The following is a 70888-nucleotide window of genomic DNA, read 5'->3' on the forward strand; positions in this document are numbered from 1 at the left end:
GTTCTATGCCTTGAAAAAAAAAATGGCATAGTCAAAAACATATACCATATGACAAATTAAACAAATACAGGAAGACCCAATATTCTAATAACTTTATTGTTTAGTTTTAAGGCTTTCTTGTGAGATTAAAAAAAAACAAAGATTTTGGATAAAATACGATGACTTGAATCCCACAACTAAATTGAAAATTTCAATGCAAAAAACACGGAAACAAAGCAGTGATTCAAATTCAAGCTAGTGGCAGGCTACTCGTCCAACCAATTACGCGGCACTGCTCTGTTTTCGCTACCGTTGAAAATTGCCTTAAGATGACACTTTTAAGCAACACAGACAGGCATTGAAATATATTTTTTTTTTCTGCAGAAACTGACAAGATCCTTGTTCTAAAGACGGCCGAAGACTCCACCCTTCAATTCAACGCCCAAATTGAGATGCTTTCTCAGACGTTGACAGAAACTAAAGAACTAATCTATATAGCAAGTTGCATTTGTTAATTTCTGAAACCCAAGTTTTGCCTGTTTTCGGGTTAGGTCACGTTAATGTTAACCTATTCCTAATCAATGTCCCGTTTAAAATAAATTAAAAAATGAAAAACAGAACTCAAAAGATTACCATATATTCTCATGCATTATGCACGAATCATTGCCTCAATGTTGAAACTTATATCAGGACTCAGCTATTCAAGAAATTAATGCAAATAATCGCATACAAGATGAGCCCTGCTAACTACTTACAAGGAGAAACTAGTATTATACACATGTTAAACAGCCTTACCAAATGCGGAAACTCAAGAGTGCGAGAATTTAGTTCCAACTATCCTCTGCACCCGTATTCCAAAATAATTATGTGTCACTCCAGTTATCATCATCTTCACCATCATCGCTCCCAACAGCCTGAACAAGTCTCCTTATTGTTAATCTGATGGTGTGATTCATAATAGAAGAAATGAGAACAAGATAAGAGAGCAAAAAAGGAGAAAGAATTGGAAACCTGGCGGATTGCATTTGCTTTCTGCAAAATTGCGGTGACTTTGACATTGGTAGTGGGGCCAGAAGTAACATTTGGTTTTGCAGTGACCGTGGGTCTTAGGTTGAAAGACTGAAATGACGAAGAATAAAAAGCAAGTGAATGAATTATACTCCATTATTTTATCAGACATCCAGTCTATTCTACAGGATACATAAGACTACTCCTAATTCAATTTTCTACCACATGAAGATATCATAGCAATACCAACATAATCACAATCAAAGAGGTACATAAAACATGTTCAAACTACACCAGTCAACTCCAGCTTGTTCCTATACCAAAGTCACTTCCTTTTCTGTTCTACTTTTTGTGGGAGAAAGAGGAAGAGAGGTGGGAAACTCTTATATCTCAAAAACAATCTTTATGGCAGATGAAATCACTGTTTTTAAATTTGAAAATATTAACAAATAAACAATGAGATGATAAATGGTGATGGAGAGCAACATATCAAGAAAAAAATGACTACTCACTTTAGTTCTGATCTGATGTAAGAAATCTTCCTTTTCATCCATCCCCCTGTCACTGCTGAGCGGGTTTGCCTCTTTCTGCCTAATCAACCTCACTTGGTCTACCTGCAGCATGCATCAAATTTTTGACGATTAATATACATGCAGTTTCCACTTCACAACATTTTTCAATGTGAAATTTTTGAAAAACAAGAAAACAGAATGACAACACAGCTAAAGTACCTTCTTCTCAGGTTTTACTGCAATTGCCTCATTATTTACTTTTTGTTGATTAACTGAGGGTGACTTAGGCTTCTGAGACACAGTAGATCCTAAAAGTTTCAGATCAAGCTCACATCTGAGTGACTCTGATAAAGAATGTTGTCTTTCTTCTGCCTCATCCATGCAGGGTTTTGAAACCCGCCATTGAGCAGGAGGAGGTGGTGGTGGTAATGGTGTGAGCTCCGTAGAATTTTGCAATTCTAGCTGGTTTTTTTTACCAGAATTGCTTTTTGTTTCATCAAGTAGTACAGGGTTAATGGCATCAAAACTTGGGAGATCAAGCGTCACACATAGAGATGGTTCTGCACCAGTTCCAGGAATTATTGTTTTATTTCCACCATTAACATGGATGCCATTATTGGCTGCTTCCCCAACTTGCAAGGAGCTTGAAACAGATTCCATTGATGACAATCTACTTAATGCGTCATATAACTCATGGTCCTTGCTTTCAGGGGTTTCACCAGATTCCCACTGCTCAGAATTTGACTCAGAGCAATAACTAAGGCAAGCATCAGACATATAAGGGGATGATCTACAGAAAGTATCATCATCAGTGTCTGAAGCAACACCATGCACTGGAAAAGCAGGCACTGGGACCAACTGAAATGAAGGAAACATGTCCCTAGCACTTTCCTGATAACGATTCCCATCAGGAAATTGCAACCTGAGTTTAGAAGTCTCAAATCCATCTATAGGGTTGAAAGATATTTTCATATGTTCAAGTGGTGGAGAAGAAGTAAGTGAATTTACAGGAGATCCATCTTCAATCTGCTCATTGAAGATTGGCCAAGGAATTTTCTGGTATGATATGCCCTGCTGCCCATTCCTCCACTCCAATACCCCAGTTTTTGTAGAAGTAGCTGGTTCAGATTCACCATCATGGTCAATCGACACCTTTTTGCGAAAGCCATTTACAAGCAACTTGTGGCCAAGTCCAAACATCCTAGATGAGTTGTTATCATTCTCTTCATCAGTTTCAATAGATGTAGGTTTGACAATAGGATTGACCTGGTGCTTGTTTTCGTGTGGCAATGAAGTGTTTAGGCAGAAGTCAATGCCATTAAAATTATCAAGAAGGGAAGTTTTATCACTACATGAACGTGGAACCTTCTCAGTACTTTCTGCATTCTCAATCACTGTACCTGAATTTCCTCTAGGTCCTTTGTGGAAGGGCATAAGAGTTTGATTTGGAGGATCAAATGCTTCACTATTTTTGGCTGCAGAACAATGAGCTGTAGTTGATATACCAAAATCAGGAGGTATTGATGGCTGAAGCCCCAAAAGACCACCATTTGTCCACAAACCAACTGAATGCACACCAGAAAATTCAGTCTGGGAGTTTTGAGAGTCCCTGATACTGTTTATGATCCTATCACTTGCTGGATCATGCGTATTGGAAAATGTAGAGCCAGTGGATGATGATGGATCACTGATAACAGATTCCACTAGTGAACCACTACAAATTTCATCACTCACACATAAATTAGTGACAGGTGAATGGTCAGGATGAGGAGATTTCCCTGAGATTTGAGGCATCCGTTCACTGGCAAAATTCTCAGAGGGGACTGGATCAGGTAAACTCGAGGACATCCCATTGTTTGAAATAATATTGGATGAGGCAGAGGATTCAATGATAGATGGATGACGATCTGCATTGCCATCCATAATCGCACGCGTTCCATCTTCTCTACTCTCATCGTTAACATTTTTAGCATCATCACTCTGCTCCACTTCCCATTTTGTTTGGCACTCAACATCATTTTTGGAACACTGCTCCACTTCTCGTTTTGTATGGCACTCAATGTCATTTTCAAATTCTGATTCTATTGTGTTCAGTGCATCCATGTAATTATCTGGTTCACTTTCAATTTCATCATTTCGATTCTCAATAGAGCTTGATTGGGGAACATCTATGTCATTAAACAGGATATCCGTTTGGACTAGATTTCCAAGGTTGGCAGCTGGTGTTTCCTGCACATCTGCATCAAAGTTCATCTCTAGAACTTTATCTCCATCCCAATTTGCTGCTTTGGACTCCACTATTTCAGCCTTTTCATCCCATGTTACACAAAATGAACTTGGGGCAATCTGATCTTGAGATGAACTATGTGAAAAGCTATCATCTATAACCCGGCTTTGTTCAACAGGAAAATTTGAACCAAGGGTATTAGTTTCTTGCATCAACCTAGAAGACACTTCCTTGGGTTCCTGTTCCTCAGGTAGCATGGATGAACCTCGATTGAAAACACATTCAATATATCCCGACCCAGTTCTTGAATCAAAAGAATTTGAATGCTCTCCCGCATCAGATTTCAGTGCGATGTCAACTGTAGATGCAGTTTGAGAGGAAGAAGTTTGCCCATTAACAATTGGAGAAGTAAACTGCATACTGCATGGTCAGATTTCGTGTAAATTTCAATTAAATCAACCATATTCAACACAATAAGTCACATGCAAATGCATATATGTTTTTTTTTTTGTTTTTGTGTTGTTATGCTTGTCTGTATGAATTGAGTGCACACATGCATTTGTATACATATACATGTATTACCTGCCACTGCGATTTGATAATGATGCACCACGTGATAGTTTGCCATGCCTGTGAGATGATCTTCTATTCTGTTCATTTTTGACAATTTTAATTCAGAAATAATTCCAAATTGAAGAACATGTAGGTTATTCAGTTGCAACATGAGTCTGAAAAGTTGTATTTACATAAATTTTACCTCCATGCCATAGGAGTCCTAGAGGCAAATACATTCCTAGTAATTATGGATGACAAGCCTCATTTGACTAAAGAGTAGACTAGTTAATTAATTTACATGAATTGAGAGACAATAATGAAACCTGTTGTGAAAATTGATTCAAAAGGTAATAAATGCTTCTCAAAATTGTCAAGATTCTATGCCTAGATGATTGATAGAGTAATTAATACCTTGCTTTTACGAGTCTTCTTATCTCTTGGGACTTTCTCAGCATCTTCTACAATGGAGCTACCTGATGCTCTTTTGAAATAAGTTGGATCTGAATATCTCCTCAAACAAGATCCTGGGCCAACAGCATCAAATCTGGTTGCAAAGCAGAAGTAAGAATCCAAAACAGATACACACACACACACACACACACACACACACACACACACACACACATCACAAGCTCATTTCTTGAACATTCTTGTCATTGCCAAAAGGGGGAGTGGATGTAAGTAACCATACTTGTCAAGCAAGTGCAGACGTGGAGGTTCACGACAAACTTCATAAGAATCCATAACAAATCGAGGTAAATCGTTGTAGATGAAATGATTTTTCTCATTGTGAATTCGAGGGTGCCATTCAGAACCTGTAGGGCAACTGCTTTCCATAAAGATTTGAATAGAAAGATAAAAAATTTCAAATAGCTAATAAAAAAAATCAAAATTTAAAACCAGTTTTTTTCTAAATACGAATCAAGATCATTTTCCTTGCATCTTGACTCTTAACCATAAAGTTGTATTATTATGCAATCTCCTGCAAGAAAATAACATAAATACTATATGCAAAAGAAAAAAAAAAAGGATAAAACTGATGAAGTGAACATTTTGAAATAGGTCCATTTAGTCTCAAATCAATGTAAACCTTTCAAGGATTTAAATGAATAAAGCATGTTTTTTTTGCGTCAAACATGTTTCCAATGCTGTAGATCTTCTTTCAACATAATGGTCTCCTTACATGAAAATTGCTTCAAGTGCCAGCAGCAACTGACAATTGATGCCACCTGATGGACTACAAATGAGGTTCTTCTTGAAATTAAGTTCTTATTGACCATTTGAACTTCAACAAAATAAGATGCTTTTTTCATATATACAAGTGAAATTATGGTCCATGTCTTGCTGGTACTCAACCCAAATACAGGCAACAAATGTCAAAAGAACAAAGCAAAAAAGAATACAACATTACTAAAACAAACAAGATAAAATAGTATGTACCGAATGCATATATCTCTGTAATGGGGAAAACAATGTGAAAGAAGCATTATCTACCAAGAAAATCAGTGGCTTTTAGAGCAAAGGAAAAGCACAGAGGACATACCAGCTGAGTAAGCAAAGTGTATATGACTTGTTTGGGCAAGAACAGCCTTCTCAAGAGGCGGAAGCGCAGCTTCAATCCGTTGCACACGAATCATCAATTTATGACTTCTAGACGCTGTGCTCATTACTTGCTCTTGTAATCCATGAAAAACCTCAGCAGCAAATCTACAGCATAACAACCAAACTCCACCAGCGAAGTTTAAATAAATAATAAAAAAATTTTAAAACAATAAAAGCAAACAATAACTAAAAGAAAAGCAATTGAAGAAGTAATATCTTATACTTACAAAGCTTAACGGTACATAAATCAAACTCTTTGGCTTTCAATTTCTACTGGTTCTTTTAAGTTTTAACTTCCTTAGCATGCAACCGAAGAGAGAAATATTTTCAAATTATAAAGCCAATAAAGCGGATAAAGGAGTAAACGTACTCAGCAAGATCGCCTAATTGGCGCAAGATCCCCACGAGACCGGCGACGGAGACGCCATCGAGAATAGCGTTAGGATCTTCTCTATTAACGTCCTTGTAAAGCTCCGGCTGACCAAGCCCGTACTCATTCCTCACCTGAGCTCTAACCAGAGGCATTTTCGATTTTTCTTTTAAAAATTCATGAGAAAAAAAAAGGATTTATGTACAAAACAGCAGCTTTACTGCTTTGAATGAATTAAATAAAAAGAGTGAATAAAATTATAAAATTAATAATAAAACCGGTTATTTTGATATTCCCAGAAAGGGGTAAAAAGAGTAGGTGGAGAGATTGGAGCAGCTTAACTGCTGAAAGAGAGAGAAAGGGAAGAAGATGAGGACATTGCCAACACAGCAAGCCATTCCCCCGAAATAATCGTTTTGTTACAGTCTGGAAGTCCCATTTTTTGTTTGCTGAAAAGACGGAATTGACCTTGCACTTTTGAACGGAATGACTTGGGGAAATGACCAGATTTTCTTTTCTTGCTAAAACGACCGGGGTGGAGTCAAACAACGTATTGAAAGTATCGTTTACTATTGGCAAAAGGGTAAAAAAAAAAATCATCCATAATAATTAATAATCATTTAAACTTATAATATTTTATTATAATCTTTGAATGTTTTATTTTCATTAATTAAATTTTTAAATATTTATTTTTATTCAATTTAATTTTTAAATATTTATTTTTATCTCAATAAAATTCTAGATTAATAATAATTGATGTTGATAATTAATTAATTTTTATTTAATAAAAATTTAATCAAAAAAAAAGTTAACCTTTTAACTTTACGGTTCCATGAAATTTCATCAAGATAGTAATTAAGGGCGTGAGAACCCAAATTTCAAAAGTTCGTTGATTGACCTTAAATGCAAACCAAACCTCCATCAAACAACTAATTCCACAATGGGAAAACGGGAAGGTTTTAGGATTAACCATTAACCAATCACATCTTCAAACGTGCCTCGGAAAAGTAACAAAACAACGGGAACATAAATTTTCCGACATTTGACTATATCACTTTGTTATTTAGAAGAAGCCTTTAATTGTTTACTGTTTATTAGTGAACATTATGAAATTAAGGAACGAAACTCATGTTTTCATTTTTTTTTTTTTTAAATTGATAGTGCTACACTACTGCTAAGAATTTTCTCTTTATATTTTTTTAATGTTATTTGGTTGAATCACAAGTTTCATAAAATTTTCAAGAGATGGAGAACGACTGATTATATTAAATTCCTTTAAATATATTTTTTTATAAAAAAATTATAATCTGTAAATAAAAATAAAATAATAAAATTTAAAATTATTAAATATTCCTTTAATCCCATTTATTTTATTTTAAAATGTCTCAAAATTATATATTATTTTTTAAAATATATAAAACTTTTACATTTTTTGACATTAAAAATTATAAAATTTTAATTTTATAAAAAATTTTAAATTTAATATTAAATATATTAAAATTAAAAAAAATTTTAAATTTAATAAAAATTAATATATAACAAATATTTTGAAAGAAAATGAGTTATTTTTTTATAAATTATTATATGAATCAATTTAAATAAATTTATAAATATATTTTTAGTAAGTAATAAGAGGAGAATTTTTGTGTAATAAGTAGTGTCAGATGGGAAGTAGCTTTGACTTGGCTTCTCGGCCTAGAATCTTAGTTAGCTTCCACTCCACCCATAAAGCAAATATTTTAATGTCAATTGGATAATTAAATTTTATATTTTAATGTAAAAATTTATTCATTACCTACTCCATTAACAATTTCTTGTCACGATCCTAATTCCAAAATGGTGTTAGACGTAACAAAAAGAGGATGTTATGATCGAAGTATAGAAGATAAATGTAACGTTTTTAATTTCACATTAAAATAATACATATAAAATTTTAAATTTAAATTTATGATATATTTTTTATAAGATAAAATCATAATATTTTTAGATTAAAACAAATAATATTTCATAAATTAAGTATAAATTTTTATAAATGATATCAAATTCACATTTAATTTATAAAATATTATTTATTTTAATATAAAATTTTCATTGTTTTATCTTCTAAAATATGTTTCACAGTAAAAACATGCTATAGCCGAAGTATTTACATTTCTTAATAGGTGCCATTACGTGAAATTATTAATTCCATATATCTCCATCTCATGAGACCCAATCCTTGGTAAGTGTTCAGTGTTAACCCAAGGTTAAAAATATCCCTATAATCAACCAACTTAATGCGTGGCAGACCATGTACTACTTGCTGGTGGGATCAAACTATGGTATAAATATATATATATATATTTATTATATTTCCAAGTCATCATGAGATTTCGATCCAAACTCCTTTTTTTTGTTTTTTCAAAAGAAAAATATTTATATTTCGAAGAGCTTCAGATGGACCCATAAATTAAATGAGCGTTTGACATATCTAGCTATGTCAGATTTGTTTTCTCATATGTTTGGGATAATTAAAGAATTAATACGTCCTATCTACTTTAGCATGTACTCATCAAGAAGAAAGCCCAAAATTTTCCTCAACTTCTATTTACACTTTCCAGCGTCACAGTGTTGGCATCCTCAAATTCAGCTAGTTTTAATCATTAACCAAATTGCATATATATTTTATACACTAAAACAACTCCCTTCTTAAGTTCTTGACCAACAAAAGCAATTTTTGTAGAATTTTTTTTTATTCGAAAAACTTTAAAATTAAAAGAGATTATTTCATTTTTAAAGTCAAAATAAATCATCAATGTAATTAAGATTTATAATTTTATTAAATTTTTATTTATAAATTTTTTAAATTTATAAACGATCTATAATCAAATAATTATAAAAAATTTTGAATTTAAATATTAATCGTCTCTTGTCACTTTCGTCTATCCTCGCTAATTTCTGTGGATGATTGTGCGCCAACTACAGTGGTTTAGTTTTGAGGCTAATTTACAAGGAATGGTCGGATAAAACCTTTGCAAAAGCCTTTTAATATATGAGACCCACATTATATAAATGTATTGTTGGAGGAAGGGGAGGGAGGGAGCCCATATCCTATAAATACAACCTTGTCCTATCTTCCTTATCATGTACCTCGCATTATGCTCCTCGTAAATACACACCCTAAAATTGTACCAATGTGTCATTTTCGCCTTGGTTATTATTTTTATTATTAGAAAAAGAAAGGGAAAAAAACCCACCTTTGAACAAATTTTCTATAGTTTCCACCATGAGAAAAAGGACAGAAACCAAAAAGGGCAAAGGAATGGGCCTACGAATTGAAGGCTGAAGCAATAAGGAATGGGCCTACATGGTAAAGGAATGGGCCTTCTGAACAATTGGAGAAGGGGTGGGAGGGAGGTAATAAGTTCGGAGGTGGACATGCGGGCAATGAGGTGCAAATCTATCTGCAGATCCAGTGCAAGGAACAGGATTTTTAATGCAACCCGAATTTTTCATAAATAAATTTGTTCTAAAACTTTCCTGTCACATTAAATAATATGATTTCCGTATCTACAACACTACCACATCAGACTTGAATTCTCCAAATCATGAATTGGAATTGAGAGGTTCGAAGCTTTCCAGCTTTGATAGAGTTGAAACTGATCAGGATGGCCGACATCTTGGCCCAGTTTCAGATATCATTGACTTGGGCGATAGATTATAAGGACAACCAGTCCGGGCCACTGATTATAACAGCTGAAGGGAGATTCCTTTGGATGAAAGCTGGTCTTATGTCACCATTAACATTTATGATTCACCTATTATTGTCAAGTGTCTCTTAAAGATTCAAACGATTTGGTTTCTACTCCGTTTTGGCAATTTCTTGATAGGTGAACATATATCATAATCCCTGGTTTTATTAAATGCAATGTGAATTGCTTTAATTTGATAGCCTTTAAGGGCGAAAAAGGGGAATCATTTCAACTTAGAAGCAAGTGAGTAGTGACATGTTGCAAACAATTGGAGTCCAGCTGCAAAATGAGACTTAGAAGCATTGACAAAAGCATTGACTGATAAAACTAGAAGTGTGCCAAGGCATAATATTGAACATGAAAATGAAAAAGAATGCGATCTTCTTGATAATTTTTTCCCTTTTTTGGATAGTTTGGGACTTAGAATATGGTTGCTTTACGGGAAGATTCAGTCAATGGGGCAGCATTATAAAACTGGTATTCCAATTCTATGTTAGAGTAATAAAACTAGGGATTCCATGTATTATTCTAACTTCTGTATAATTACTTTGCTATTTCCAAAACTTTTAGAAGATAGAAAAGTCTAAAGACTGAAGCAACCATATCCTCAAATTTACACATATGTTCAGTGAAATGGAAATTATTAAAATGAAATCTTGATAGAAATTAGAAAAAGGATATCACACTACCAAATCTCTAAAAAAATGTTATTTCTATTTGGAGAAAAAAACAATGTGAAAGTGGATTGGAAAAGCAAAATCTTGCTGGGAACCAGCACAGAGCTACTTTAGGATTCCTATAGTTAGTAACTATTATTACTATAGTAATTATTACTATCGTAATAATAAAAGTCAAGGATAAGATCAAAGTGAGAGGTGGGTCAAAGTCAAATACTATTTGCTAATTCATATTATGCACATGAAATGATGATATATAGTTGATAATACTCTATGGAAAAAGAACCGCACAATCAGTTTTGGGCCCATAGAATTCAATCAAGACTTCCCTATAAAAATTAATCGTCGCCCAAAATGTCATCCACAAACTAACAAAAGCGTTGCCACTGAATGCCTTGCTCTGCCTATATTTTCTCTACTTTTATTATTCGTTCTCTTATTAATTTTTTGTTCTTCGAATGTAGCCGGTGCCACTGTTCCACCATCGAGGACTTTCAAGTACATAAATGAAGGTGACTTCGGAGAATACACTGTTGAGTATCTTGCAGACTATCGTGTCCGACCCATTTCTTTATTTCCATTCCAATTATGCTTCTATAGCACCACTCCTAATGCATTTACCTTAGCACTACGAATGGGCAGCCACCGGTCCCAGTCCATAATGAGGTGGGTCTGGGAAGCCAATCGAGGCAGGCCTGTTGGTGAAAACGCCACATTAACTTTTGGGCTGGTTGGAAACCTAGTTCTAGCCGATGCTGATGGCACTGTGGCATGGCAAACGAGCACTGCCAACAAAGGTGTGGTAGGATTGGACCTACTACCATATGGTAACTTGGTTTTGTATGATAAGAAAGGTAAATTTATTTGGCAGAGTTTTGACCACCCAACAGATACACTTTTGGTTGGCCAAGCTTTCCGATCCAATGGTCCAAACAAGCTGGTTAGCCGCACGTCTATAGTCGATAGCACTGAAGGGCCTTACAGCTATGTCATGGAGCAAAGGTATTTAAAGATGTACTACAAAAACAAGAATTCACCAAACCCTTTGCTCTATTATAGATCAGATGAGTTTGGAAATGGGCAAGGTTCCTTAGCAAATCTTAACTTTTACTGCAGCCCAGAGACCGAGCAAGCCTATGCTTTCGAGCTGGCGTTCACATTTGACATGAACAATTCTAGTAGTTCAGGAACCTACATTCTTTCAAGGCCTAACTACAACAGCACATATTCCATGCTTCGAGTGGAATCGGATGGCAACGTTAAAATCTACACATACAATGAAAATGTTGATTGGGGAGCTTGGGAGAACACATTTAAGCTCTTTGATGGTGACGATCATGAAAGTCTGTGCAAGTCACCAAAGTGGTGTGGTTCACTAGGAATTTGTGAGGATAATCAATATGTGGCATGTCCTAGGCCAAAGGGTTTGCTAGGATGGAGCAAAAGCTGCACACCACCGGTTTTGCCGCCATGTAAAGGTGGTGCTAACGTGGGTTATTACAAAGTCGTGGGTGTTGGGCATTTCACTAATGGATGTTCAGAAGGAGATGGCCCCATGAAGTTGAATGATTGTAGAGTCACATGCAGCAATGATTGCGGGTGCTTAGGGTTCTTCTACAGGGAGGAAACCTCCAAGTGTTTGCAGGTTCCTGACTTGGTACTCTTATCAAGGTGTCTAATCCTGCTCATGTTGCCTACATCATGATGCCCAAGTAGATTTCTTTTGGAAAAAGGAATCTCGAATCTATACCTATACTATACGTTTGTAACAATAAACGATCAAATCTTGGTTACAGATCATCAAGATCCAGTTATTACAACAATGTCATTTGTTAAAGACAATCCTGAAAAAAAAATTGTGATGTTTCCTCATCTGAATTTAAAATTTTTGTTTTTTCTTTTTAATAGTTTGAATTATACTATTCTAATTTTGATTATCTAACATTGAAAAAGTTGCTGAAAGCAGCTTTGAATTAACTTATGACATCCATGCATATGCCATTTAAGAACACAATAGGTAGCTTTGAGTTTGAAGAGGGGGAGGAGGGAACAATTCCTAGCCAATGCGGAAATTGTCAATTGGCCTACTTAAGATTGCTAGGAAGAATATTTACAAACCTAGTGAAGCTAAAGATGCTAATGAGTGCCTGCTGGGACATAGCCCATGGTTGGTTTCCGCTGGGTCTGTAACAGCCTACTCAAATATTCAATCACCTAAGTTTTCTCCCCATAATTTCATTTTTAGATAAGATTTTGTGCATCTTTTTGGTTGTAAATGCTAATGGTATCTGTTGGCTACTCTTCAACAATACATGGCATATACTTAGGGTCCACGATCGACCACAGTCGAGAAGGTGCACCCAAGACAATCTGAGAAGAGAATGGGCCCATTCACGTGAATTGCCTAGTCTTTCTGTTAGATAATTAACGCAATATTCTAAAAGAAAATACTAGTACAGAAGTTAGAATATTTTATCCCTGCGAAGGTTAAGGCAATATTTAAATGCTTTGTCGGGGAACTAAAAGCTGATGCATATATAAGTTTTGATCAAGTGAAGAATTTGAAATTCCATCAGTGTGTGTGATCTCTCCATTCTCCACTAAGTTGCCCTTTGCTTTTCTTTTTGAATGACTAAACACTGCAAATTGCCTCTATCATGGCCCCCGACCTGCCTTGTTTTCGGAGAGCTGACAAATTTGTTTCATTTCAAGTATCCTCTATTTGGAAACGCGTGTTTTTTTCTCGTAAGGATATCATGTCAAATGTCAATCAAGCTTCTCTTATTAAATGGGAGCCTGTCAAGGTAATAAATTTCTCAAAAAACAGTAAGGTTTTACCACTTTGTGAGTTTAGTTCTAGGTTGGGGGTTGCATGGTTGACAAATTTCTTTGCTTTGGCCTACAAATATGCTAATTATAAAAGAATATAAAGGAATGAGCCTGGCTGGGCCATTCATGCCCGATTATAAAAGAATCAATTAGGAAGGAGCCTCCGCTTATGCATGGGAAAAGCAATGTCTGGAGGAAAGCAAAACTAATATATACGAAGATGGAGAATAAGGATTGTCTTTTTATTAAGCAGGTCATCATACATATATTTTGTATGGAAACAGCTTTTTGGATAATCAAATAGTATTGAAATTGTCATAACGCATAGATCAGTAAGTCTATTGTTAAACATAGATTAATAGAGTTATTATCAATTTTTTTTGTATTTAGGTGTGATTGATCACATGATTGAATTTATTTTTATTTAAAAAAAAATCTTAAAATTGATTTAGATATTTTTAAATAGTAGATTTTAGTTTATGAAATCAGATTTTAGATTCGAGAGTACAGTTATGCATAAGAAATATTATAACACCCTCACAGCACCTATCTAAAGAACGATATCAGTTTGATTTTAAATTATTCAAGCATTGAATATGTTAATAATTTACCAAAATATTTAATATTAAAAATTAATATTAAAATTACTCCAATAGTTTGATAGCAATTTAAGATAATTCTTTTACCTCAAGAATATTCATGGAGATTAGTATCACATTCTGAGGAAGCTTTGTCATCGGATTTATTAATGTATTTTACTTTAGAAAATAATTAGCAAAGTCATCAAATAGTTTAATATGATTTACTTTATTGTAGATCTCCCAATAATTTGATGAATTTTATTGTAAAATATTTATAAAATTTTATTTTTGAGAAAATTCATTAAATCTTTCAATAGTTTGATAAAATTTAACTTAAAATGCAATGCTTTTAATAGTTTAGTAGGATAAAAATATAAAATATTTTAATAACAATTTTTGTATAATCAATTTATGAAATTCTCCAATAATTTGATAGAATTCATACAAAAAAATTAAATTCATAAAGAAACCTCTAATAGTTTGGTAAGATTCATGAATTCCTTTTTAGAAACTTTTTTTTATTATATGAAATATGTATGGGAAATAAATTAATAATAATGAAATTAAGAAAATAATAATAATCAAAATAAAATAAATAAAATGAAATAGAAAATAAAAAAATTTAGAAAAAATTAAAAAATAAAATGTAAATGAAAAACAAAATTAAAAAAAAAAAAACCTGTGATCGGGTCGAATTGCTCCACAGGTGACCATGGATCCTAAACGGGTTCACGCTGATCCTGGGCCTTTAGAAACGATGTTGTATTTGGGCCCTATAAAAGGATCAAAATTTGGTTTTTCCTCAGATATACCTACTCCTTTTTTTCTCTAGCCAAAATTTCCTCCGACTTCTCTCTGAAAATCCTCCAAACTAGTCGAAAACTAGGCAACTTGCCAATATCTGAAATATGTTACTGGAATCTAGTCGAAAAATTCAAACATTCAAACCTAAACCCAGATTTTTCCATATTTTTTACAAATTATCAGAAATTCAACTTCAAACCTAGAATCTTTAAACCTAGAAATTCAAAACCATTTCCTCCATCTAAACTCTGCCTTTCTTTGTGAACCTGTTTTCAATTTATAAGCTGCTTGTGTAATTGATCATCCGATCAAATCTATTATATTTAAAAAAAATCTCAATATTAACTTAGATATTTTTTAAATAGTAAATTTTAGTCCATGAAATCAGATTTCATATTCGAAAATGTGGTTACACGTGAAGAAGGTTAAAACACCCTCACGCACTCATCCAAAGGATGGTACTAATTTGATTTCAAATTATCCAAGCCTTGAATATGCTTATAATTTACCAAAATATTTAATATTGAAAATTAATCTTAAAATTATTCTAATAATTTGGTAGTAATTTAAGATAATTCTTTAACCTCAGAAGTATTCATGGAGACTAGCATCACACTTTAAAGAAGCTCCATAGTCAGATTTATTAATGTATTTTATCCTAAAAAATAATTAGCAAAGCCCTCTAATAGTTTGGTAGGATTTACTTTGATGTAAATATCTTAATAGTTTGGTGAGATTTTATTGTAAAATATTTATAAAATTTTATTTTCGAGAAAATTCATTAAATCTTGCAATAGTTTGGTAATATTTAACTTAAAATGCGATCCTCCAATAGTTTAATAGGATAAAAATATAAAATATTTTAATAATATTTTTTGTATAATTAATTTATGAAATTCTCCAATAGTTCGGTAAAATTCATAAAAAAAAATTAAATTCATGAAAAAACTCTAAAATTTGGTAGGATTCATGAGTTCGTTTTTAGAAATATTTTTTTATTATATGAAATATATATGGGAAAGAAATTAATAATAATGAAATTAAGAAAAAAATAAATAAATAAAATAAATAAAATGAAATAAAAAATAAAAAAATTAGAATAAATAAAATAAATAAAATGTAAATGGAAAATAAAATTTAAAAAAAAACCTGTGATCGAGTTGAGTCACTTCACGGGTGACGTGTGGATTCTAAATGGGTTCACGTAAATCCTAGGCCTTCAAAAATAACATCATATTGGGGCCTTATAAAAAGATTAAAAATTAGTTTTTCCCTAGACAGTCGTACTCTTTTCTTTCTCTAGCCAAAATCTTTTCTAATTTCTCTCTAGAAATCCTTCAAACTAGTCACCAAAAATTGGCAACTCACTGGTTTCCAAAAAATATTGTCGAAATTTAGCTAAAAAATTCAACCAAAAAATTCAAACATTCAAACCCAAACCCAGTTTTTTTATATTTTTCAAAATTTTCTAGAAATTCAACTTTAAAACCAAAAATTCAAACCTAAATCCAGAAACGTCAAACCCAGAATCCCAGAAACTTTAAACCCAGAATCTTTAAACCCAAAAAATCAAAACCTAAAAATATTTCCTCCTTCCAAACTCTGCTTTTCATTGTGAACTTGTGTTCAATTTGTAGGCTACTTTAGCACAAAATCAGGGCTCGAACAGAACTAATTCCAAACTTGAATCCTGGGATTGGATTCTACTCGAACAGAATCAATCCAGGCTTGAATCCTGGGATTAGGTTCTGTTCAACAAAATTTTAGGTCTAGATTTTTGCAAATTTATCTTATAGAAATCCCCTTTGATTCGGTTTTGTCTTAAAGATCCTTTGATTATGTCGATTGATTTCCTTATTTCAACACAAATTAAGAAAAAGGAAAGCATAATGATGATGATGATGATGATAATAATAATAATAATAATAATAATAATAATAATAATAATAATATCATCTATATATAAAAGTGTGAACTCTAAAACTATTAAAAGTGAATGACATAAATATGTTTATAAATTTTAAGAAATAACAAATTTACCTTTAAATTTCTAGCATTTTTTTTATGTATTAAAGATTATTTTTCATTAAAATAACATTAATTATTTAATTATTTAAATTAATCCAAAATTGTTAAAAGTTAATAGCATAAATATCCTTATAAATTTTTAAAAATAACAAATTTACCTTTAAATTTTTAGCATTTATTTATTTATTTAATAAAGATTGTTTGCCATTAAATATATAGTTTTTTAATTGTTAGTTATTTAAATTTAAATCAATTAAAAATTTATGAATATAATTTATATCAAATTAAACTACATTAAAAATTTATTTATGGGATATGGTGGATGTATTGTCAAAAATTAACCCAAATTTACTCTTTTTTTGTAGGATTCTTTTTTGTTCAATTTCATAAGCCATAATTCAATTAAATTCATATAAAACACATTTATCATCCTATGGGTTATAGCATACTATGAGTCCGTGATATTAAACAAAACATAGACAAAATCTTTATTAGTCATTATTTTAGTCTAAATTATTATATCATAACATTTATGCCCCCAAAACATTTAATTTTATCTTAAGTAAAACATATAATTTTTCTTTTTCAAGATACAACCTAATTTACTCTTTATCTTTAATAGTACTTATCATGAGTCCTAAATATATTTATATTTTTTATTTATTTAATTTAGATTAATTAAAATTAAAGTTCATACAAAATTATTAATTAAATTATCAAAAAATTATTGAGAAAGAGTAATACATGTATTGTGGTAAGTTTGTATGTTTGATTTTTTTTTAATTTTTTATTATAAATATACATTTATATGTTTAGTGATTGCAATGGTTGATTTATTTTACTATAATATTTTTAATCACTTTATGCAATCACCTTTTACCATTACAATGCCTAAATGGATCTTTGCTTTATGAACATAATCTTTCGTATATGTGAATTGTTACTAAACTTAGATTTTATTTTGTCTTCTATAGATTGATTCTATATTATATCCAAGTTAATTTTAGTCAATCCTTATTTTTTTATTTTTCATTTAAAATATTTTATACTTAATATATTTTTATAAAACCATAGTCAATATTGTTAAGAAACATTAATCTTGAAGAAGAGAAATTATTTGATATAATGTTAATGGAGTTTTTTTTTTTTTAATTTCACAAGTGGGTTAAAAAATTAACTCATCACCCACTTACTTTTCCAATTATGTTTTCTTTTTTTAATATCACTCACTTATTTTTTCAATTAGCCTTTTTTAATATACTCTGAAGCTTAAAGGGTATGTGTGTTACGTTATTAACTTCAATTGTGAAATTTAAAAACTCTGCTATAAATATATTTTATAATTTTCCCTTGAATAATATAAATTTATTTTTTTCAATTAAGAATGCAGTAGAATATTTTTGTATTTTGACAATGAAAAATATTTTAATCATATGATTGTCATAACGTCTAGTTCCAAAGATTTATCGCTAGATATTGATTTAAGGAGTCACCACCAATCTTTTTTATCTAGGTGTGATTGGTCACCTAAGGAATCTATCATTTTAAGGAACACCAAGTTTAAGGGTCCTTAAAAAAATAGGCTCGGGTCTACTAACTAGAACAGAGTTCGAGAGTTTGATTACATGTGAAAAAGGTTATAGCACCCTCATAACGCCCATCGAAAGATGGTACCAACTTAATTTTGTGTTATCCAATAAGCCTTAAAAATTTACCAAGTAATTAGTTATTGAAAATTATTCTTAATTGACTCTAATACTTTTAGTAAAAAATTAAAAAAATTCCCTCACCTCAATAGTATGCAAGAAAACTATTGTTTCACTTGCAGAGACTCCATCGTCGAATTATTTAATATTAAAAAAAATTAAAGAAAATAAAAAAAATGATTACTTTTGTACAGAAAAAATTGATACTTTCAACTTTTTCTCAAAAATATTTTTTGAAACTTTAATTTCGAAAAAAATCGATACTTTCAATTTTTCCTCAAAAAATTCATTTTAAAGACTTATTTTTAAGGAAAATTGATACTTTCAACTTTTCCTCAAAATATTTTTGAAAACTTATTTTTAAGGAAAATTGATACTTTTAACTTTTTCTCAAAAATATTTTTTAGAAAGTTTATTTTCAAGGAAAATTGATACTTTCAACTTTTTCTCAAAAATATTTTTTAGAAAGCTTATTTTCAAGGAAAATTGATACTTTCAACTTTCCCTCAAAAATATATATTTTTTGAATTTTATTTAAAGAAAATAAAATAATAAAATAAAAATAAAAATAAAAATAAAAATAAAAATAAAAATAAAAATAAAATAAAAATAAAGAAAAATAAAATAAAAATAAAATAAAAATATTAAACAATTCTAATCTAATAATAATAAAAAATTAATTAATTAATTAATAAAAAAATGAAAAAAATAACCTGAGAACGGCTCGGCTTAGCTGCTCGGCTCGACTAATGGCTCGGAGACGCGGGTCGTATGTGGGTCGAAAGCGGGTTAAAGCTCAGGTCGAGTCAGATCTTGGCAAAGCGCGCGGATCCTCTGGGAACAGTAATGCCAAAACGACGTCATTTTTTATGTGTATAAAAGGTAAATCCCTCTGTTTTTCAGCAGATTTCTCCTCCCCTCTCTCTTTCTTCCCTTTCTTTCCTCTCTTTTCTCTCTAGACCACGAAGAACTCCGATTGAATTCTTATCGGATTTTGAAAATTTTCTTCGAAATCTGAGTTTTTTATTAAAAGTTTATTGAAAAACTGATCGGTTTCTGGAAATAGTCGTCAAAAATTGGAAAGTTGACCGAAAAATTTAAACTTGGTTTAAAAAAGTCACCGAAAAATTCAAACCTCGTCGAAAAATTCAACCGAAATCTAAAAATTTTTCAAAAATTTCCAAAAAAAATTCGTAAAAAAATTATCCAAAAATTCACACCCATTCCTAGAGCTGTTCTAACGCACCAAAACCCTTTTTAGCTTCTTTTTCTTCTCTGTGTACTCTTTCTTAGCTAGTGTCTGCCTTTTTCTCTGTATTCCAGTCCTTTGATCCGTGGATCTATTTATAGAGATTGATCAGAAGAGTTTCTGATCAATTTCAACTCCTTCTTGGATTGAGATTCAATCATTGAATCCAATATAGACTCTGATTGAATCTCCATTCACTGTAGGATTCCCCAAATTTCAGCAAAAAAAAAAGAAAAAAAATAAAAAAAATATTAATAGATAATTAAAAAAATAATCAGATAAATAAAAATATTAACAGATAAATAAAAATAAATAATAGATAAATATAAATACATATATATAATAATAGATAAATAGATAAATAATAAATATATATTAACAGATAAATAAAAAAATAAAAATGAAATAAATATATATTAATAAATAAATAATAAATACATAAGATAAAAATAAAAGAAAAATATATAAAATAAAAATAAAAATAAAAATAAAAATAAAAATGGGCCTATCCATTTGGACCAAGCCCAATTAATTCGGGCCTAGACTAAATTGGGTGTCTACAATAATTAATTGTGTGTGTTTTGTTGAATGATCAAAGTTTTGTTAGTTTTGTAACCAATTATTATGTTATTTGAATAAATAATGTTATAGTTTATTTTCTATTATTTGTTTATATTTTTTAAGTATATGATTATTAATTTGTACTCTTATCATGAAAACATCTATTTAATAATTATTTGTACTTTATGAGTGTGTTTATTATAAATAAATATATGTATCATCTATGATATATACATACAAAAATGTGAACTGTAAATAATATTAAAAGTAATTTTTTAATTTTGTATACTCCTATTAATAATACATTGCATGCCAATCATGCATGTCCAATCAGTTCTTCAATTCATAAAGAAAGACTCACAATTAAACTCATTAGTTGCATAATAAAAAATTTGAAATATGAGGATGTGAAATAAAATATGTTTATTTGTATAATCATACAATTAAGATCAAAAATTAATTCAATTGATAATGTTAAATTATATATATACAAAAATAAAATAAATGAATCAATTAATATTTCATATAGATTATAAAATTATTAAATTAATCTTTTTATTACTCAATGGGTCAATGTATCATAATATATGTGAAAATGATTAAAAAAATAAAATGATTAAAAAAATAAAGGTGTTGGATGACAAATGATAATGTGACTTTTAATTTTTTTTTCTCTTAATGTGTAAAAAGTGCTCCACTTGGAATTTAGCCAACTTTACTATAAAAAAATTTATTTAAATTTTAGCTAAATATTTAGAATACTTACAAACATATACACACTTTAGATTTTATAGCCTACCTTGAATAAGACATTCTATAATTAAGAAAATATTTAATATATATCTATATTATATATAAAGTGTGGTAATTTATTAAATTCTCTCTATTTATTTTTATTTAATATTTTTTAGTAAATTAAAATATTATCTACTTTTTATTTATTTTCTTATTAAAATGGTTTTTCTTTGGTTAAGTCATTCATGCCCCAGTTAATGCAAGCAATACGACTAGAACGCTTAAAATAGTTTTTCTACAAATAAATAATTTAGTGTTTTTAATATATTACACCTATTAATATGATTTACATAATTAAATTAATTATAGAAGATTTAATGGTAAATCAATTATAACTTTGTAGTAAATGTATAATAATATAGTAGCAAATTATTGATAATTTTGTTATAAATTAGTGATAATTTACACAAAATCAATAATAACTTTATACTAAATTAATGATAATTGTATAGTAAATTATGAATAACTTAATAGTAAAATAATAATAATTTAGTAATAAATAACTGATAAAATAGTGTATGATAACATAATAATAGATACATAATAACATAGTAGGAAATAACAAATAACTTAACAGTAAATCATTTATATATAATTGTAAATGTATAACATATATTAGTAAATTAAGGATAATAAAAAATAAGTGATAACTCAGTAGTTAATTATTGATAACTTAATAATAAATCAATGATAACTTAATAATAAATTAATGATAACTTAATATTAAATAAGATTCAGTTTAATACTTCTTCCATCCCTATAAAATTGTCACATTTTGATTTTAGTTGGTCAATTTTTTTCAATCTTAATCACCTATTATTTTTTATTTATTATTGATAAAAATATAAAAAAATATTTTAAAAACTTTAAATGAAATGGTTTCTAAATATAAGTTTTTTAAAATTTAATTTATTAAAATATTTAAAATAATAGATGTCAAAGTTAAAAAATTTTAACAAAAAAAAATCAACTATGACAATTTAATTGGGACAAATAAAGGGAGTAGTAATTAAGTGACAAATTTAGTAATAATTCATAAATAGCTTAGTAATAAATCAATGATAATTTAATAGTAAATAATTTATAACTAAGTAGTAATTAATAATTAGAAATTAAAAATAAATAAATATAACATAATAGTAATCATCAGTAAATTAATAGTTAATCAATAATAATTTAGTATAATAAATTAGAGGTATAACTTAATAGTATATCAATTATAATTTAGTAGTAAATTAGTAATAATATAATAGTCAAAGCATAATAACTTAATAATAAATCAATTATAATGTAATTGTAAATGCATAATAACATAGTTGAAAATTAATAATAACTTCATAAAAAAAGATAACTTAATAGTTAATCATTGATAATTAGGTAATAAATCAGTGAAAATTTAGTAATAAATTAGTGATACATAATAGTAAATTTATTTTAGTTTAATAGTAATTAAATTATAAATTTAGTAGTAAATCATAAATAACTTAGCGATAAATCAATGATAATTTAATAGCTAATCACTAAAACTCAATAGTAAATTAATGATAATCAAGTAACAAATGCATAATAGTATAGTAGTAAATCACTAATAATTTAATAGTGAATTATCGATAACTTAGTAGTAAATCACTAATAACGTAATAGTAAAAAATTGATAATTTAATTGTAATTTATTGATAATTTATTTATAAATTAAAGATAATTTAGTTATAAATTAGTTAATTATTAATAACTTTATAGTAAATCATCAATAACTTTATAATAAATAAGTAATAACATTATAATAAATTATTAATAACTTAATAGTAAATTATCAATAATTTAGTAATAAATCATTTATAACTTAATAGTAAATCATTTATAACTTAGTAATAAATCATGATAATTTAGTAGTAAATTATTGATAAGGTAGTAATAAGTGAGTAGTAATTTATTTGTTAATTAGTGATAACATTTTTTTTTATACTTAAATTTACTAATGATTGAATCTTGGTTACTAGAAAGAGAAAAGGATTAGGATAAACCTACCATGAACTTTTTCATTAAAAAAATATAGTAAAAAAATTCTAAATTTGGATGAAACAATAATGTTATATTATATAAAAAGAAAATTATCTCATATATTGTAATTAATTGATAAAATTAATAGTATATCATAAAGAAAATTATCTCATATATTGTAATTAATTGATAAAATTAATAGTATATCATAAATAACTAATTAGTAATTCAATAATAATTTAGTAGTAAATAATTGATAACTTAATAGCTAACTATTGAAAATTTAGTAATAAATTAATGGTAATTAGTAAATACATAATAATATAATAATAAATCACTAAATTTAGCAGTAAATCACTAATAACGTAGTAATAAGTCACTTATAACTTAGTTATATATCAATGATAATTTTGTAGTAAATCATCGATAACTTCATAGTAAATTAGTTATAACTTTATAATAAATTATTAATAACTTAGTACCAACTCATCAATAACTTAGTAGTAAATCATTCATAACTTAATAGTAAGTCATTAATAATTTAATAATAAATCACTAATAACATAGTAATAAATTAGTAATAACTTAATTGTCAATTGATGATAAGTTTTTTTATATTTAAAGTTTTTAAGGACTGAACTCCAGTTACTAGTAAGAGTAAAGTAAAAACTTAATAATAAATCAATTATAATAATAAATCAGAGTTAACTTAGTCGTAATTTATTGATAATTAAATGCTAAATCACTTATAATTTAGTTATAAATCAGTGATAACAATAAATCAATGATAACTTATTAGTAAATTAGTTTTAGCTTAATAGTAAAATCTGGATAACTTAATAGTAAATTATTCATATTTTGATAATAAATTAGTGATATAACTTAGCAGCAAATCATTGATAACATATAGTAGTAAATCATTACTAACTTAATCTTTTTGTTGGTTAAATATTGATATAGAGCTATATTTTTTAATATGTCTAACATATTTAATTCATTTAAAAATTATATTTATTGCCATTTAGTACTAAGGTATTGAGTTACAATATTTGTGGATATTGTACACATATATAAATTAAAACAATATTCATGTACCAATTACTATAACAACATATTTTTATTAAAACAAATCAAATTTTGAAGTGAAAATTTACAATAACTTTATCTATATTTGCATGTCATTGATTGTCTATTTGATAATATATTAATAGTAACTAGATTAATGCTATATCTTTACTAAAATAAACTATTGTGCTTTATGGTATCATTTATAACATTGATAGCAATTATACAAAAAAATTTTATCTTCAAAGATATTATTAAAATGAAAGAGAAAAATAATGAGTCTAAATTTATTGAAAAACACCATAGAAAAATTACCTATTAGTTATTTTCTCAAGTACATAATATTTTAAATTAAAATATATGATCTAATAATACTAATAATAGTATGAATTCTATAAATTATAATTTTATAACAATATCGTTTAAATAATGAATTTTTTGTATGACTTATACTTGATATATAATTAAGTGTTCATCGAAATTACTCCATTTTAATTAAAAAAGAGTTCAAATATTAAAAATATATTCACTATTAATTTTAAAGTCTAAGATTTAAAACATAGTTTACCTTCAAAATATATCTTTTGATACTAAAATAGATCATATCTTATTAATTTTAAAACTATTATATTTCATTATTAAACAAATAATAATAATATTGAACAAAAGTTAATTGAAAAAAGTATTTGAATATTTAAAGAAGAACATAAAAAGCTATTTGATTAGGATAAGGTATACCTTTAAGTAAAGTTTTATTTAAACTCTTAGTGTAACATATTTTAGTAACTTATGTATATTTAATTACTTTTTAAGAAATTAGTATTCGATGCTAAAAGTAGTTTTAGTCAATATCTCATATAAATACATAAATAAACATCATTGATTATTACATCGAGATGCTAATAGTTTTTTATTACTTCATATCCTTTTTTTAGAATATGTTTACAAATTAATGTTTTTAATTAGTAAAATTCATGTAAGTATGCATTTTTTACTATAAAATGAAATTACAAAATGATTTATACAACCTAAATAAGTACATGTTAAAAATAGAAGTTAGTAATGAAAAAAAAATTATATATTTACTTTATTTCAAGTAACAAAAACTTTATAACAATTTGGTTTTAAATCAAAATAACAAATTTAAATTTTAAATGACAAATAGATGAAAAGTAATAGTTTGAATGAGTTTGGCAATGATCAATTGCCTAAAAAATTTATAAAATTGAAGTTGAAAATCCACCACTAAAAAAGCTTAAAAAAGCTCTAAAAAAACATAAAATAGAGAAGGAGGAAAGTACAAAATCTGATTTAATTATGATAGAAGACAATCTTTTATAGTTAAAAAAATTAAAAAAAAAAACAGAAAAATTAAAAAAAAAAGAATGAAGATGATGACTTAACACTAAAAGACTTAAAAGAAAACTTCTAAAAAGAATCAAAACAAAGAAACATTAAATATTTATTTTTTATTGGAATTTTAATTTTAATTTTTTGTTATAATTTTTTTTAAACTTAAATTTACATTTTAATTTAATTTAATATGATAATAATTATTTTAATATTATTATTATAAAATATCAAAATTATTATATTATATTATAATTATAATTTAATTAACAATCATGACACATGGAATAAAATTAATAATAATAATAAACACTAATTTATCTAGACACAGATGGATGTCTCCAGAAATGACAGACAAACAGCATAACACCATCAATCTCTTCTTTCCCCCCTTGCTTATACGTTTGATTAGAAACGGCCAAACCCCAAAGCCATGTATATATGTGGACACTCTTCAATTAAGTTTCCATATTCTTCTAGGGAAAAGTAGGGCGGGTGCTACGATTGCTCACGTAACGGAGGCTAAACATTTGCATAGTTAGTGGCTTTTTGCCTCCATGCGGCCGCAAAGGAACCTTAGAGAGTGTAGACTTCCCTCCTCTAAAACATATGTTCTCGCTAGGGTATAATTGAGTCGAGTCAAATCGATATAATGAGAAGTTTGAATTCGAATTCGACTCTTAATTCGTAGTTCGATACTCGATTTGAACTCAATCAAGTTTTATTTTTTTAACTCGAACTCGATTCGTGATCGAAATCGAGTTACTCGAGCTCACTCAATTAAGCTCGATTAATATGTAAAAATAAATTCGATTTTTAAATTCGATAAGAACTTGATTATTTGTGCTTGAACTCGAATTCAAAATATTTTATTAATTAAAATAATAAAAAATATTTAAATATAAAAGCTCGATTAGGTTCACGAGTTACTCGAATCGGATATAAGAATACTTAAACTCGACTCAATCGATGAATTGAATTATTCGAATTCGAGCTCGATTCGATAATAATTGAATCAAATTTGAGTTTTATTCAAATCGAACTCGAATAATTTACGAGTATTAACTTTTTATTTGCACTCTTAATTCCCACCGCAAAATCGTGGGGATTGAATAAAACAAAGGTAGACGTAGCCATAATTTTCGACTATTATCCGTTTTTCAAATTCAAACAAAATAAGTATGTGAGGCACTGCGGTGGCCAACGTACTATAAACAAATTTTCACAAGATATGTTCAGCTATCGGTCATGGACGTGGGTCAGTTGTTGGTTCTTGTCTACAAAGTTATGGCAACAATTTGATCATATCGATTCTTGCAATTTTATTGTCATGTTTTCTAGTGATATCACCTTCAATTCCAAGTCCCTTTAAATTTTCAAGACAGATTGATAGCTTTGTCATTGTTATTAATCACTAATATGAATATGGCCAATGGTTGTGGGTCATCATCTGAGATTTTGACTACCTTTGCCTGGTATTTTTCCTTCAACCATATATATGGTCATTGAAGGCACCAATAATTTCAGATGCACCCTTACATCAACTCATAATCACTGTTCTAAAAGTGAAATTGCCATTGAAAATAGTTGCCAAAATTCTTCCAAATCTTACTGCAGGAAATATGCTTTTTCCTTTTTGGCTGAGGCTGCTTTTATCATTGTGCAGGCTACTGCAAACCACTTTCGTGAAAAAGAAGGGTTGGACAGCATCTGACCTGACCACCTTTTCAAAAATGACCAAATAATACAGCTTGGGTAAGCTTTGAGTGTTCAAGGACATGCATGACTCAAATCGTATGATCTATTTCATTTAGTCCAAAAGCATAGAAAATTAAACATGAGTTAATTTTGCCATGATCTTTTGCCGAAACCTTTCGGGCTGAACCAGGTTTCCTTCCATCAGTTGGTTGTATATATGCTGGATTCACCTATGTTGATCATTTGCTGTACTTGATTAAATCTCATGAATAAAATTTTTGACTTAGCAAAAAAAAAAAAGATGAACAAAGCTTCATTTAAAAAAAAAGTATGCAAAATGCTTCATTTTGCCGATTTCTCAGGGACGTACAATTTATTCTTGCATTGAAGCAAAAAGCTGGCTTGAAAAAAAAAAAAAACAGTGAATAAATCCCTCTAAAGTACAAAATTAATTGGCTAAGGTAGTGTGAAAATCACAACAGCTTGATGATACATCACTGTTTCAGTACCATGTACTCAGGGTTTTGTACCCCATCCCCCAGAGATGTCTCTCAAATTTTCATTAATTTTCTTTTTCCGCTGTCTTGAATTTCATTTCTCCGTTAATAATGAACCATTTATCATTATCACAGATGGACTTTTTCTCTCTTTTTCTAGCCTAAAATAGAAAACTTTCATATCAATTTACTGTGGTGGAAATAAAAAGAAATTAAGGAATCTTGTCCAGTATTTGCCTAAAGTACCTTGCAATTTATTCAATCTGTAATTTCAAATTGGAAAGGTGTTCGTGAAGTTAATTTGTAAGGTTTTCTAGTGAATAGTGATTGTACCAAAGACCTAATATTGAATTGATTTTTAATTTTTTTTTTTATATTAAAGGTGAGAGTTGAGAGAGTTGAGATTGTTTAAATTGGAACCCAAAACTTATAACACCGTCACAATTCTACCTTTAATTACTAATCCAAAATGTTAATTTGTTAGCTTCAATTCTTTCATTGAAAGTGGACAAATGCATTTGATGGTTTAAAATCATAGAAAACGAAACAATTAATTAAATAAGCTTTAATTAGGACACCCTATCCGCTGCAGAGCCAAATGCTCTTTTAATTAATTGTTGAAAAGGAGAAATTGAAGACCATAATACCCTTTAAATTCATATCAGAAAACCAAATTGTTCTCCAAATTCAACAATTAAAAGCAGGAAATCTTTGCAGAACCACAATCCTTTTTGTAAAAGAAAGAGAAAAATGGACCCCGTAACTCCTTCAAATGCATGCATATGAATAAATATTTGTCATTTCATGCATCTGTATTGTATTATGTACTCATAAACCAGGTATTGGGAGCTTAAAAACTTGCAGGCATTGTCCTAAGGACATTCCTGGTTTTTATGCTTAATCGATTAAATTTGCAAAAGTAAAAGGTTCAGGGAAAAGACAAGGTCATGATCAACTGAAAAAAACATCCATCCAAAGAAACATCAGCAATACCACTAAAATATTAATTCTGTATTATCAGTCATGAATTATTACTTTATTGGTGGTGATATTGGATTGATGATATAGTGATAATAATTTTTTTTTTGCAGAAAATCATGTAATTTTCTTCCGGACTCTAATTTCATCCGACTCGTTTTCACACTGAGTCAAGCACCACCAACTTTTGAGTTCATTTTTTCTTCTTCTTCCAGAGAGACTAAAACTTTCCTTTTTCTTTTGGGAAAACAAAGTCAAGTTAAACAACTAAGGTTTACGGTGGTTAAACCGAGTTACTAACAAGTTTTCTTTGCACCGACTAACAAGTCACCAAACAGATTCACAAATTTATATAATGACGAAAATATTCAAATGAAAATGATGATAATGATTGTTGAGATGATGGCATTGGCATACATTTATTGTAATTATGCATTGCGTTAAAAAACAATTTGTTAGTGCAAATAGTGTCAAATTAGAAAAGGAGAAATAAGAATGAGAGAGAAGAAGAAAGAGAAGGAAAAAAGCACCTTCATAGAGGGCCCATAGCATGCCTTCTCAGTTAGACCCAAAGGTGTGATTTTCATCTTTCTCTCCACTACACGATCCCTATTCTTTGACCTTTCTTTTTTTTTTATTATTATCATTTCTGGCCAAAAATACCCAAGAAATCCTCTGGACAAAGAAATTGTAGTTAATCATGTCAGTTGATATAGCAAAAGATTCTGCTGAAGGGCCCTCAGGATCATCCGGCAACCATCACCACCAGCCTCAGCCGGCTCCGTTGAGCAGGTATGAGTCCCAGAAACGGCGAGACTGGAACACTTTCGGGCAGTATTTGAAGAATCGGAGGCCCCCAGTTGCATTATCACAGTGTAACTGGAGCCATGTTCTTGATTTCCTACGATATCTTGATCAGTTTGGCAAGACTAAGATTCACCTACATAGTTGTGTCTTTTTCGGACAACCTGACCCGCCTGGTCCTTGTACTTGTCCACTAAGGCAAGCCTGGGGTAGTCTTGATGCACTGATCGGACGCCTAAGAGCTGCTTATGAGGAGCACGGTGGGTCACCGGAGACTAACCCTTTTGGAAATGGAGCAATTCGGGTTTATTTGCGTGAAGTGAAGGATTGTCAAGCTAAGGCCAGAGGGATTCCATATAAGAAGAAAAAGAAGAAGAAGAATCAAATTAATAAACCCAACGTCGACGAGGCTAATTCATCATCCAATCTGCTAGCCTCTTAGCTACCTATAGCTAGTAGCTTGTCTTCTCCAGACCAATGGTAATTTTTGTGATTTAATATTATATATATATGTAAGTTATGATTAATTTTTTCTAGCAGCATAAAGAAAATATAAATTAAAGAGAAATATATACAATTTAGCTTAAATAAATTCAAGAATAAAAAAATTTGATTGTTTGAATTATTACATGAAAATAATTGGAACTGATTAGAGAATTAGTGTATCTTAGAACCTGAAAGAACATAATATTATAAGTGGGGATCTTATTTCATTGATAAAACCCTAAAACCTCCACTGTGAAACCCTAATTCCAATACTCACCTTTGGATCGAGGCCTTTGCAGTGGTGAAGAAGTGTGTGGTATGTAATTTTACCTCAAAACTTTTTACCCATCATCTCTTACTATTGGGTAGGAGAAAGATTACTTCCTTCTTTCTTTCTCTCTCTCTCTCATATCATGAAAAAAAAATACTGTTTTTTTTTTGTACTAATTTCCTAATTAAATATTTCTTACTTCTTTACTTTTCCCCTTGTTTTTTTGGCTCTTTTCTGATTCTGTTCGATTTTGTGCTCCCCATGAATGTCCATGTTCATGTATATATAACATAACTCTCATGTGAATTTTATATATCCTATTTCGATGTGGAAATCCAAATTAAAATTAAAATTTTCATTATAAAAAAAAATATTATATTTAATTACTCTTGAGGATTTCTCGTACAAGGTGATCCAAAATTATTTTATGTACTAATCTTCCTGTGATCAAACCATAATTTATATATGTACTAATTTTCTATAATTGTAATTTACAAATTCAAATAATTTGTTTAATCGTCATCATACTTTACTGAACTCTCTTCTTTGATTGCTTCTCTGTAAATTATTGAAATGCATATGAAAGGATTGCGCTAGAAAGGTGTTACATATAAATTTTTGGGATATTATGATCAAATGTATTTTCAGATTTTACCTAAACTTAATTTCTTTCCTAAGCAAACTTAAGGATACATTTTTTTCGTTTTTACTTGGTGCATTCATAATTTTATTCTCAAAATATTTTCACAAAAATTGAAGCCTAATTGACAATAAATTTTTTTTTCTTTTTACCAATTGAGCTAATTCTTTGTAGTTATGTATTAATTTTTAAGTACAAGAATCTTTATTTTGTATGGTCTAGCTTGTCTTAGAGTACTTGACCTTGACAGTAATCACAGCTGTTCATTTAGGTAAGGCTACATTAATCCAAAATATATGAAGTGACATAGTGATTTTGGAAAGCTTATGAGCTGGTTGAAGTATTAGTTACACTTTGGGATGTGGATCTTAACTATGTTTTGGTGTGGGAATCATATACTATTTATTCGCATTTCGAATTCTTAACTAGAACAAAAAAACAGATACACAGTTCTTGATTATTGTAAAGACAAGTGCCTGTGAATGCCAACTAGCTTGACCCTCGAAGTAAGTTGAGTTGAGACCGTACACACACACACATGCATTTGAAAGCCACCAACCCTAAAAACTAAAAAGCTACTGCTATTACTGACGGTGGCTTGAACTGAATCCAATGAGGAATATCAGTGAGAATAGAGAGAATAGAATAATAGTACTGCTAGCTAGAGTCCCTAGGAGTAAGGAAAGGAGACAAAATAGGAGGAACCTTACAAAAACCTAGTCCCAGAGATTTTTCCTGCAATTGCGGTCTTAGGCTTTTGGATCATTTCACCCGCTTAAATAAGTGTTTAATAAAAGTTATTGGGATATTCAGGTGGATCATACGCTGTGTCTCCTTTGCCCAGTCGGAATCAGGGTGCAGATCAATATGGAGGAATTACTATGGCAAACACTGTTCTCTTAAATACAATTTTAGTTTTGGGCATTTATTCACATAAATTTTGTCATGAGATTTAAAAAAAAAAAAAAAAAAGTGGTCTAGCTTATGTTTGAGAAAAAAGGAGAGAGGTAGAGGGGAAGCATGGTGAGAGCCAAAGATTATTCTTCTTTATTTAGATAATTTCCTCCTCAAAAAGAGAAATTAAAATGAAGTGAAATGTTGTATAATATATACAAACGGAAGCATTTTATTTGTACTTCTTTTTATTACAATCCTATAATTATTCAATTATAATAAAAAAATATGTAAAAGTTCATCATTTATAAGCGTAAGTTTTATATAAAATCTTGATAACTCCAATATAATTTTGAATTGTGATTTGTTAATTGTACTATAATAATTGTAAATTATATCCTCTTCATATACAAGAAAGGGATAAACTTACACTAGTATATAACATTTTAGTTTTACACTTTTTTTAATTATTAATTTCAATAATATGAGGTAAGATCCAAAGGATGAAATTAAACTATTTTTTTCTTTTTTTTGATTTGTCTCTCTTATCCCTTTGATATATTAAAATTAATGATTAGAAAAAAGTGTAAAACTAAAAAGTTTTACATTAGTGTAAGTTGATATATATATATTTTATATTTAATATATTGTCAGTATATAGATTTTATACATTGGAGTGAATAAGATGATGCCACATCATTAATGAATAAATATCAATCTTTAAAATAAATATATAAAAATTTAATTTAAAAAAAAACTTACTTATTAATGAGGTGTCATAATTTAATTTACCTCATTAATGAGGTAGTATCATCCAATTCACTAACTGTATATAAAATTTATATACTAACAGTATATCAAATATATATATATATATATTACCTTTTTTAGTTAAAGACAAAATTGAAAAGAACATGATAAGTTATTAATTATATAAATAATGTCATGACAAATTATTTGATATACTGATAGCAGAATTTTTTAACTTAACAAGTGAAGTTAAAATAGTGAAATATATCCCACATTTTTTTTAAATTAGTTTTTTATTTTTTAAATATATACTAAAAAAACATGTATTATAATTTTAATTTCACTTGTAGAGTTAAAAAATTCCAATGTGTATTTGATCATTTCTTTAATGTAATTTCACTATCTATGCAAAAAAATTCTCTAAATCTTTCAATTTGAAAGGTTTTGAAAGAGTGTCTCTCTCCTTCTCCTCCCCTTTATGAGCTATAATGTGTTAATGCTAAGAAATATTCTTTAGTTTATATTCCAAATATCTCACCACATTCAAGAAATTTTTTGTACTGAATGAGAGAAGGACCTCTAGCTAGTGTTCTACTAATTCATCAGGAGAATGTCAAAGGAATTTCATAAAATTACTATTTGAAGAAAATTTCTATATAGTACATTAAGACTACGTTTGGCACACATAAGATTAGTTGAATGATAGGGTATTAATCATCTTATCACATATTTGTTATGCACTTGAATAAAAAGATTGAATTATTGAAAGGATTTAGATATCCTATGCCAATAGGATAACTCTATCCTTTGAAAAAGTAAGGGATTAGTTTTAATCTATGTGATTAAACTTACATGACTTATTATATTTTTAAAAATTACATCAATAATTTAAATTGTATAAACTTTGAGGAAGGATAATTTTGATCAATAAATAAATTATCCTACCTTAATCCTTGTACACATCAAACATAAAATAGGATGATATTATTTAATCTAATCTTATTCATAATGTTATCTTATCTTATCCTATCATAATTTTGTGTACCAAACATGACCTAAAAATCTTTATGTTAATCATTGAACAATTGCATTTATTCCCAACCTTTTGAATAATAGTCTTAACAAATGCCCTTGTTAGATTTCAAGGGGTGGTAAGCTTTTTATTCTTAATTAGATTACACTCTTTTGTTATTTCTTAACTCAAGCCCCTCATGATTTACTATGGCATGCATGGATATATATATATATATATATATTTGTATGTATGTAGATATGACAAGAATTAACAGTAGCCTTTGTATTTTGTGAATATTGGTTGATGCAGGATGGGATGATGAGCATTCACCAAGTTAGCAAGCAAAACCAGAGGGAAGGGAAAAGGGTATACATAAAGGCAAACATTTGAAGTTAATGCAGCACTAGCACTTGTACTACTACTGGTTTAATGTTTAGGGTTTCTCTTGCTTTGCGTATAAAAATTAAGCACTTACAAAGTTTTGTGGTACCTAATATAATGTTGTTGTCATATATAGAGCATGCAAAGCTTGTCTCCACTGTTAATTATCATGTTATCCTTAGCATTTTAATTAATTAATGAATTAATCATCACGCATCACCTTGTTAGTTATTTAATGTAATTATTTAATATATTATTACACCTTAGACGTATAAATTAATTAATATGTTACTTCTTTAAAGCAGGATCGGAAGTGGGATTTCTCTTCGGCCTAAATATTTAGTCTGAAAATAATGCGTGTTAGCGTCCTTGGCCCCGGGTTTTGTACGCTATCAAACTATTGTTCCACTGATATCTGCAGGAAGTCAGAAACAGCTGTAGTTTCTTTTAAGTGCCGATTGCTGGCTGGCATATCAAAGTGAGGATTTTAGCCTAATTAAATAGAAATGGGAGACCAAAGATTTAGCTAAGCAAAGCTTTGACAGGGATACTCAACACAAAGAGTTTCTGGATACAACCTAATCTTGTACATTGCAAGAAACACAAAGGCTTAAAAAAGCTAATACGTTAGAGACTCACCAACTAAAACAAATGACATTGGACCAAATGTAGGCCCAGTTCCAACATCCCAAATTAAATTACAACGAGTTCAGTTCTTTTATGGCCCCTAAAATGAAGGGGGAAAGGCAAAAGAAAGAAACTTTAACAACTCTGGCAACCTTATCTGCCAACTGCTGATTGTCTTCTGAGTTCTGAGGCCACTATCAGCTAGAACTATACATACTTTCAAGGGATGAGTATAAAAATCAATATTCTTCATGTTTTTCCCGCGCAAAAAACAGTCGAAACTCTTCCCCCATATGGCTAGCTATAAATGTCTGCAACAAAGAAAAAAGGGCCCTTTTTAGAAATCAATTCTATATCAAAAGTGATGTTTAACCATGCAAAGCTGTCAAGGAGATAACACATAGAACATACAATCAAAAGGAGTCTATGAATACAAAATACACTTCATTTCCTTGACCATAAACAATAAGAATGCATACTTCAAATTGAGATTCAATCCTTCCAGTTGAAAGGAACTTTCTGCATATTTTGACATAGAAATAACACACAAGAAAACCTGAACAAATCCATGAGATTTTGAACAATCAATCACTCAAGCCATGGTCCCTGTGTATTAGATGCATACAACAACCATTATGGTAAACAGAGAGAACTGAACGTAGGGCTTTGAAAGAACTCTTGACAATTTTCTTGCAGATAAGTATGTATAAGAGAGGATCTAATACAGATTATCAATCTTGAACTCACATGCACAGCTGAAGAGAAACAGACAGGCAGATAAAAACAGAGAACAGACAATACCTTTATGGTACATCCAACATCTTTCTTAAAACAAATCAAGGACTCCACAAACAGAACATAATAGTGCAGCACAGATATGAGGGCAATTTAAACATAAAAAGCATATTTAACTCTTGATGAGTATTATCATGCTTCTTGGCACATGATATTGCGGGTAAAGACAGGCAACAACCTCTGTCAGCAGACCAGCAATGAAGAAACATCCATTTTCTGCTGACATACCATAAAAATAATGTAGAAGGTCAGATAAAAGTTTATCTGATTACAAGCATGAACCTGATCAGTCTGCAAGCAAGTTACACACACCATAAACCCCCACAGGACCCCTAATTTATATATAAATATATTTTAAAATGAAACCTCTCAACTAGATAGTAACCTGCCAAGTGAAAGACACAAGCCTTAACACACCAGGACATTTCAAATAAACATACTTTTATAGAAAAGGCCATCGTAAGAGCACATTTAACAAAATGGAGAAACCCAATAAACCAACAGAACAGGCAATATTCCAAATTGACCACAGGTTTTGAGGGGCATGGAGTGACAAATTACCAAATAAAATCAACCTCCCAACCTAATCTCTGTAGGATAGGAATGTTAGGCAGATATAAGGGGCAAGTCTACTTTTTGATAAACAGCCTGAATTCTTGTTATCCGCTGTATCAATAAAAAGATCAGAAGAGTTTCTTTTGTCACTTCTGCCAAGTCAGTCAATTTCCACATCAAACGTAACTCCAAAACTTAAACCTTAATGCCCCGGCACATTAACTTATCAGGTTACATAGCCGCCAGAGCACATTGAAGCATGTTATTTCAAAAGAAACAGTGGAGGTCAAGGTTTCAATTCTTTTCTTTTAGAACACATGTTGGAAGACAAGTCAAACATTAAATCCTAAAGAAGCACACCGAAAGAATTCAGTATATAGATGGTGGAGTTGGACATATCTTGAAAACCCAAAAGCCTAAGTTTAACGCCTTATTCTTTCAACTTGTAAAACATATATACCCCGTTCATACCAAAATGACATGAACATTACATAAAAGTAGGAAAAAACAAATGTCAAACCGAAATCAATATCAATCAATGCAACTTATAAGTAGTGCACCTTGTATCAAATACATGAAGGGAGGGAACCCAGGAATCCATGCAAGGTTCTAAATCAAACACATACAAGACAGTAATAGACTACACACCAGCCACAATCTACAGTCATTTGTATTTAAAGAAAGCTTTCACCAGAAAATAATGAACAAGTTCCAAGATCGCACTTCCACAACAGGCATTGAAAAAAAAGGACAACAAGGTCACACTCTTTGAAGAAGAAAAGCATACCAGCAACCTTGTTTATTGTACAAATATGCCACATACTGATCCAAAACACTCATCCATAAATGAATTTTACCCCTTTGTGTTATCAAACCATCAAGTCATTCAAAGATCATCCTAAAAACATTTTAATCAATCAAATAACAAATACAATAATATATAAAGCTAAAGACAGTTTTTTTACGAGGAAGAATAGGCCTCACCACTGGACCCCGAGGATCCTTTGCCGCGCTTGATCCTTTCGAGTTGCACCTGCGTATCCATAAACATCCTCATCCTCTGCACTTCCAAATCTTTAGCAAATTGCATTCTTTGCTTCTCCAATTCCACCATCTGCCTCAGTTTCTCCCCTTCCACTTTTTCATACACATGCCCAAACCTCTCTATCGCTCTCGCCAATCTCTTCATCCCTTCCCTCTCCTCTCCTTCTCCTTCAGTTTCCTGTCCCTCGCTTTCCTCTCCCTCCTCATCACTTTCTGCAGCAGCAGCTGCAGCCGCAACAGCAGAATAATTTCTCCTGAAATTTCCATCGTCCGCCACAGGCCTCTTCTGCGGAAGTGCGGCAACCGTGGCCGACGCCGGAGTCCTTCTGTACGGCAGCGGAAGCGGGAGAGCCATGGGAGGAGACCCCGGGATCCTCGGTGACAACCTTGGCGATGGCTTCGGGGACATCTTAGGCGAAGGAGAAAGCTTTTTAGCGGCGAAATTGGATCCGATGAGAGCATCCAAGCGTTCAAAGAAAGGCCATGATGACGTTAGGGTTCCATTAGAGGAGGTAACACGAGTTTTCTCGATCTTGTACTTTTTCTTGATAGTATCAATCCTGTTCTTGCACTGGACATCTGTACGGTGCGTCTTTTTAGTATGACCGTGAAGAGCGTTAACGGCGTCAGCAACATCTTGCCAATCCTTCTGACGGAGGTTCCCACGGTTAAGCTCGAGATAACGGCGACCCCAAGCGTCGACGAGGGTAGAGGTAGCTTCCTCAGACCAACAATCTTCACGGACAGGTAACGGACGGGAGTGGGGAGTGGTGGAAGGAGGGGTAGGAGTCGTTGACGGCGTGAGGGAATCCATAAGGTCGCCCATGGGAGGGTTGGGGGAAGAGCGAAAAAAGGTGGGGATTGGTTTTTGGTTAGGGGAGATTTAGGTTATTGATTGGGAAAGAAAGGGTTAATAGAAAAAAGAGAGGTTGGGGTCGGTTCGGCGATGACGCGCCGGACACATGAGAGAGGCGTGAGAGTAGGGAAAGAGAATAATAGAAAGAGGGTTAGGATTGGTCGCCGGGATGTGAGAGAGCGCGTGAGGGTGGGGTGAGGTGGGCAGGTGGCTTGGGTCATCATCGGATTCGGCTCGGCTACTAGTCCAGTTGGCATTTTGACGTTTCCTTTGTGCTGCTGCCTTTCCTTGGCCTGCTACTACTACAACTGCAAGGCCGAAAAAGTGCATTACCTTGATCGTTTTCCGGATATTAATGGATAACAAATTTTCTATATTTATTTATTTTATATATTAAACCAAATAAAAATAAACCAGTCACTGGACAAAAATGGATGACATATAGGAAAATTTTGTTTCTCAAAATGGAAAACTTTGAGGCATTTGGGGAGGTATCTCTTTCTGTTTTCTGCATTAGGTTTTGGGGTGCCTACTTTTCGGTCAGGTGGATCTTTCATTATTGTGTAACATATCATTATTAAGGGTGTAATTATTCGATTTACATAAAATTTAATTTCAATTTAGTTATTATTAAATCAAGCAAACAGTTTAATTTATTGAACAATTTGAATTTAAATATTCAAATATTTAACTCAAATTATTCATGAATCTAATTAAATTTTTAAATTTTTTATTATTTTAATTAAAAATTTATTATTTTATCTTTATATATATATATATTAATTCAAGTTTAAATTTGAACTCAAACACATAATCAAATTTAAAATTAAATATGATAATAAAATTTATTTTTATTAAATTAATTAATTAAATAAATTTAAATAATTTAAATTTTACTTTAAACTCAAATTTAAAAAATTAAATTAAATTAAATTCGAATTAAATTTTAAATCAAGTTAAAATTTGAATTTATCATTTAACTCCATTCAATTACACCATAATCCTGACAAAAGTGAAAGATTGTTTCCGGTGCCATTATCCAAGGTTTGTCTTCCCAAAGCTTCCTTCATGCTCCTCGAGTGGCTTGTGATGAGATTAAATTTTGCCTTTGTTTCCTCCTTTTCAATGACATTTTATCAAATTCCACAATCCGTTTTGAGTCCCCCATGATGAAACATGTGGTTGGGTTTAAGATCAAGGGCTTCTTAAGCAATGATTTTCACAATGCATCATCCATTCATTCCAAGCAAGTTTCTTTTTTCCTCTAACATTATATATACTCAGTAGTTAATAAATTCAATAACTTATCATTAATAAATTCATAAAAATGAAGATTAAAAAAAAAAAAAAACTCTCGTATTTCATTTCCATAGGCCTATGAATGGCGCAAAAATAGGGGGGGGATGGATCCGGTTCCGTCGATGTTTGGAATGATGTGGATGTGCGGCAGTAATGCGCCGGCTGCCGACTGGCGCTTGGCGTGAGCCGCATGGACTCTAACTTGGGTCTTGGCTCCACTTAGCTCTCGGCGCCGTTAGCTTGCAACTATTGTTACCTCGTTGTTTCCATCGTCTTTCCAATTTTTCTAGTTTGACCGAGAAACAGAATGATGCGGTTAAAACTTGAAAAAGGCCTTGAGGTTGAAGAGTTCCGGTTGGCGCTTTTTTGCTTTTATCTGCCCTTTGCCCTTTTGGGTTTTGCCTTTGTGAGATATTGTTGGGCCTCTTTGATGTAGCCCCTAGGCCTGCTTTTTGACCCAAAAATTTGGGGCCAAAATTGTGGCATTGATTATCATGATTTACTATGACTGTTGAGGACTTCCATGATTCAATCATCAAAAGCAATTCACAATTGAAATGGTTAGTTTCTTGTTGTTTAGGGTTTAGCATTACAAAAGTCACTGAACTACTTTGCTATAGCCTATAGGCCTAGTAGAAGCCAAGTTTTAGAAGGAGCCTTAACCCAAATTTTAGTTATAAAAAACATTAGCTTTCAAATTTATGGCCCACCTCAAAGATAGGGATGGCAGCTTAATATGTTTTCGATTCATTTCGATTTGATTCGATTTTTGAAGCTTGATTTTAAAAGAAAAAAATTATATTTCGAGTCAAATTGAGTAATAATAAAAAAAAATCTAGGTCAAGTCAAGACTTGATTTTAAGTAAATCCGACCTGATCCGATTCGATATATATAAATTATTTTTAATTAATTAATTAATTTTATATTTATATATATATTTATATAATTTTATATTTATTTAAAAATAATATTTTATATTTAAAAATAATATTTTATTAATTTTGGATTAAATCGGATATGATTTATATAATATCGAATCAAATCGAATTTAAATATGAAAAATTAAAAAAAATTGTTCGATCAAATCAGATTTGAGATGAACAAAAATTCGTCCGATCCATTATCATCTTTTCTCATAGACCAAAAATGTTGGCCCTTCAACATCTCATTCAACTGTCATTATCAAAATCCACTCCCCCCCCGCCCTCCTTTCAGGAAAAAGTGTGCTAACCGGGCATTGCTGGTAAAATGAGCACATTGCACAGTAAAACGAATATGCTGCAATGTTGTAAGTGACAATGATCAGTTACGAAAATAAATGATTTTCAACTCTTCGAACCCTATTATTGGTTTAAGGAATTAATCAAATCCAAGAAATTTCAGATTCAATCACTTGCTCTCCCATCAAATTTCAATCTCAACTCTGTAATGCATCCGTAGCATCTGCACCTTCTTTTTAACCATTCCGATGAAGCATGTAAACTGCAGTGAATCCAACTACTTATATATTTATATAGATATATATTGGATGGAACATTACTTTGAGCTGTTGAAAACCCCACCCAGAGCCTACAAATTGTGTGTATGTGTGTCTATAAATAAATAAATATATATATATATATCCACCTGCCGCCGGTTTGTGATAACCTTCCATCGGTAACGTTTTCTAAGAGAATTTTCAACTGAAAAAAGGTTGTATCATATTAATGTATGTGCGATGAACAACGAACCATAGGCAAGCACTTTGCCACTCTTTTTTGTGCGTTACCTGTCAGGAAAAAAAAAATCTTAGTGAAGGTGACTTTTTTTTTTTCTCTTTTGATAAGCTGCATTGATGTTGAGATTGCAAAAAAAATGTACTTGCTCATCTTTCTCTTTTCCAAACTCAACAATGCCTCCACAAAAATCGTTGGGTCGTGGCAATAGTAGCAAGAGCTAAGCCCCTAGAGAAAGAAAACATTAATTTCTAGGGTTAATTCAGCTGTAGCTAGGCAAGTTAAAACTTTCGAAATCATTACTAGCAGTCCCCGTCAACCCTTGAACCCCAAATAGAATTGTTTATTGATGATTTCCAACAGAGTATGTCGAAACCAGTGAATGTTTTATATCAAAATATGCCGATCAATTATTTATGATAGTATGCATACTCTTAGATAAGATCGAATAATTGACCATATATGAATGCATGTCGATCGACCAAAACAGAGCCAGTACCCCCATATTCAAATCTTTCAAACCCTAATCCTCATACCTTAGCAAACCAATGGTAATAAACCATAGGAGGAGGGGTCCAACCCAAGTTTGGAAGAATGGGAAGGTTGTCAAAATAACAGAAAAAAAATAGTACAAGCTTTGTATAGGTTAAAGGCAAATGGCCTCATTTCTTAATATGCCACTTGTAAAGATAGGTGACGACAAGATTGACAATCCATTTTGGAACATTTTATTTTATCTGCCATAAGGATTTTGATCCCCAAAAAAAAAAGATTGGAGATACTCTAAAACATGGGGTGAAGGTATGGTGATATTAAATTGTGGAAGAATGCACGAAGAAAATAAAAAACTAACCATAAAGAATTCAGATTATAAATGAAAAGGTGGAGATAGCGACTCTTTACCCTTTTCACGTCGATAAAAATAACAAAGTGTAAGAGGGAGACGCCCCCCTGCCGCTTGAATTATTGCAGTTTTTTTTATCATTTCCCACTTCTAGTATTCTGCACCAAAAAAGAATAATCAATTTCTTCCTTTATTTTCCATAGACTTTTGAACCGATTGAAGTATGGCTTTAATTTAAGTATTTTTTAAAATATTTCAGTAAATAGATTTTTTTTATTTATATCTAATAAAAACTCAAAAGTTCATCCCTGATCAGAATTTTTTTTATAAAAAAAATTCAAGATAAATAAATTATTCGATTTTTCAAATTAAAATAAAATATGTCGTACATAACAATTTAAAATAAATTACTATAAGTTGTGCTCGTACATTTTAAATAATTTCAATAAATATCATTGACAAGATTCAAATCTAAAATTTTTTCATCTAAAAGAACAAATCTTAATCAATTAAACTAATTATTTATTGAATTTTTAATTAGTTAATAAAAAATCTCATAATTCAAAACCCTCAATGGCTTTTGAAATTTGTAATCTAAGTTCAATTTTTTGCCCTTCAAGCCCGGCATTTTAACTGGTCAGTCCAATCATGGATCCTCCGTCCCATAATTTGGCATCCTATGTTTGTCGGCAAACAGTGGTTAATTTGAGATTTTGAGAACTCCCCACAGGGAAGAGAAGATGAAATGGAAGAGGAGGGCTGATCTGGTCTGAATAGGAAAATAAAGGAAGGCAAAAAGATCACAAAAATGAAAACTTTGGTCTCGTGATCTCTAGTAGTACAAGTTTAAAAGAATATTAAAACAGTGGAAACTGAAGCAGTTAAGTACCATATAATAGTTACCTTTCATTCACTTTTTTTCTCTAGAAAAACTTTTATGATACTAAAATATAGAAAAAGGTGAAAAAAAAGGGGAAAAAGACAAACAGAATAGTTTACTTGATGAAGCAGATCAAATGAACTGCAATTCTGACATGCCAAGGCATCAATTGAAATAGATTTTATTCCAATGATATCTATCCAACTCCAGTTACCTTTTTGTTGTCCCCAGGTGGTGGGACTGGAGAAAGCAAAAATAAAAATAAAAATTGCAGATCAGGATTCAGGAACATATATAAGATATAGGGAAAATGGGGTTTTGATTACTACTCCAGGCCCAGGGGGTGATGATGAAGTTAAAGGTGGCTAGCTGAACTGAAATTCCAGCAGCAGCAGTTAATCAAGCCAATGTAGAGGTCAAACTCTACTGTTGATTAGCTTTACAGGATGCTGTTGGCACCATCTAATAAACCATCTTTGTAAGAGAACAAAATTGGTTGAAAGACATATGTCCCTCAAAGCCCACTTTGTTAGTGCAAGCTAGCAAATACAACTGCAATTATAATTATTCTATGGTGGAAAAGTTTATGTGGGGACTATTATTATTTGCACCCTAAAATCAATTTTTTTAATATGGGTTAAGGGTATTTTCAAGTTTTACTTAAGTTTAATTCTTTTTCAAACCAATTTGATGCATTTAAATTAAATTTTACTTTTGAAATGCCTCATACAAAACTGAATTCAGATTGACAAAAAAATAAAATTGCTCTCTTTATCAAATGAGCTAGCCTTGGTGGATCCTCAAAATCACTTTGATTTAATTAATGTTTTTCTTCTTTTTTATTCTAGTAATTTTTCTTTTTCAATTGATGGGATATTTCATTGTGGTTCCTACCTCCATGAATATTTATGGACACTAGCATATTAAAGTATGATCATGTGAATTCTCTCCTTTTGATTTGGATTATGGAACATCGCACATATATTTAGCTTGATCATGTGCTCTGATCCATTGCATATCAATGAAGTGTCACCTTTCATCTATTTGATTTTTCAAATTTTTAAAAAAGATTTATAAAGAAATTAAGAATGGTATAACATGATGATGATGATGATGATCGATTATTAATATTTCACTGCCACCATCATTTCACAATCACCTTAGAATCAAAATCTTATTGAATTCAAACCAAATTTATGCTTAGTAACATCTCTCATTCTCTCTCACCATTCCTTTGGATGATAATTACAACTTCCCCCTCTTCAATACCCCACAAATTAAAAGCAAAAAAAAAAAACCCACACAAACCCTCTCTCACTCTCAGCATTTACAAAATTACAACTTTCAAGAGATTTGGCACTCGAAAATTACGCTTAAAAATCAAGTAACGTCTGTGGCAAAACATCCGGACCCAAGATCCCTGAAACAACTGTGTGTTATAACTTATATGTACAAAACTCAAAATAAAACTAATAAAAGGGCAGAAAAGAATATAAACAAGAAGAGAAAAAAACAAATACTTAAGGCAGCTGTTCCTTGAACCCTATTATTGGATGGATGTACTTTCTTTTTTCTCCTAAAAATGAATTATATCAAAATATGAAGGAAAATTACAAACCCCATCTTTGTAATTCATAGTAGTAGTAGTAGTAGTAGTAGTAGTAGTAGTAATGGTATAACACAGCGTACTTCATGATCAACATTCATTTGGCGTCTCGGATATGCTCTCTAAGTGTGGCCTCCACACCCCAACTCGGCCTCTTCTTCGATCCCTTTGAGTTGACAACTTCTCTGAAAGTATTTCACTTAAATACTGGTCTGATATCAAAAGATTCGTCACTGAAATAGTGTTGTTGTTCTTGTTGGCGTTGCTCATGCTTCTGCTGTGACGATGCTGGCGGCTGCTGTTGCTGCTGCTGTCAAACTCAAGACTGTCTCTTCTTTTCTTCTTGGTTGTTGAAGAGGATTTTGATCGGGTTTTTTCGGGTGTTGAAGGGTCCGGCATCAGGAAATAAATCTTTCCACGTTGCAGCTCTGCGTCTGGTGGGACGATGACGATTTTTGGGACCATCCCATCATCGGAAGAGGAGGAGGGTTTCTTTAAGACGTGTTTAGGGTGAGCCTTCATGATCTCGCTGGCTGTGATGGAGCCACTGATTTCTTCAACCCGGCCATTGGAGTGTACTATTCGAATCACGTCGAGTGCTCCACATGGAAGAATGCAAGAGATGCAGCACCGGATGGTGTTCTTCATGGCTCTTCTCTCTTTATATATTGGTCTCTCATAGAGAGAAGACGAAGAAGAAGAATGAAAAAAGTGGAGGTAAAAAGAGGGGGAAGAAGGAAGTAATGGAAAGAGAAAAATAAAAGAAGAGAAAGAGAGTATCTCTTTTTCTTTTGCCCTAGCTGACTCAAAGAGAGTCGGAATCAGTCGCATAAAAGAAAAAAAAAATGATGATGTTTTTATTATATACTCTTAGCTTTTTCTATTTGTTTTTTGGGTTCCTTTTTCTCTGCTTTTCAAGGGAATTTTTTCTTCACTTGCTTAGGATGAAATCTATGGCATGATTAATTGGATCTTACTCTGTACTTTACCTTTTGGATCCATCATTTAAGGCCCCCATCTTCCTTCCCTTCACTGAGATCAATAATTTTGGGTTTTTGATACTGTAAGGTTGGAGGGCTTATGGGTGACACATGATGGTGCATGATTGGGACTGCCGAGTAAGCCAGAATAAGACCCTCCTGCCAGGTGGCCTATGACACATTCTTCAATCAGCTTTAGATGATACAGTTCTTTTACTGAATCCCCTTGCTGTAGACTCCATTAGCATTTAGATAAATAATAAAAATTATTATAATTATGATTAAAAGTAATAATAAAATTAATTTTTATTCAATTCTCTTGTTGTTTTAGATTTATTTAAATAAATAATGAGATTAAAAATAATAATTATAATTTTATAATTATAATTTTAAAAAATAATAATAAAAATTTTATATTAAATGAACTTTACACGATAAACTCAATGTCATGAAATCTAAACTAAGGATTAGTTTTCTTTTTGAAATGCTTTGAGTCAATTGATTTGGTAATTGTCTAGCTACTGACCTTTTTTGCTCCTATGAACTGTGGGCAACCCCACTTGCACTTTGCCACATATTGCTTCATCCCAATTCCTAACTTCTCTTAATTACCTTATTTCTTGATTTAACTTTCAAAATCTTCATGCTAGATTGATTATTTTGAGTTCACCTTTCACATACAGTAGTTAAAAGATTATTTTATAAGTAACCTTATGAATTTTTGAAAAACTAGATCATGACACCCAAAAAAAAAAAATTTCTAAGCTAATCCCTTAAAGGAGGATATTAAATGGTTTGATTTGATGTGTGTATAATTTCATTTTCAGTTGGGGGCCCTAATCAAAATTAGTGTGACCACATGGAGATTTTGCCACAAGAAAACAAGGTAGTTAAAAACTGTTAAAAATGGTTTGATTGCCTGTTAATCTTAGTAATGTCCCATCGAAGCTGTGGCCCCCCAATTAAATGGTTCAGATGTAGATGCTAATGGGCAACATGTGATGGTATGGAGAGAGGAGGGTCCATTGAAATTTTGAAGGGTTTTTTTTTTTTTTTCTTTTTCATATATATTTTATTGAACTCCACCAAAGAATCTTGGGAAAGCTCTCCCCTTCTATTGATTATTGAATTAGCTTACCAAAATTAAGTCACTTTTTTTTTTTTTAATGTTTGTGTTTTTTTTTTTCATGATAACTTGTTTGACCCTTTAAGACCCTTTAATCAGTCACTTTTTAAGACCCTTTAATCACCTTTTCTATGATTAAACAAATTACTAATTAAATTTTACAAAATATGGGTCCTGTAAACTACAATTAATCCACATTGACAAAAGGCATTTGCGTATACGTAATTAAAATTTAATTTTTGACAATTTCATACTAAAAAAAAACATGTTTGTTTTAGATTAAATTCTTTTATTTTCACATAAATATATCAATTTTTGATTTGAAGTTTGATTTAATAACATTGTTCATTGTCTTTTTTCTGTTTTATTTTTTATTTTTTAAAAATAAAAATAATATTTAAGTATATTACTAATAAAACAATTTTTTTTTCATTAAATGGTTTTAAAAGAGGTATATATAAAAGAAATTCTAATAAAAATAAACTGTAAATATATGTCATTCATTGTATAAAATTATACATTTGGAGGCATTTCGAATATTAAATCATTTACTAAAAAAGAATCTGGACGACAAATTATAACTATATATCATGTCTTTGAAACATGAAGATAATAAGGAAATCACTTTGCTCTTTTGTTAGGAATTCATCGATTCTTTCTGCCTTTTCTTTTCTTTTCTTTTCTTTTTTTCTAAATTCCAATAAAAACAAAATGGAAATGATAAAAAAATTTATTTAAATACTTTTTTAAAAAATATTTTTATCTACAGAAAAGGCAAGTATTAAAAAATGGGGTCAAATGAAACCAAAACCTTATCAATGAAGTTGATTAGGAAAGCTCCAATTGTGGCCGACTTGACTTCAGCACCTTTTCGAGCTGGACAGTACAAGTTTTCCATACCTAAAACCATCACTGCTTTAAACAGACCAAATTCATTGTTCCTCTAAAGCAGGTTGCATAATTGCTGAAATTTTCATTACTTCTTTCACTCCAAAACTTTTTTATGCTTTGATGGAGTGTCCAAAAATAGAAAAACAAAGAAAATTAAAAGAAAAAATATTTTTGGAAACTTTCAAAAATTAGAAAATAAAAAATTTAAAAGAAAATTTTTTCTTTAAAATTTGTATTATGAATATCATCTTCGTTGATAAAATTAATAAATTCATTGATAATATTATATATATTTATCTATTATAAGTGGACACTTACGAAAAAAATTCTGAATTCATCATAATACAATGCTATTTGATCCAATGAAGTAAGAATCCAGATAAGAAATAATTAGAATTGAATAACACAAAAAATAAATCAACAATCCTAACATAAATTGATTTGATTTAAAGCTTTATTTAGTAGAGAAGTTGAAAAAGAGTAAAGCTAAAAAAAAAAAATTAGTAATTTAACGATAAAACTACAAAATAAAAAAAATTATAAATTTTAACTATTGAATTAATAAAATTTCCGTACTATTTCACAAACAAAGCCTATGGTTAACAACTTAATCTAAAATGATGTAATCCCACATTGAAACCGTGTGAATTTCTTTCCCTCCCGGATATTATCCGACCCAATCTGCCAAATTATCTCTTTTTCATTTTCTATCTGATTGGACCAGTCCGGCCACCAAAATTAGCCCAATTAGCATTTCCAATTTTACTGGATTTGGCCCATTTTCTGTCAAGAGCCCAGGTTGTTGTGTACTGGATCTGGCCTATTCTCTTGTTCTTCTCCTCCTAAGCCCATACAAAATGCAATGCCGGGTGATAGTGAAGATGCTGCTTTGTTGAAGTCGAAATTGATTTGCAATTCTGAAAATAAACTCAATCAAATCCAAATCATAGAGAGACCAAATCATTACCCTCCAAAAAAATCTATCTTCCGAATACCGAATAACGACGATGCCCGTTTTCAAAACCCCGTTCAACGGCTACTCCGTCCGGTTCTCCCCCTTTTACGAGTCTCGTTTAGCCGTAGCAACCGCCCAAAACTTCGGCATATTAGGCAACGGCCGTGTCCACGTCATTGATCTCTCCCCAACCTCCCCAACCATCAACGAGCTAATCGCCTACGACACCGCCGATGGAGTCTACGACGTAGCGTGGTCCGAATCGCACGACTCCGTCCTCGTTGCTGCCATCGCTGACGGTTCTGTCAAAGTCTACGACACCGCCCTCCCTCCTCAGTCCAACCCTCTTCGCTCCTTCAAAGAACACGCCCGTGAAGTCCATGGTCTCGATTACAACCCCACGCGGCGCGACTCGTTCCTCTCCGCTTCCTGGGACGATTCCGTCAAGCTCTGGACCCTTGACCGCCCCGCTTCCCTCCGCACTTTTCGGGAACACGCGTATTGCGTGTATTCCGTCGCGTGGAACCCCAAACACGCCGACATTTTTGCCTCGGCTTCCGGTGACTGTACGGTAAGAATCTGGGACGTTAGGGAACCCGGTTCAACGATGATAATCCCGGGTCATGAACACGAAATCTTGTCATGTGATTGGAATAAATATGATGATTGTTTGATTGCTAGTGCAAGTGTAGATAAGAGTATTAGAATTTGGGATGTCAGGAATTATAGGGTGCCGTTAGCGGTTCTTAACGGTCATGGATATGCTATTAGGAAAATTAAGTTTTCGCCGCATAAAAGGAATTTGATTGTCTCTTGTTCGTATGATATGACGGTTTGTTTGTGGGATTTTATGGTGGAAGATGCTCTTGTTGGAAGGCATGATCATCATACAGAGTTCGTGGTTGGGGTGGATCTCAGTGTGCTTGTTGATGGACTCATGGCCAGTACTGGCTGGGACGAGCTTGTTTACGTTTGGCAGCAGGGGATGGACCCTAGAGCGGTTTAAAAAGGGAAGTCTTTACACTTCTTTTTCTTTTCTGTATGGTTTTTGTATAATTCATTGTTGTAATTTGAATGAATACTGGAATGGTTTTGGCTAGAAACTGATGAATGAATGATATACTTGGAAGGGGATTGGTAATGGGGGCATGATGCTGTTGTTCTAGTTAATTGTAATTTGGTATAGCTATGGTATGCCTTTGTACAATTGCATTGTGTTCTTGATGAATAAGTAATCCTAATTGTATTTGATATTGATCCCCTGTTTATCAATTCTAATAAAGCAAAGGAGTTACACATTTTTTTGGTTTTTCTTCTCCGTTTACTACTATATGCTTGATATGTACTCCATGTCCAAGGGCTTGCAAGTTGCAATGCTTTCTCTCATTGCATGTATTTCTCACGTATGGTAGAGTGTTTCATATCATGGCTGCAGATGGAGAGTCCTCTGTACAAACTCTACTACCATATCTAAATAAGCATTTGATAACTCTGCTGTTGTGACTGAGTCGTTTATAAGCTAGCTGACTTTGAGACTTAAGAGTGCTGATAGTACATATTTTACACTGAAATTCTTCTTACCTAGAGTCAATTGGGGGAGGGGGTATGTGCATTGAAATTATAGCATAGCTCACCCTTAGAAATTCAATGAAAAGCTATTACTACTAGGGATGACTTGGTGGTACTGGTAAGGGTTTCCAAGATACCCAGATCAGAGGTTTGTAGTTTTAAGTTTTAAGATCTGTTCTCGTGGATATTAGTTAAGACATCAGGGGGCATTATGTTAAATTATAATCTTGTTGATTATAATGAAATTAACATAGTGGAGACATTGCGTTATCATGGTTTAACCACCCTCAAAAGATATTTTCTTTGTTTCCCTTAAATAGTCTGAGGTTTTTGTGGCTGATCAAACTGCAGCATCACATCTTGTATTCAATTGTGTCTACAGTATTTGAAAATTGATTTTGTGTATACTTGCACTATTTAACATTGTTGGAAAATTTTGAGAAGCAAGGACTGGAGTGTTATTCAATTTTCGTCCTTTGTGTATACTTGCGCTAAAGTATGATTGATTCTTTTTCCATTGAAGAATGAATCTTTTTCAGATACTATTTGAGAAGGTTTTGTTACAAGTACCACATAGCACAACGATGAGACTGTTCCTGTTTTTAAGAAAGCGATTTTTGGACAATCAATTTGCTATGGAACTATCAGACATACGTCCTAGAAATTGCTTCTCTGATAGAAGGTGTGCGAAAATCTATTTCTGAAAAAATCCGAAAGTTAATCCGGTACTTAATCGAATTGATTGTGGCAAACATGAAAGTTGGATCTGATTTTTGATTAATATTTTATTAACAGATTATTTAGTAATTTTTTAATCTTTTATGCCAACTCCAGGACAATGGCTGTAGTTACTTCAAAATAAAGAAGTGGGGAAAACCTTTGTTAAATTCCTAGTGTTGAAGTACGTTAATTGTTCAATTTCCTATATCAAAATAGAATATTTTATATTTTCAACAGAATTATGTATTTCAAGATTACTTGTGGTACAAAATTACGATAATTTTCGATACGAAATAACTTAAACGAATAAACTTATTAATCGAATAAGCTTTTTTATTTGGTAAATTCATTTATGTAAGTTTGCTTTTGCCTCTCGCGAGTGTTGCTAAGCTGACGCAAACCTTTTATTGTCCTTATGCCTTATTGCAATGTTGGACTGTTCACAACCACAAAATTCAACCATCCAACACATTGCGCACCACCTCCAATTTGGTACAAACTTGGGACAGAATTCAGGGCGTGAGCGTCACATGAGAGAAAAATAAAACATATATGCAGACAATTAATGCTAAAACAAACTTAAACGACATAATCCGATAAAAGCCAAGGTTTCTAAAAGAAAATATCTCCAACCCTTCAAAGTTTACTAAATTTAGAAATTAGCAACACATTCTTCGATCAACCCATATCCTTTTTTATTAGATCAGCAATTCAGAAAGCTGTGCTTTGAAATGCTATATAATGGAAGAAGAAGAGTATTTCGACGCCACCCCAAGCCAGAAGCAATGAAAATCCAATACCATACCCTTAACCTATCACCAAACCAATGTGTTTCAAGCCTAACTCAAACCATCGATGCACCACTTCCTCTATTATGGTCCATAATCCGCCGCTTCGACAACCCACAAGCCTACAAGCAATTCGTGAAGAGTTGCACTTTGAGTGTCAGCAACGGTGGCATCGGTAGCATACGTGAAGTGATGGTTGTGTCAGGGTTGCCGGCGGCCACGAGCAGGGAGAGGCTAGATGAACTTGATGATGACTTGCATGTTATGATGGTTACCATTATCGGAGGTGATCATAGGCTTGTTAATTGCCGTTCTACTACTACTTTGCATGAAATAAGTGAAGAAGGAAATGATGGGAAAACGGTGGTTGTAGAGTCGTACGTGGTGGATGTTCCAGCGGGGAATAGCAAGGAGGATACCTGCTCTTTTGCTGATATGATAATCGGGTGCAACCTTAGATCATTAGCTAGGGCAACGGAAAAGATGGCCTAGGTTTAGCAATTTACCTATGCTATTTCAAATTTATGCCCCCCCTCCATTTAAGTATATATATATATTTTTTTTTTTTTTGTAGGAGATAAAGATTACAAACCAGTATCCCAAAACGGGTTTTTGTTCAACCCAAACTTGATCTAATTTATATAATAAATATTTGAAGTCGAACTTAACTCAATATTAAAATTTTATTTTTATATCCAATTTAACTCAGACGTATGCATAAAACCGTAACTTATCATCATTCTAATAAATTTTTAGTGGCAATAGATTTTTATGATTGGCCATTTAAGAGTCCAATAGGCCTCATTGGGCCAAATTGGAGAAGTCCCAATGCGACTTAAGGGCCCACTTTGATACTATGATAAGATTGTTTTGATTGTCCTTTTTCGTCAACTCCACGTCTCTCAACGAGCCTGTTTCATAAAAGTGGTCAAATAGAGGCCTAGTTGTGGAGACTTTGGGCTTGCTCATAGCACCCAATTGACAAACAAAATACCCACCCCAACAACTGTAAGACGTGTTTAAAAACAAGTGGTTGAAACGGCAGAGAGAGCAACAACAACAAATTAGAGCTCAAACCTAACCTTCTTTGCAAGGCAAAAGACTAGTAGGTAGCAGATGATCAAACAATTAAGAGCTTATGCACATATCAATCTATATTATATATTGACAAAATCATTGGAACAAAAGATTTAATAGATACAAGAAACTGCTAACAAAACCCCATGTGATTAATGGATGAATAATCTATTATTTTTAGAAATATCTTTATTGTTAATAATTGTCACCTTCTTAATTTAGTAAGATCAGTGTTAACACTTTTTAAGTGGGGCTGATTGCGATGAGGTAGTTCCAACACACCGCTCCACGCACCCAAAACAGCACTTGAATTAGCTTCTTGATAATATCTTTTGGGATCGTCTCGTTTTGTAGGGTTGTCCATCATTTCTTCTTTATCATTAAATGCATTGATGTACACAATATCAAAGGGATGACAAATATCGGTGACCCTGGTGAGCTCTTCAAGCATTCATGTCCCCAATATTAATGTGATAAGAGACAGATTAAATGGTAAATATAGTCCATCCACACCCAGTTTTTGGTAAAAAGTTGACCGTTAGGTTTACCTCCAGCTACTACCATTACTGACAAGTCAAGAGTTCTGAGACGGTAGCCAACCACCAAAATAATTTGGTATAACACAAGAAAAAGCCTACATGAAACTAACTACTACAACAAATTATTCAACACAACAGTCCCTCTGTTTCTTCAAAATATTTTCCACATGCCCTAATTTTTTTTTTTTCTAATCCTTTGGACACGTCAAATGTTATTTCGGCCTCTTTGAAACAAGAGCAATGTTCTTGAGCTGACTGGTAGGCATGGCATATGTTTAGCAAGTATTTATTGCACCTTACATACAATACAATGTAGATTTGGATTAGACATCACTAGGCAACCCAGTAGAGAAAATGGGTTTCCAGAGAAGCGTATTGGCTTTCGTTATCTTAATTTTGGCTTCACTAAAATGCCTCTCTTCTAGCCCTCCTAGTGAATACTCCATGGTGGAACATGAACTTAATGCATTTCTTTCCGAGGAACGGGTGGTGGAGATGTTTCAACAATGGAAAGAAAAGCATGGGAAAATATACCAGCATGCTGAGGAGGCGGAAAAAAGGTTTGAAAATTTTAAGAGGAATTTGAAGTATATACTCGAGAGGAATGAAAAGAGAAAATCAGCCAAGGGGGAACATCGTGTGGGATTGAACAAGTTTGCTGATATGAGCAATGAGGAGTTCAGAAAAGCTTACTTGTCAAATGTGAAAAGGCCCTTCAACAAGAGGAGCACTCTCTCAAGGAACATAGGGAGAAAGGTGAAGTCTTGCGATCCACCATCATCCTTAGATTGGAGGAACTATGGCATTGTGACTGGCGTCAAGGACCAGGGATCCTGTGGTAAGTTTTCTTTTATTTGGTTCATAATCGAGTAACGCTTTAGATTCAGGGTTTTGTTTTCAATATATACAGAGTATGCCTATCATTGTCTTTGTTTGTGACACTTTCTGGCTAGTTGGTGCCTGTTAGGCCACTTTGACAAAAACATGTCATGATTAACAAGCGAAGCAATACACAGATTTTTTTATACCCAATTCGTTAATTTGGATATTAGTCATCAATAAGAAAGGTGATATTGAAAAAGATGGTCAGACGCTAGGGACCAGGACAAAGTTTTATTTTATGCCTGTCTTCGGTATACCATAGGAGCTGCTTTTCCTAGACTTGCCTCTTTACTCATTGGTGAATCGACGAGACTGTTATCACTAGAGGCATGAGCCTAGCATTTAAATTCAACATTTATTTAATGTGATAAAGAAACCATGTTGAGAAATTTACCTGGGAAGAAAACTGGCCCATGATACTCTGTGTATATATATCTTCTGTTAAGTTCCCATCTTCCTTATCCGCAGAATTAATTTGCCCACCTCCAGAAACCGTTGACTTCTAGTCTCTAGACCGCTCTTTGCTTGCAATTCCAAAGTTTTCTGCAGTACTGAATATCTATAAATGAATGCCAGGAAAGAACTAGAGAAGTTAAGTTTTTAGCTGATTATCACCCTATGACATGTATTCATATTAGAAAATCCAAATACTCAAGTATATAATAGGTCCCTGGAAGAGCCAAATCCTTTCAAGGCTTTGCAGAAAACTAATCCGAGCAGGTTTGAAGATAATAATCGGGTCAAATAGGTCTTTGAACATTTTTTTAGGTGGTCACTGCCAGATTATACTAGAAATTTCTTCTAAAGCATAACCATGTTTGCTCACAATAGCAGAGGAAAAGCTATGATGGTATTAAAAGATAATATCTTAACTGTACCTGTGTCCTATTTTTACAGGAAGTTGTTGGGCATTCTCTTCAACCGGAGCCATGGAAGGAATAAATGCCTTAGTTACTGGAGACCTTGTCAGCCTTTCAGAACAAGAACTTGTGGATTGTGATAGCACTAACTATGGTTGTGACGGAGGGTACATGGACTATGCTTTCGAATGGGTTATAAACAATGGTGGTATCGATACAGAAACTGACTATCCCTACAAAGGCGTGGATGGAACATGCAACATCACCAAGGTCTGGTTCCTCTCACATACTAACACTCCTGGATCATATTTCATTTGAATTGCAATTAATTGTTTAACAAGTTCTTCCTTTCTGTCTCCTATGACTGATTCAATGTACTCGTCTTTGATCAGGAGGAAACCAAAGTCGTATCTATTGATGGCTATCAAGATGTAGAGGAATCAGACAGTGCTCTCTTATGTGCTGTTGCTCAGCAACCAGTTAGTGTGGGAATTGATGCTTCCTCAATTGCTTTTCAACTTTACACTGGAGTAAGCATTTTTTTTTGTTCAGTAATTAAACGAAGAATGTGGAAAATGATATTCTGACTAATGAAATTTGTGACATGCATATCAGGGAATTTACAATGGTAGCTGCTCAGATAATCCAGATGACATTGATCATGCCGTTTTAATAGTTGGTTATGGCTCAGAAGACAATGAAGATTATTGGATAGTGAAGAATTCATGGGGAACAAGTTGGGGAATGGATGGATATTTCTATCTAAAAAGAAACACTGATTTACCATATGGTGTTTGCGCTGTCAATGCCATGGCCTCGTATCCAACTAAAGAATCCTCTTCACCATCGCCCTATCCATCACCAAGTGCTCCTCCACCACCACCGCCACCACCTTCAACTCCACCACCCCCACCTCCATCTCCTTCACCAAGTGATTGTGGAGACTTTTCCTATTGTCCAAGTGATGAGACATGCTGTTGCGTTTCTGAATTCTATGATTATTGCCTAGTATACGGCTGCTGTGCATATGAAAATGCCGTTTGCTGCACTGGAACCGAATACTGCTGCCCTAGTGATTACCCCATTTGTGATGTCCAAGAAGGACTCTGCCTCAAGGTACGAAAAACTATGCCCAAATATCTAAATAGGACATGCATTTGGCATAAACTTAAAATTTATTAGTTTTAGTCTAATAAGTTGCGGGACATTGGTCCTATGTCTGGTGAATCTTTTAACTTTATTAGCCTTTGTAGCCAAATACTTCTATGGTTCCATTCAATTCATTTTAAGCAACTCTTTTCTGCATTTATTTTCAGAATGCTGGAGACTACCTCGGAGTAGCTGCTAGGAAGCGAAAGATGGCTAAGCACAAGTTGCCATGGACTAAAATAGAGCAAACAGAGAAGGCATACCAATCTCTGCTGTGGAAAAGGAACCCTTTTGCAGCAATGCGCTGAAAAAAAAAAAAATACTTATCATCTATCAGAAGTTGAAGTTTGTTTTTACTTGTCATTTTTATTGGGAGCTGAACATATGCCAGCAAGCAAATCCGGGAATAGAAGATAAAAAGGGGAAATTTTGTTTGCTTCAAGTACCTGATAATTACTAAATCAAATTGCTATGCAACTTATGAATTAGTAATAAGCAATTCTGATGCATGATTTTATGTATTTTTTGTTCAAGAAGTGAATTTGAAACCCTTTCCTCAAAATAAAAAGAAAAAAGTAATCCTAATATATGTGAAAAAAATAAACCATCAAGTTTGAATAATTTTTTTAAAAAATTTTGTAAGTCAATGGACCTTAATGTCCATCCTCTCCGTAGTTCAATCTGCATAGTCCTGGATTCACACAAGCCCAAAGATGGGCAGATTATCATACCATGTATCATTGAGTTTTCAGGCATTCAGTTTTGGGCTATACCTTTCTCTTCCCTTGTTATGATTATCAACACGAAATAATAGTTGTGGAGGGAGACAAGAGAAGCAAAAGTGTGGTCCAGAGTCCAAAATGCGCCCCCCCCCCCCCCCCCCCCATGTGCAGCTGGTGCAGCATGGATGGGCTCTACTGGCCTGGCGTGCGACTAAGGGTATTGGGTGTTGGTGGTGGGGGCACGATTTCTCATCCTTTTACCAGATAAATTTTTAGGTAAGAGCATTCCCCGTGGACCATGTTCCATGGAAAATGATTTTTAGTTAGGTTTTGAGTTTTGACTAAAGTTTAATGACCAAACTGTAATATAAAAGCATTTTTCTCTCTTTTTTGCTAACAAAAATTACTAGAAAATTAGAATATCTAAGTTATCTAACAGCTTCTTCTAACTACCTTTCTTGCACAAAAACCTAAGTTACATGACTTGATATCATTGTAAAGTAAGACAAGAACCAAGTCTTGAATCTTGATATATAAATGCGGACCAGCAATAAAAGTGTTAAACCCTCTTCAAAACCATTTAAAAATTGGCTTTATCTGTTGATGGAAGTGGGACAAGAAACTCACGAGATCATTTCAAAAAATTTTAAAATACCCCATGTGTGAGCAGAAATTCCCACTAATAAATTCTCTCAACACATGATTTGGGCTATGGAATATGGATTCGTCTCTTATAGCATATACAGATACTGTCAAGATTGGCAGACGCCAAATCTTAAGAGAGTGATCTCTGGTAGACAAGATAATGGGTTAAAGAATGAGCAGCACATGTTTTGGAGCCGCTGATTAAGGAAAATTATAGAATATATTGAGACAAAGCCACTAAAAGCTCAGCCATTTTTCTATACCTTAATCATCTGAAAAACTTGAAGACAAAGTGCTTTGCCAGAGTGTATATATATATATTTGTGTTATAGCATATCTTATCCATTACCAACCATATGGTTGAAAAAAAGAAAGAGAACAAGCTAGTGCTTAGTGGGGGAACCAATCACGTTATTGAAGAAAAAAGGTCATTATGATGAGACAGGGACTTGAAAATATATAGGTATAACACTTTGTTGGAGTTGTGTGTGTGTCTATCTTTACATGAATGGTGAAGAAGGCAGCGAAACCTGGCTTGAAATCATAATACCAGTCTTGGAAATTAAATTATGGACAATGACTGATTAATGCTGCGTCGACAGAGATTGAGTCTCACAGCTCTAAACTCCAATCCCCACATTAAAATAACCCAATTGGACTACTAGTCGCAGTAGATTAATGGTATTAAAAAGGATCATTGGCTTAACAACCATGACATTTCCTCCCCCAACTGTATGCTCGTGACCTCCGGTCGCACCTCCTTCACTCTTCAATTATGACAAATCCCAATCAGAGTGCCTTTACCTTTGCTTTTGCTTTTTGCCTTTCTTTCTCTTTTGTCTTGGTAGTTAGTTAGTGAGTACCCCTCACAACAAGTTTTCATCATCGTTTTCTTCCCTTAAATTCTAGCATACAGCCACTTTGATCATTTAACTCTTTTCCCAAATGTTTCTATTGTTGAATGGATTTTTCGAAATTTATAACTCCTTTTCTTTTACCCGGCTTGATAGTCATGATTCGTGCTAAAGGCTATACCTATATGTAATAACAAAATATTGTAAAAAATAATGAAAAAAAAAAACAAGGCGCGTGATTCAAACGCGACATGCAGTTATAGGCCAAAGCCAGACGTCTTTAGCTGTGTCTAACACTACTCGATCTGTCTTTGAAGTCTCAAATTCATATTACATGGAAGGGAAGCTAATGAAAAGAAAAGTGTAACAGTGTCCAACCTCTCTCTTTCTCTCTCCCTTCTTAGCTTTTCTTAACTCATTCTCTAAACTCTTGCCATCATTTTAGGACACCCTAAAGCCCTAAACATCAAAGAACTCACCCATTTCTCCCTTACTCAGCAGGTGTGTCTTCTGTTCTTTTGTTTCAGATAATGTTCTTTTTGATGCAAAAACTACTTCTTCAAGAAATGTTTATGTTGTTTATAGCTTGAAAGGAACACTGGGTTTATGCTGAAGTTAAAGATTCTTTGTTTATTTTTTCTTTTACTTTTTGTCCTAACAATCTTGAAAAAGAGATGAATTTTGGGCCCTGGTGTTAGTTTAGAGATGTAGTGCATTATGTATTGGCTGTTGGTAAGATCCAACAATTTATGACTATCTTTAAGGTTTTACCAATTCTTCATCAGGTTTGTTATCTTTTTTAACTAGAACTTACTTCTTTTGGTGATGCCAATAATCAGTATGGCAGAGTAGATAAAATTTAGATGATATAATCAACGCGGTTTTCATTTCATTTTTCATAGCCTGAATTTAATGTCGGTGTCCACCTATCTTAAATGGAATTCAACACAAATCTTTGCCTGGTTGCTGGGGAGACATATAAGAATTCTGTATGTACTTCTAGTTTTGATTTACTATAGGGTGGTTGACTGAGATTTTTTTTTGATTGTCAGATCACAGATAATGTCAAATTTGGTACTTCCAAAATTTAAATGTTCAATTACATTTATGTGGCACTGAGGGGAGCATCAATGTTTGTATTTTTTTTTTCTTTCTTCTTTTCCATAATCTATTATCTGAGAGCACTGAAGGTTTTCAAGCTCAAGTATTTTTATATAATTACTCAATATTTGGTCACAGAGCTTAAACATTTTGAAATTCATGCGTTTTGCTGTATTTTGTCATGTTTAGCTTGTTTAAGCTGAGATTAGGGAGATATAAAGTATATTGGGTGCTCATTGCAGTTAGTATAGGTTCTTCAAATAATTAGTCTCAGCATATTTTCAGGTGTTTTGCCAGAATTTTCACATGGAGTCTTTACCATGGTGTTCTCATGCAACATCTATCATCAGCTATGTCTTGTTTTGAATTTCTGAATTATATCAAGAAGGAAAGTTGCAGAACTTCTTAATTGTAAAGCGTGATGGAGGAAAGGAAATTAAATTTCAGTGCACCACTGTTATCTGTGAGGCGGTTTTCTGAAACATCTGCCTTTTCAGATAGAGATAAGCAGAAGATAATTGAGAATTCTCCTCCCACTACACAACAAAGTCTCCCCTTCTGTAACTCGGATGTGAGTTTGGATCAGGTGACAGAACCTGTTGCAGTTCCTTTTGTATGGGAGCAGATCCCTGGGAAAGTGAAAGGTGGCATTGAGCATGAGTTTCAGGCTAATAAGGGAGCTTCTGGTACTCCTAGGCTTCCGCCAGGGAGTTTGGATGTCATAACATATCCTGTGGGGAAATACTTTGACTATCAGAATGTGGTTAGGCTCCAAACTGAAACACATTCTATGGAAGATCATGTGACTAAACTAGACAGTTCAAACGAGGGAATGAATGAGAAATGCATCTCAGAGTCTGAGAATGATGATGATGTTTATTCTGATGCACTTGATACCTTGTCCCCAACTGATTCAATCTCCATGAATTGTAGTATAAGTAGTGGCACTGGTGCAAAACCATCAGGAACCTTCTCTACAGATCCACTAACTCGGGATTTCATGATGAGTCGCTTTTTACCTGCTGCCAAGGCAATGACTCTGGCGATACCTCAGTATGCTTCAAGGAAGCAATCTATGGCACCTGAACAACCTAGAGAGGTTAAGAAAGTGGTTGATGGGGACAGGAAACCTCCTGTTAATCAATATGAGTCAATTGTCATTCCACATTATAACCAGGATGTAGATGAAGAAGAAACAGAAGATGAATATGAGGACTATGACGATTCTGGCAATTTATCAAGAAAAGCATGTGGCTTGTTGCCTCGATTATGCTTTAAGAACACTCTGCGCCTCGTAAATCCTGTGCCAGGATTAAAAGTTAGGACCCACTCTTCAATGTATTCTACTCAGGAGGTTGTAAAACCTGGCAAAGATACCTACATGAAGTCTCGCAGCCAAATTGTTGAGAAGGTTGATTTTTATATTTTCCTTAAAATCACTATTCAATGCTCTTGCTATAAGCATTAGAGATTCTAATATATTGCTTATGAATTTACTATTTTGTATCTTTGCAGCATGCTTGGGATGTTGTTCACAAGAACAAATCAGTTATTGGAGTTCAATCCCCCAGGCTCCCAGAGAACAAATTGGATAGTGCAGTTCAATCACCCAGGCTCCCAGAGGACAAATGTGATATTGGTGTTCAATTTCCTAGGCTCCCTGAGATTGGGAAAAAGCTGACGTGTCAATCAAATCGGTTTTCCAGCTCAAATGACCAGCAGATAGTGAATAGGTCACCTCCCAAAAAGCTTCCAGATGGTGCTCACATTTCTCCCTATCGGAGAGCGAGACCTCAATCTCCCTTCCGTGGAGGGGGGTTTCTTGGCATGCCCAAAGAAGCTGAGAAATTCAAAGCCAATATGTTGGTTAAGTGTACCAGAAGCAATAACAACTCGCAGGAAGTAGTACCCTACCAAAGCACCAGAAAAGGGTTAGGTTCTCTGAGGCCTGCAGTTGAGAAAACATTGCATGTAGATACCGTAAATTTTGCGGAAATTGCAAGTTCAAATTCCAATTCCTCAGATACCAACGTACAAACGGACTCCACAGGAAAGCATTCTGATACCTCACGAGCGAACAGAATGCCGGAAGAACCTGCTATGGTAGAATCTTCTCTTCAAGATATAAAAGGTCTCAATCTTTTGGATGGAAAGGAAATATCAGAATATGAAATTACAGGGTCAGTGAATTCCAGTGGATCTTCTTTCTGTGACAAACCTTATCTCAAAGTTCAAGCAGAAATTATAGATTGCTTCAGACAGAATGGAGGACTGGATCAAAAATCTAAGTCCTTAGAGCGTATAAAAGTTAGAGCTGATGCAAATCTAACTGTTAATGATGATGATGATTTGAGAGCAGCTGATCAAGAAGCTAAGGCTGGTTCTTATTACTCTCCCCTTCCGCCTCCTTTACCAAAAACACCATCTGAGTCCTGGCTTTGGCGTGCGCTGCCTTCAGCTACGTCAAGAAATTCATTTTCACAGTCTTATAATGGCACTCGATTTAATCCTAAAAAACATGAACCTAAGATACCTGCTACTGATGATACCAAGTGGGAAACAATTGTCAAAACTTCTTACTTGCATCATAATCACGTCCGCTATTCTGAGGTAATTTTATCATTCTTTAACAATGATACTGTCTTCTGATGGGAGTTTCATTTTCTAAATACTAATACTTATGTCCTTAACAGGAATTAGTAACTCACTTTTCTCAGCAATCCAAAACTTAACAATAGAGGGGGCACCATTGAATTCCTTGCATTCACTGCCTTTGTTTCAGCAGTTTTGGTTCAAAATGGTCAGAGCTGGTTAAGATTTTGCAGCAGCCTACCATTTTTTTCTATTTTTCTTCCTGGAGTTTCTCCTTCCATTTTCCTTGTATCTTATGCTAGGCAAGTGGATTTGTTAGCTCTTGATGTACAAGCTTGTAAGTTGTTCGTTTCTTTTCCCTACATCAGCCATCAGTGCAGAAGCGGAGGCAATTGTTACATCAAATTCAGATTCAATCTTGTATCGGCCAAAAATATAAAAATTTTTGGATATAGAAGGCTTCTTTGATATATAACATACTTGTTATGGGCTTCCAGCAGTATAGAACATTATCATCTCCAATAGGCTAGAGCATAGGGAACTCGGAATAGAAATGGTTCAAGTATATCTGTATCGTTTATTTTCTTGGTCTGCCATCTCGTTAATGAATTGGAATTTGAAACTTTACAAAATAGTGTGCCGTTAGGGAGCCCATGCCCTCTAGAGCTTCAATTCAATCCTCATCTTGAGCCCATAATTCTTTTGTGCCTTAAGCCCATAGCTTTATCTTATGCTTCCAGCATTACAACCAGGAAGATCCTCGATCCTATTAGTCTAAACAGTAAAATGACAATGTCCAAATGTCTGTGGATTAATGATTGCGGCCTGCAGGAACTTTAATAGCAGAGCTCACCTAGCTCTCTGACCGAAGAAAGAAAAGAAAAAATGACAGACAATGGGCCCATAGAATCACAGTTGGTCTAGACTCTACAGAGCGAAGCATCCATTTATGGGCCTGTTAAGCTTGCCAAGTTAGTTCTAACAGTCGATGTATATTCATAATTTATGTAATCCAGGCACGTTGTAGCTAAATCATTGTTTCGAGAACAGAAAAGTTGAATCTAAACAAGGTTCATCATATTAAGTAGCCTATAATTTCTTTTTCAGTGTACGTAGATTCTAACTAAATGATCTTAATTATTACCATCCAATACAAGTCAAAAACATGCATGAACATGACCCCCAATAACAAGTAATTTAAAATATGAGTTAATATTACAAGTAGTCTTTGATGTATTATATAAAATATTTATTAGATATTTGGATTTAAAATTTTTTTAATATAATACTTATAAATTTATTAACTAATATGATATCCATAGTTAATATAATTAGCTTTAAATAATAATATGTAATAGATAAATAATTTTTTAAATATTATATTAATTAATATATTTATAGTTCAGACACTAAATATTTTTAAAATTTAGATATCATATTTAATATTTTAATATAATTTAAGAGTTATTTGTGATATTATTCTTAAAAATATTAATGTTCATGCATGAATGATATAGGAGAAGATATGTACGAAACACTTAACAAATTGTGTCAATCACCAACCTTCCAATTTCCTAAGATTGAGTACTCTTATCTCATTCAAAACTGATTTAACAACAAAAATATTCAAATGAAGAACAACAACAGTATGCTCACAATGGCTCTAGGACAAGTACTTGAAAGATCTCACTTCCTGTGGGTTTCTTTTTACATGGTCAGACCCTTAAGCACTCAGCCTCATTCGGCCTCGTTGCAACATATAATTAATTTGTGTATGTAGACCAAGATCTTCATTTTGGACAATTCTTCTGAATCTTTTTGCTTAGTTGTGGATTTTATCCTGGATAAATATATTGAAGGCTAGCTAGGAAAGTGAAAGCTGGGTGCTAATTTCTTGCCTGCCTTTACAATGGATCTTCTCATCATCAGTTCCAAATCTTTGGCTTAGTCTTAACTGCAAATCAGGCAACCATTCGCTGTCCTTCGGCAGTTTATCTTGGTTCAGCTGCATTTCAAATAAAGAAAGAAAAACATTTGAAAAACAACTTTTTTTAATTATATTTATATATAGTCAAACTTCTGCAGCAGTTATTCTACCTCCTCAAACTCTGTTCCACAGCTCTTGAAGTTGATCAAGGAATCGTGCTTGTCTGAAACAAATTGCCCCAGCATCTTCTTGTTTCGAAGGTTCCCTTCGGTTGGCCTTATGGAGTAGCCTCCCCCATCTGAGCTTGGTCTTTTGCAAAAATAATGTAACTGAGATTGCGAGCAGGTATTGGCAAATGTGTCCTTGGTCATATTTCCATTAACGTTCCATCTATTACTAATCATTTCAAAAGGATGCCACCTTTTCTCTTCAAGAAATCGACCTGACCTGATGGGCCCAAGTCCCATGGTTGTAACCATTCCACGAGTTTGGTTTGACTGTCCTTGGTTGTAAAAGGCAGCTGATTTTGGGAAACCATTTTCTTGTCCACGAGCTTTGCTTATGAAAGGATTTTGTAATAATGGGCTCCTATAAAAAGAGAATTAATATAAGCATACAAATTAAGTGCTTTAATTGCTATTCAAGTTTCAGCATTAGAGACTTGAGAAATTCCTCGTTTCCATGGCTATCTATTAATGTTACCTTGGAAAGCTAGCTTTGAAATCTAATGGTCGTTGGAAGAGGGGAGATTGGAAACGAGTTCGAGTGATGTTGTTTTCAAAAGATTCTCCGGCTAAGACAATTCCACCATTTTCCATTCTGAAATGTTGATGAGGATAGGAGGTAACAGCTTGATGGTGCAACATGCTCCGGAATTCATCCCTTCCTTGAATTGCTCTATTAGTTTGACATAGAACTGCATTAACAAATACAAAGTTAATTTTATGAAATTAATATAATAATAATAAGTAAGTTTTTATTTAATATATTAGTTCTTATAAATTTTTATGACTTACTTTTTTTAATTAAAACTAGTGAAATAATTAAAATTAAAAGAATTAATTTTTATAAATAAATAAATAATGCACTTTTAAAGTAAATACTAATTATCTTTGAATTAATTAATTTTTGTTACATTTTAACCATCTTATTGCTTGTGGTATACAGTATTTGGTATCTTTTTAATAAACTGTGCCCAGTATACAATGAAATGACAGTAGTAAATCATTTAATGAGTACAAGCAAAAGGAATTTCACCTTGTCCAGACTCATCAAGCTTCTTACTTCTGTACATCTGAAACAGGATTATAGAGATATGATGTTAAAAAATGGATTGAAAAATTGAAAATTAGGGCAAGGAAATATCAAATCAAAATGTTTTTTTTTTTCATCATTTTTGCACCTGCAAGTGACTTTTTACATGGGCAATGTTAAGTCCCCTCACATTCATCAATTGAAGAACTAACTTAGGAGTTGCTCCTGCAACAAAACCCAAAGAAATTAAGTTTTAGAGTAAAATAAACTTGAAAACCTTTTTCGTTTTGTTTATCTTTCTTAAATCAAATGACAACAAAGTTAAAAAGCAATAAACAATGATGCAATATTTGAACTTACTCTCTTGCCCACCAAGCCTTTCAACTGCATGCACGAAAGAGAGATGGAGATCAGGAGTCCACCGAAGCCGAGGCAATTTTGACCTAACATATTGCCTTACTGTTCTTCTATCATTGCCTTCCTCTCCCCCATTGTTATTGCTGGAAGTCCCTTCAGTTCTCTTCTCATCCTCTTCAGCACTAACTTCACCTTCCTTGCCAATACTATTATTATTATTATTATAAGAATAATATTCCTCTTCGCTTCTAGCTTCTTCATTCAAGTCGAAGGATGAGCACTTCAGGGAAGAAACAGCAGACAAGTTTTCGGCCTGTTCTTCACTATCGACCCTCTTTTCTTCATCATACACCTTTGTCATGCCTTCGATCATTGCTTTTTGCTGATAGAAATGAAAAGAATGGAAAAGAAGAGAAAGGATATTTAAAGACACATACAAGCTGCAAAATGATACTATTGTTATGACCCAAACTCCTTGACAATCATCGGGCAAAACAACATCACCATGGATTTTATTGATTAATGCCCTTATTGCCTAACTGTCGAACCTGTTTATTCTATACGTGCAAATTGTTCAAGTTGCAGCTGAATCCACTCGTTTTTTTTTTTTTTTTTTTTTCACATTTAATCATCTTTTATGAATAATAAAACACATATACTTCTATGCAACCTACCAATTCCAACATTAATATAAAACTTGGACCATGCAATAAAATAAAAATTATGAAAATGAGTTTCTCAAAATTCTTCTGATTGTTGGTTTGGAGCAACTATACACTGACTAAAAGTAAAAAAAAAAAATCGAAGAAAATATTGAAAGATGTCAATATTTCTATTAAATATTTAAACATATTCCCAAAGTGCATTTAAAATCTTTATACTACCATGAAAGCTTCCATTTGTCAAAAAAAAAAAAAAAACTTTATACTACCATTTATTTCCCAAAGATAGTTCTCTTCTTATAATCATAGATATAGCACAACATATAGAGCTCCCATTTGCTGAAGTAGAAATGTTGGATTTAGTTGCCTTTTAGACCTTGCCATTATATATGCAATGACTTCATAAATGAAAATTAAGACAATAAACCTAATTAATGCAGCACTAATCATCTAATATGATATTTCTTACCAGACCCCATCACTTGGAGACTTTAAATTTGTTTAGATGAAGTTATAAAAAGTAGCAATAAGTAGCAATCCCCAACATTAGCTGTGGTTTAAAACATTTCAACGGTCGATCTTGTGGATGTGAGGATATTTTTTAGGTGATAGGTTTAACTGCACAAACTTATTGCGGGCTGCAAAGCATTTTGTCATCACATTTATGGGTGGAGCCATTTGTATAAACAGCATCATCCACCTTTTTAAATGGAAGTAGTTTCAAATTAATGAGTTTTTGGCTATGAAGAATGTGGTGTTTTATGCAAGTAAATTAAACGTAGACGAATTACAACATTCGACTGGCTCTCTCTCATACAAATACACAAATTTCATCCAATAACTTACTTTAACTATTATAAATATATATATATATATATATAAGAGATCAATTTATATAATATAAAATTTTTTTAGTTTTATATTTTTTAACTTTTGATTTTAATAGATCTAAAGGATAAAAAAATAAATAAAAATAAAAAAAATGTTTGATCTCATTTTTTTTAGATTTATTAAAATCAATGGTTAAAAAAATTATAAAACTAAAAAAATTTTACACTATGTAAATTGATTCTTCCCATATATATTAATGCATGACAGAAAAAAAAACTGAGGGTCATATGTCACACTTACATATGGATCTAAATTCTTGCTCGATTGAGACAGTGAAGCCAACCTCATAGATTTTTGTAACTTCTAGGCATCCGATTTCTGCAGAAGTGGTGGAGTTGTCAAAGTAAGTAAAAAAAAAAAATTGCAGCTATATTATGTTGATCTAATAAAAGTTAAATCTGAACAACTTCGTACGAAGATATATATTGGGTTATAACATTAATTAGCAAATAGTAAGAGTGTAATTCATAATCCGTATGTTGTGTAGGAAAAATTTAGTAGTGACTTTGGATTCTGATCTATGCTTATAGAATACGAGTACTTCATTGAAAAACAAATGAGAAAACCCCAACTGCACTGCTGTTTGTTATTAGAGCTGAAGGGGGAAGAGATCAAATAGCTATAAAGAAGGAAGATTAATTTGTCATCTGTAAATATTGTTGATATTTTATTAGAATCAAAGCAGTGATGTACTTGAGTTTAAGTTTAATTATTATAGGAACCTTATAAGAAATAATAAATAAGTATGGAATCCAATGAAACCAGTACCTAAATCCAATGAAGTATACATTTTTTCTTTTAATGTAAATTTAGGTGAAGATACAGTGGGAAAAGAATCAACGTTATGATAAAATAAAAGTTTATTTCAGAAATGATAGACTTCTGAAGAACTGGAAGGCATGCAGTTCATCTCTAGGATACTGGTAAAACATCATCTTTCATTTATTCATGAAAACCCTTTCATTTCCTTCCAGAATACTTGTAAAAAATCTCTTCTATAAACCTGGCTTTAAAATTTGAAAGGCAAAAATCAACCCATAGATTCAGAAAAGAACAACACAATTAACTGGCCTAAAAGATTTTCAAAATTTGAGTTAAACATGGTGGAAAATAGAAAGTGGAAACCAAAAGAAAATTAAGAAATCAATTACCACAAAGAAATCATGTCTTTTCTTTCCTTTCCCCTCAAAGATACAAACCATATATATATATGCTGAAGATTCCTGATGCAGACTCTATTCCTTCCTTCCAAGTTGTTGATCATCAGATAACCCTTTCAACTTTGGAGAATAGAAGAGGAGGATACCTAGAGAGAGATTGGAACCAACTTGGTAGTCCTTTTAAACAAATGATCAAGAGAGAGAAAGAAGAAGAAGAAGAAGAAAAAAGAAGCTGGGTAAGGTTTTTCAATTGGTTTTCATTGAACCGTGGAATTGAAGTCATCAAAATTTATAGTATTTTATATAAGACTTCATCGTCATGGTTTTAAACCAAAAACAAACAAAACAAAACAAAACAAATCAACGATATTTTGACACTCCACTTGTTCTCTTTATATGATAAAATCATAGTCTCTCATCACATTATAGATACAGATCCGACTGTTGCATATATCATGTGACCATTTCACCTTTTTTTTTTTTTTCCATGAACAATGAATTCTCCATTGACAGTTATCTCCTTGTAAAAACCTATAAAAACTCTTTTCCTAATATCTTTTTCTTTGGTGATTAAAGTAATTGTTTGACCTTTGTTGATAAGGTCTTGATTTGGAGACTCCTCTCGTTGTTAATATTATGATTAACAAAAAAAAAGATTTTTATAAGATAATTAAACATGGGTTTTTGTAAGAAAATGTGGGGGCCATTTCTTCATCAACCCATCAATTTCTTCCTACCTAAACAAAGACTTTTTGTTTTTTGTTTCTTAAATCATGGTAGCATATACTTTTGTCTTGTCCCCATGTTCTTATTGTTTTGGAGTCCACATCTTTAATTTTCTGTGCAAATATACGTTGTTATATATGAATTTGATAATATATAGTTCATAGGGTTTTCAACTAGGAAAAAAAGGATCCTCCTCATAACACTAGAATTATTGTGGGGTCGCAATTGGCTAGCATGAGCTAGAAAACTTAGTCAATTTTGGTGGGTCTCGTGTATTCAAACGAGTCGCGCTCGATCACGTTCCAAACATTTTTCAATTTGCAAACAGCAAAGCAAATGAATAATGAAGAATATTGATACATACATATATATTATTAAAATAAGTTATCTTACATCTAATTAAATTTTAATAATTTATAATTTTATATTCAAGTTAAGTCCTTTTATTTATTACCAATTATAATAAATTAAATATTTAATAAAATATCAAAATTAAAAATTTTTTTTATTATCTTTTTTTAATTTATCACATGAAAGACTTCTTTTATTTTTACTTTCACGTGATGTAACTCTATTAAAGTGGATTATAACATATATATATATATATAAGAATTTGTGAAAAAATATAAAAATATAAAAAATTTGTTTGATTGAATAAACTTGATTCAGAAGATAAGAGTTCAACATCCTAAGGTGGTTTTTAGCTCTACCATCTGACAACCCCAAGTGCATTATTAATTAAATTTGTTCTATATATATGGATCTAGAAATCTGAATGGGAAATGGAAATTAATGAGGATGGTGGATATAGTTTGCAAGCAAAAGGACATAAACCAATTTCCTATATGACGATAATATATACTATATATTAAGAAATAATATTTGTTTAATCTTTTTCGTCTACATCAAAAGGGTTTACTTTCCAAGGCTGAGCAGATAGAATTTGGACTGTTTTGTCTTCACTCTTTCATAGTCTGAAAGAAGAGGAATAACTTAGAGGATTAGGTTTGGCTAAATGACATCCAAAAAGTAGCTCGTTATGCGTGACATGTGCATTATTTTTGTTCCAAAACAGAGATGACAGATATTCTATATAAGGATTAAATTAAAAGTTTTAGCACAGAAAACAACTTGGAACGGAGAACAAAACCCAACCCTACGTTCCTAGAAGACACTTGTTTCTTGTCTTCTCCTTTGCATGGGGAGTTGACATTTTTGATTTGTTTAAACCTTTCGAATCTTTTAAAGAATTGTTTCACGGATGAAGACATCCAACCTAGCATCACTGCTTGTCTTCATGGATCTTAAAAAAATTGGTCTCGAGGAACTTATATTTTTTTAAAGTGACTGTGGAGAAAGAATCACGCTGATAAATCCACAAATCAACTTTAATATCAATAATCTATTCTTATTATTCTGTTCGTTTCTTATGATTTTAGTCTTCCTTTTCTTCCTGTTTGGACTTTTTATAGCGTTTCAGAATTGGGATTCCATTGGCATTACTATAAACGCATGAACCGGCTCACCAAATTGCTTCATCTTTGGGCGCCTGCTTCCCCACCTTAACTGATAATATATAGAGGACGGTCTCAATTTGATAGACATGAAAGACACAAGTATATATGAATAATTAAAATGAACCCTAACAGCTTACAAGATTCAGTGAGCGCTGGAGAGGAGCCCTGGCCCCCATTCAAATGAACCCTTACAATTTACAAGGCAGATTACCAGTGTAATTATATAGCAGCTATAGCACAGAAATTTTTTTACTTAAAGAAAGCTGATATAAAAAGGATACGGCCTTACCGGCTTAGATGGTCCTAAGAGGTTCATTTATGTCAGAATCATTTTGCCATGTTTCCCGTCATTCGATCGATCGAATCATCATAAAGCACGAAAAGGGAGATAGCGAGGGTCAATAAAGTGCATATATAAGTGCAGATGTGACCTTTTTGAAGAGTTAGGAAACAATCATTAGGCCATCGTCATGGCAAAGATTAAAATATATCGGTCATATAAGTAGTTGTAACAAATTAGACTTGATTAGCTAAAACTACTCATGAGAGAGTAAACCATCCACAAGATTTATTTATTTATTTTTAAATTTTAGTGTTACTTTTAGATTCTAAGGTAAAAGTCCGATAATTCCGAATTTTATCCTCTTTTTTTTTTTAATTTTTTTATAAAAGTTTATA

General features: G+C 32.2%; 9 protein-coding genes and 1 pseudogene across 12 annotated transcripts; 6 read left to right on the forward strand and 4 right to left on the reverse strand.

Annotated features, from left to right (window-relative positions):
* Positions 1-587: 587 nt before the first annotated feature.
* On the reverse strand, positions 588-6641 carry WAVE2 (SCAR family protein). 2 transcript variants are annotated; one of them, XM_022868146.2, is made up of 9 exons: positions 6254-6641; positions 5825-5988; positions 4973-5096; positions 4693-4825; positions 4309-4376; positions 1719-4146; positions 1500-1601; positions 991-1098; positions 588-893 (listed from the first exon to the last, which is right to left on the reverse strand). In XM_022868146.2, exons 1-9 carry the CDS (start codon positions 6406-6408, stop codon positions 843-845), a joined length of 3333 nt encoding a protein of 1110 aa, XP_022723881.1. In that variant the 5' UTR covers positions 6409-6641; the 3' UTR covers positions 588-842. The 2 variants fall into 2 exon arrangements, with proteins under 2 accessions (XP_022723881.1, XP_089613341.1); XM_089757215.1 differs by having other exon boundaries at positions 4973-5107.
* A 4288-nt stretch (positions 6642-10929) lies between these two features.
* On the forward strand, positions 10930-12549 carry LOC111280540 (EP1-like glycoprotein 2 pseudogene; annotated as a pseudogene).
* A 16682-nt stretch (positions 12550-29231) lies between these two features.
* Positions 29232-34263, forward strand: LOC149510632 (protein LIGHT-DEPENDENT SHORT HYPOCOTYLS 9-like). Its single transcript, XM_089757216.1, has 2 exons — positions 29232-30087; positions 33973-34263. The coding sequence occupies exon 1, from the start codon at positions 29504-29506 to the stop codon at positions 30047-30049; it is 546 nt and encodes a 181-aa protein (XP_089613342.1). The 5' UTR covers positions 29232-29503; the 3' UTR covers positions 30050-30087; positions 33973-34263.
* Positions 34264-34565: 302 nt separating this feature from the next.
* LOC111280492 (trihelix transcription factor ENAP1-like) lies at positions 34566-38291 on the reverse strand. 3 transcript variants are annotated; one of them, XR_002689043.2, is made up of 3 exons: positions 37006-38258; positions 36809-36919; positions 34566-34982 (listed from the first exon to the last, which is right to left on the reverse strand). XR_002689043.2 is itself a non-coding variant. In XM_022867954.2 (2 exons), the coding sequence occupies exons 1-2, from the start codon at positions 37889-37891 to the stop codon at positions 34969-34971; spliced, it is 900 nt and encodes a 299-aa protein (XP_022723689.1). In that variant the 5' UTR covers positions 37892-38291; the 3' UTR covers positions 34566-34968. The 3 variants fall into 3 exon arrangements, 2 of the variants coding, with proteins under 2 accessions (XP_022723689.1, XP_022723688.1); XM_022867954.2 differs by lacking the exon at positions 36809-36919 and having other exon boundaries at positions 37006-38291; XM_022867953.2 differs by lacking the exon at positions 36809-36919 and having other exon boundaries at positions 36987-38261.
* A 5786-nt stretch (positions 38292-44077) lies between these two features.
* LOC111281108 (uncharacterized) lies at positions 44078-45138 on the reverse strand. The gene has a single exon (XM_022868721.2). It carries the CDS (start codon positions 45095-45097, stop codon positions 44357-44359), a length of 741 nt encoding a protein of 246 aa, XP_022724456.2. The 5' UTR covers positions 45098-45138; the 3' UTR covers positions 44078-44356.
* A 2820-nt stretch (positions 45139-47958) lies between these two features.
* LOC111281261 (peroxisomal targeting signal type 2 receptor) lies at positions 47959-49519 on the forward strand. The gene has a single exon (XM_022868960.2). The coding sequence runs from the start codon at positions 48271-48273 to the stop codon at positions 49222-49224; it is 954 nt and encodes a 317-aa protein (XP_022724695.2). The 5' UTR covers positions 47959-48270; the 3' UTR covers positions 49225-49519.
* Positions 49520-50602: 1083 nt separating this feature from the next.
* On the forward strand, positions 50603-51872 carry LOC111281150 (abscisic acid receptor PYL11-like). The gene has a single exon (XM_022868786.2). The coding sequence runs from the start codon at positions 51239-51241 to the stop codon at positions 51785-51787; it is 549 nt and encodes a 182-aa protein (XP_022724521.2). The 5' UTR covers positions 50603-51238; the 3' UTR covers positions 51788-51872.
* A 1129-nt stretch (positions 51873-53001) lies between these two features.
* Positions 53002-56319, forward strand: LOC111280846 (cysteine proteinase COT44-like). Its single transcript, XM_022868359.2, has 5 exons — positions 53002-53749; positions 54691-54923; positions 55046-55183; positions 55269-55769; positions 55970-56319. The coding sequence occupies exons 1-5, from the start codon at positions 53266-53268 to the stop codon at positions 56108-56110; spliced, it is 1497 nt and encodes a 498-aa protein (XP_022724094.2). The 5' UTR covers positions 53002-53265; the 3' UTR covers positions 56111-56319.
* A 1992-nt stretch (positions 56320-58311) lies between these two features.
* On the forward strand, positions 58312-62211 carry LOC111281333 (uncharacterized). The gene is made up of 4 exons (XM_022869061.2): positions 58312-58524; positions 59410-60535; positions 60640-61734; positions 61818-62211. The coding sequence occupies exons 2-4, from the start codon at positions 59546-59548 to the stop codon at positions 61854-61856; spliced, it is 2124 nt and encodes a 707-aa protein (XP_022724796.2). The 5' UTR covers positions 58312-58524; positions 59410-59545; the 3' UTR covers positions 61857-62211.
* A 1043-nt stretch (positions 62212-63254) lies between these two features.
* Positions 63255-68288, reverse strand: LOC111281255 (uncharacterized). The gene is made up of 8 exons (XM_022868953.2): positions 67959-68288; positions 67048-67125; positions 65258-65636; positions 65046-65122; positions 64901-64937; positions 64346-64559; positions 63814-64231; positions 63255-63721 (listed from the first exon to the last, which is right to left on the reverse strand). Exons 2-8 carry the CDS (start codon positions 67093-67095, stop codon positions 63581-63583), a joined length of 1314 nt encoding a protein of 437 aa, XP_022724688.2. The 5' UTR covers positions 67096-67125; positions 67959-68288; the 3' UTR covers positions 63255-63580.
* Between the last annotated feature and the right edge of the window lie 2600 nt (positions 68289-70888).

This window comes from Durio zibethinus, chromosome 28 (assembly GCF_047325235.1).
Source record: "Durio zibethinus cultivar Kanyao isolate XHJ-2024 chromosome 28, ASM4732523v1, whole genome shotgun sequence".
Taxonomy (NCBI): domain Eukaryota; kingdom Viridiplantae; phylum Streptophyta; class Magnoliopsida; order Malvales; family Malvaceae; genus Durio; species Durio zibethinus.

Bases quoted from the DNA above. Each gene is read 5' to 3' on its own strand.
- WAVE2 (XM_022868146.2), bottom strand. From the start codon at position 6,408: ATGCCTCTGGTTAGAGCTCAGGTGAGGAATGAGTACGGGCTTGGTCAG. The intron at 5,989-6,253 runs GTACGTTTACTC...GTTATGCTGTAG, and splicing joins CAATTAGGCGATCTTGCTGA to ATTTGCTGCTGAGGTTTTTC. The intron at 1,602-1,718 runs GTACTTTAGCTG...TGCATGCTGCAG, and splicing joins CAGTAAAACCTGAGAAGAAG to GTAGACCAAGTGAGGTTGAT.
- LOC149510632 (XM_089757216.1), top strand. From the start codon at position 29,504: ATGTCAGTTGATATAGCAAAAGATTCTGCTGAAGGGCCCTCAGGATCA.
- LOC111280492 (XM_022867953.2), bottom strand. From the start codon at position 37,891: ATGGGCGACCTTATGGATTCCCTCACGCCGTCAACGACTCCTACCCCT.
- LOC111281108 (XM_022868721.2), bottom strand. From the start codon at position 45,097: ATGCGACTGATTCCGACTCTCTTTGAGTCAGCTAGGGCAAAAGAAAAA.
- LOC111281261 (XM_022868960.2), top strand. From the start codon at position 48,271: ATGCCCGTTTTCAAAACCCCGTTCAACGGCTACTCCGTCCGGTTCTCC.
- LOC111281150 (XM_022868786.2), top strand. From the start codon at position 51,239: ATGCTATATAATGGAAGAAGAAGAGTATTTCGACGCCACCCCAAGCCA.
- LOC111280846 (XM_022868359.2), top strand. From the start codon at position 53,266: ATGGGTTTCCAGAGAAGCGTATTGGCTTTCGTTATCTTAATTTTGGCT. The intron at 53,750-54,690 runs GTAAGTTTTCTT...CTATTTTTACAG, and splicing joins CAAGGACCAGGGATCCTGTG to GAAGTTGTTGGGCATTCTCT. The intron at 55,184-55,268 runs GTAAGCATTTTT...CATGCATATCAG, and splicing joins CTTTTCAACTTTACACTGGA to GGAATTTACAATGGTAGCTG.
- LOC111281333 (XM_022869061.2), top strand. From the start codon at position 59,546: ATGGAGGAAAGGAAATTAAATTTCAGTGCACCACTGTTATCTGTGAGG. The intron at 60,536-60,639 runs GTTGATTTTTAT...GTATCTTTGCAG, and splicing joins GCAGCCAAATTGTTGAGAAG to CATGCTTGGGATGTTGTTCA. The intron at 61,735-61,817 runs GTAATTTTATCA...TGTCCTTAACAG, and splicing joins ATCACGTCCGCTATTCTGAG to GAATTAGTAACTCACTTTTC.
- LOC111281255 (XM_022868953.2), bottom strand. From the start codon at position 67,095: ATGAGGTTGGCTTCACTGTCTCAATCGAGCAAGAATTTAGATCCATAT. The intron at 65,637-67,047 runs GTAAGTGTGACA...CATTTCTATCAG, and splicing joins GCAAGAATTTAGATCCATAT to CAAAAAGCAATGATCGAAGG. The intron at 64,232-64,345 runs GTAACATTAATA...CTCTTTTTATAG, and splicing joins TTCAAAGCTAGCTTTCCAAG to GAGCCCATTATTACAAAATC.